The sequence below is a fragment of the Salmo salar genome, chromosome ssa09 (genome assembly GCF_905237065.1).
Source record: "Salmo salar chromosome ssa09, Ssal_v3.1, whole genome shotgun sequence".
NCBI classification, from domain to species: Eukaryota; Metazoa; Chordata; class Actinopteri; order Salmoniformes; family Salmonidae; genus Salmo; species Salmo salar.
The window spans coordinates 17,170,427-17,238,420 of NC_059450.1; the positions used below are offsets into that span (position 1 = coordinate 17,170,427).

The 67,994-nt window shown below is 44.7% G+C and overlaps 3 protein-coding genes across 3 annotated transcripts; 1 reads left to right on the plus strand and 2 right to left on the minus strand.

Annotated features, from left to right (window-relative positions):
* Positions 1–2,010: 2,010 nt before the first annotated feature.
* On the plus strand, positions 2,011–33,484 carry LOC106610816 (chloride intracellular channel protein 4). The gene is made up of 6 exons (XM_014210424.2): positions 2,011–2,460; positions 26,108–26,217; positions 28,828–28,953; positions 29,099–29,205; positions 30,268–30,449; positions 31,347–33,484. The coding sequence occupies exons 1-6, from the start codon at positions 2,392–2,394 to the stop codon at positions 31,509–31,511; spliced, it is 759 nt and encodes a 252-aa protein (XP_014065899.1). The 5' UTR covers positions 2,011–2,391; the 3' UTR covers positions 31,512–33,484.
* A 19,870-nt stretch (positions 33,485–53,354) lies between these two features.
* LOC106610745 (uncharacterized) lies at positions 53,355–54,615 on the minus strand (the record flags this gene model as incomplete). Its single annotated transcript, XM_014210271.2, has 1 exon — positions 53,355–54,615. A coding segment is annotated over one exon (708 nt), but the record flags the coding sequence as incomplete, so codon positions are not given.
* Positions 54,600–55,725, minus strand: LOC106610822 (uncharacterized). The gene has a single exon (XM_014210435.2). The coding sequence runs from the start codon at positions 55,493–55,495 to the stop codon at positions 54,623–54,625; it is 873 nt and encodes a 290-aa protein (XP_014065910.1). The 5' UTR covers positions 55,496–55,725; the 3' UTR covers positions 54,600–54,622.
* Positions 55,726–67,994: the final 12,269 nt, after the last annotated feature.

Consider the following 67,994-nt stretch of genomic DNA (forward strand, 5'->3'; position numbering starts at 1 on the left):
AGTGTGAGGACATTGAGCAAGCTGCTGCTACACCAGCATTGCTGCCAGGGGGACTTGAGCCAGCTACCCAGTCTCTTATAGGTTATCAATAAAATGTCACGTCACTGGCCATTTCTGAGAGGATTCTAACTGGAGATATATCTCAGGTCCTTCTATACTGCCACCTACTGGCTGGATGAGTTTAGACGTCTCAGGCCCATCATCTCTCAGGCAGGCTCCTCCAATGCCAGGGCCGTCACTTCCAGGCTAACCTAATGTACCAGGCCTAAACAAAACGCCAGAGCGGCGTGTCCTTATTTCTGGTCATGAAAAGAGAACCTCAGGCCAATTTATCTTCTGCACTGTTCAACCAATCCATTACATGTGGAGGAGTTAAGATCGACTGTCGCCTGGTTAATGTACAAAAGCAGAAGACTCTCCTTCCCCTGAAAAACGGTTTCGTTCAACCCCGCAGAGGGCGCGACGGGCCTAACACAAGGAGAAGAGTATTTTTTCTTCTGTTTACCACAGAGAGGATAGCGTCCAAACGGACAACTCACGATATGACCCGTACATAGTGTGTCGCTTGGCGAGCACTGTTTTCCCACGGTCCTGTTAAAGTTACGGCGAAGGAAGTGGCTAGCTAGGACCCTAGCTCTGCGGTTCTGTTCGTGTTACATCTGCTATCCAACACAACAGATTACATATACATGTCAAGCTAAAACGTTGCACATGAATTATACTACAATGATAGTTTAAATGAAAAATAAATACTTTGATTTCCCTTTTGACCCACATTTTCATCGCATAGACAATCAGGGGAAATCCAGAATATCAAAGTGTCAGTTAAACACAAGCATTACGATCCCTGCAAAAGTGTAATACCACAGATAGAACGAGATTAAAAAAAATATTAAAAAAATATTTGGTAATACTATGCTACACATTCATTCTGCCATTTTCATTCAACACTGAAAACTCGTCCCACCAGTAGGTGGTAGTATAATCAAATCATTGAGGGGTCCTGGTATTGGAGATGGGCCTGCCTGAGAGATGATCGGCATGAGAGATTGGCTGCAGTTAGACTGTATTGACTTTAAATATAAATATTGTGAATAATGGACAGCACTATGTCCATTGCACTGATATTTTATGCATATTCAATTCAAGAGCCTAATCTCAAGACCTGGAGGTCATTAGGTAATGTGTTCTGTTTGAAGGGAAAGTGTGCATATATCCAACCAAATCTCAGACCATGCCTACACAGTACGCACAACTTCTAGTTGATCAACTGTATTGCAAAAAAAAGTGGGGACATGAGGTGTTTGATGAACTGGAATTATAATAATAGTAGGCTAATAAAACACCGTAGGCCTAATGATTAAACAGATGCCTTTGCCATTGGTAAGGAGATCACATAGCAGCATATCGCCTATATATATTTTTTATTTTACTATACAATGTGTACAAAATATTAGTAACAACTTTCTAATATTGAGTTGCACCTCCCCTTTTTGCACTCAAAACAGCCACAATTTGTCGGGGCATGGACTCTACAAGGTGTTGAAAGCGTTCCACTGGAATGCTGGCCCATGTTGACTCTAATGCTTCCTTCCCACAGTTTTAATTTGTTTTATTGATGTAGTTCTGTCCTTGAGCTGTTCTTGTCTATTAATGTTCTGTAGTATGTAATGTTTTGTGTTTACCCCAGGAAGAGTAGCTGCTGCTTTTGTAACAGCTAATGGGGATCCTAATAAAATACCAAAAAAATACCAATACCAAAAAAATACCAATACCAAAATGTGCGGCCAGTGTTTGGAACTGGCTATATGCATGCACTTTTTTTTAAGTCACTGAAAAGTTTTTATACATTCTGCCCACACCTCTACAGAAAAGTAAAACATTTTGCTATTGTGCTTTCTTTTAGAAACGATCATGGCCCAGTTCCAACATCTACAAATCCTACAGTAAATGAGGGCGTTTTTGTTACCATAAAAGGTGACTGGAGGGCGTTTTCCAGGCGGGGTTGTAACGGTCATTCACGAGGGCAGAAATATAGTGTGCCTCTGATTTATCAATGATTATGTTGCGTGCAACAGTTTGATAAACGACAATCATTTGTTGTGCACGGAAATCCCGTAGAGATACCGAAGAGTCAAAGGGAGCTGTTCTGCAACATCTAGTTTTGTGGACGGGCTGCACCAATAGCACACTGCTCTTGCCATCTTTGTGCTTGATTTTCTCCTCCCACCACTCTTGTGTGACAATTGCAGCGAGGCACCAGCCTAGGAAAATCGGTTATCCGAATACTCCGTGGAAAGGGGGTGGCAAAGAAGAGCGATTAGGCTGAAGATACCCATTTGGTGGGGAAAGACTATTTCGTTTGGAAAAGTTTATAAAGTTTAGTTCATAATGTCTTTGTCGGTACCCCAGAATGGAATCAAGGCGGATAACGAGCCCGTTATCGAGCTCTTTGTGAAGGTACGTTCCAGAATAGATTCTCCAGCAGGCTGTCTGTCGCATTGGGAAAAGTTTGTTCTTGAATGTATTTGTCTAAATAATAATTTAACGTAGATATTAGGCCTAAATTAACAAATGCATGTAGTCGGGCATGTTTTTTGAGAGGTACCGGTATAAAGTAAACATATAAGCTACTTTTCTTTCTTGGAGTGCATAGGACAGTGAATACGTGTGCTGTCGTTATTGATGTACCATTTGGTTGTATTATATTGTTGCCATTTGCTTTCATAAACTGTTTCTTGAAGTACTGCGCATACAGAAGTCAACTCGTCTTTCAAATTGCGTAGGTGATCAGTTTTCCCGAACGTTTAACGATATTAACAATTCGAGTATAGGTTAGTTTTTGAGACCCTCCCAAAGTGTGGCCATGTGGGTTTATGTCAGACGTGTAGGGCGGATACCGCGGCTCTGTGCTCTTCCCATCATCTTGAGGAGAAAGAGCATCCATCCTCCTTTTTTAAGTGTGCCTCGATTTTTATGTAAAGAAACTAAGCGTGAATTATACATGTAAAGATTAACGATAGCTTATTAACCAGCGCAACATTGTAGCATTCACTCTATCGAAACGATACAGGGTAGCACCGCCACCGGGTGATCGCACGCTGGTCGAAACAATGTAGCCGCCCGATTGAAATACAATATTTCCAGCCTGTCAAAAAGGGGATATCTGTAAGGTTTGGAAGGAGATGGAAGAAACACTTTTGATATGTCAATTGGAGAGAGTTGTAATATATTTACAATTACTGGCCTTTTTGTCCTGTTTAGGCTGATAATGGTAGGGGTGTGGTGCAAATAACTGCAATGAAACCTCAAGTTTATAAGAAATCGGTGACTCAATAGCTTGGCAATTTCACAGAAAAGACTCAGAAGTATTTGGCTTCCAGACTCAAATGTTTCCTTTTTCTCCCTCTCCAAGTCTGCCAAAGTGAGGATCCCTCCCCTTTATTTGGCATGTATTGGGGATGAAGTAATACAGCTTTGTTGTAGTGATGGTGTCTGTAAGGAAGCTATAGCTAGCTCTTTGACCTTGCATTTCAATATTGTAAAGTTACTCAATTGAAAAAGGTATATTATGCACCAGAAAGTTTGGGATATCACAGGCTGATATCTGACCTGGAATGGGACTTTAATGTTTTATAGGGTGTTTCTCAATGTGCATACTACAGTGGGGGGGAAAAAGTATTTGATCCATTTACATTTACATTGAAGTCATTTAGCAGACGCTCTTATCCAGAGCGACTTACAAATTGGTGCATTCACCTTATGATATCCAGTGGAACAACCACTTTACAATAGTGCATCTAAATCTTTTAGGGGGGGGTTAGAAGGATTACTTTATCCTATCCCAGGTATTCCTTAAAGAGGTGGGGTTTCAGGTGTCTCCGGAAGGTGGTGATTGACTCTGCTGTCCTGGCGTCGTGAGGGAGCTTGTTCCACCATAGGGGTGCCAGAGCAGCGAACAGTTTTGACTGGGCTGAGCGGGAACTGTGCTTCCTCAGAGGTAGGGGGGCCAGCAGGCCAGAGGTGGATGAGCGCAGTGCCCTCGTTTGGGTGTAGGGACTGATCAGAGCCTGAAGGTACGGAGGTGCCGTTCCCCTCACGGCTCCGTAGGCAAGCACCATGGTCTTGTAGCGGATGCGAGCTTCAACTGGAATCCAGTGGAGAGAGCGGAGGAGCGGGGTGACGTGAGAGAACTTGGGAAGGTTGAACACCAGACGGGCTGCGGCGTTCTGGATGAGTTGTAGGGGTTTAATGGCACAGGCAGGGAGCCCAGCCAACAGCGAGTTGCAGTAATCCAGACGGGAGATGACAAGTGCCTGGATTAGGACCTGCGCCGCTTCCTGTGTGAGGCAGGGTCGTACTCTGCGAATATTGTAGAGCATGAACCTACAGGATCGGGTCACCGCCTTGATGTTAGTGGAGAATGACAGGGTGTTGTCCAGGGTCACGCCAAGGTTCTTAGCACTCTGGGAGGAGGACACAATGGAGTTGTCAACCGTGATGGCGAGATCATGGAACGGGCAGTCCTTCCCCGGGAGGAAAAGCAGCTCCGTCTTGCCGAGGTGGTGCTGATTTTGTACGTTTGCCCACTACAAAGAAATGATCAGTCTATCATTTTAATAGTAGGTTTATTTGAACAGTGAGAGACAGAATAACAACAAAAAAATCCAGAAAAACGCATGCCAAGAATGTTATAAAATTATTTGCATTTTAATGAGGGAAATCAGTATTTGATCCCTCTGCAAAACATGACTTAGTACTTGGTGGCAAAACCCTTGTTGGCAATCAGAGGTCAGACGTTTCTTGTAGTTGGCCACCAGGTTTGCACACATCTCAGGAGGGATTTTGTCCCACTCCTCTTTGCAGATCTTCTCCAAGTCATTAAGGTTTCGAGGCTGACGTTTGGCAACTCGAACCTTCAGCTCCCTCCACAGATATTCTATGAGATTAAGGTCTGGAGACTGGCTAGGCCACTCCAGGACCTTAATGTGCTTCTTCTTGAGCCACTCCTTTGTTGCCTTGGCCGTGTGTTTTGGGTCATTGTCATGCTGGAATACCCATCCACGACCCATTTTCAATGCCCTGGCTGAAGGAAGGAGGTTCTCACCCAAGATTTGACGGTACATGGCCCCGTCCATCGTCCCTTTGATGCGGTGAAGTTATCCTGTCCCCGTAGCATAAAACCACCCCCAAAGCATAATGTTTCCACCTCCATGTTTGACGGTGGAGATGGTGTTCTTGGGGTCATAGGCAGCATTCCTCCTCCTCCAAACACGGCAAGTTGATGTCAAAGAGCTCCATTTTGGTCTCATCTGACCACAACACTTTCACCAGTTGTCCTCTGAGTCATTCAGATGTTCATTGGCAAACTTCAGACGGGCATGTATATGTATTCTTGAGCAGGGGGACCTTGCGGGCGCTGGAGGATTTCAGTCCTTCACGGTGTAGTGTGTTACCAATTGTTTTCTTGGTGACTATGGTCCCAGCTGCCTTGAGATCATTGACAAGATCCTCCCGTGTAGTTCTGGGCTGATTCCTCACCGTTCTCATGATCATTGCAACTCCACGAGGTGAGATCTTGCAGGGAGCCCCAGGCCGAGTTCTTTTGTTTCTTCCATTTGCGAATAATCGCACCAAATGTTGTCACCTTCTCGCCAAGCAGCTTGTCGATGGTCTTGTAGCCCATTCCAGCCTTGTGTAGGTCTACAATCTTGTCCCTGACATCCTTGGAGAGCTCTTTGGTCTTGGCCATGGTGGAGAGTTTGGAATCTGATTGATTGCTTCTGTGGACAGGTGTCTTTTTTACAGGTAACAAGCTGCGGTTAGGAGCACTCCCTTTAAGAGTGTGCTCCTAATCTCAGCTCGTTACCTGTATAAAAGACACCTGGGAGCCAGAAATCTTTCTGATTGAGAGGGGGTCAAATGCTTATTTCCCTCATTAAAATGCAAATACATTTATAACATTTCTGACATGCATTTTTCTGGATTTTGTTGTTGTTTTCTCTCACTGTTCAAATAAACCTACCATTTTAAAGTTATAGACTGATCCTTTCTTTGTCAGTGGGCAGATGTACAAAATCAGCAGGGGATCAAATACTTTTTTCCCCCACTGTACCTGCTCCTCACTCTCATGCTCCAAGTGCATTCTCCAAGGATGTTCTCTTGAGTACATTGTTTTTATTTTTTATTTAAACTTTATTTAACTAGGCAAGTCAGTTAAGAGCATATTCTTATTTTACAATGACGGCCTACCCCGGCCAAACCCTCCCTCCCCTAACCAGGAAGACGCTGGGCCAATTGTGCGCCGCCCTATGGTACACTCGATCGCTGCTTGTTGTGATACAGCCCGGGATCGAACCAAGGTCTATAATGACGTCTCTAGCACTGAGATGTAGTGCCTTAGACTGCTGCACCACTCGGGAGCCAGCTTGTTAGCTTGCTTGTTAGGACAAGGGTGTGGAGAACGCATAAAACATTACATTTGAGAAGCCCTCACACTCCCCCTACTGTATTACCTCACGCTGCATCTCCCCATTCACTGAACCGTATTCCAGCCACGACAATGGCACCAATAGAGACTAAACAAGATATACACAAAGCAAAAGTTTTACTTCATAACTATCAGCTAGCTACTGTATATGTGAATAGTAATAATGAAGCTAACCAGCTAGTAACAGGCAAAAATGACCTAAAACCAATGTTATCCAAGGTAGATGTCAATTCTTCGTGGGTGGGTAGCTAGCTAACAAATTCTTTGTGCCCATCTGGCTAGTTAACAGTAGTAGCTAGCCAGTTAGCTCTATTATCTTACTATGGGGCTTACGACCTACAATGAGTATTGTAGGCAGGGAACCATGACAAAATTAACACGGCATGTATTTATTAATGTAGGATAAAATATTGTACTCATGCAACATATGAGATGTGAATAGGCAACATTTCATTCTCAAGTCTGAGTATATTTTCTCTCGCTTCAGCTCAAGCAATGGCCACCGTTGATTTCAAGAGAATTTGCATCATTTTGGAAAGTGTGGAAAGTATGCATCGATGCATGCTTCAAAATATGTACAAATGGAGTTACACATTTGATACGTGCCCTCTGTGCTCCATTTCGCATACTTTGATTTGGACTCTCACGTGCTCCAATTTGGGTGCTTGGAGCACAGTAGTATGCATTTTGAGCCACCTATTGACTCCCATCAATCCTGTTTGTGATCAGGGAATCTTTTTTTATTTTCTTCTGCCTGTTGCTTGGCAGAGTAGGAGAGGGGAAAACAGGGTGAGGTGGTGGAACCCCAGTGGGGTGAGGGGGGTTGGGGGCCTGTATTAAATTAGGAAACAAACTTACACGAGGCCTTGATCCTGAAACCAAGCTTTATTGGTGACGTAAACTCACTGCCCCCCTCTGAGCAGTATTTCACTGGTGATTATGATCATCACTGGTTATGATGCTGACAGTGTGATCTAGACACATGTGGCTCTGTTCTGCCATAGGCCCATTTGAAGTCCCTGTCTCGTGACTGTCGAATTTGTTTAATCTGTTCTGTATTTAACTTATTTTGCAGCTTTTCTCTTATTGAATTAAACTTTGACATTGTCCTTTTTGCCAGTGGATATTTTTGTGTCAGTGGATAGACATGAACTTTATCTGCCCATTCCCAAAAGCATTTGGCGATTGACCCTAAGCCAGCCCGCTTCGAGGACATAACCATGAGTACTGCGTGTTATGAGTCAACCTGCGCATCACTAACAGGGAGGTGTTAGTGCTAGCTAGCTACCTCAGTCAGCCATCCCTCGCTGCATACAGGAGCAGTTACATCATCCCAGGTGACTTTATGTTGCTACAACCGCTTCCCAGCCCAACCCTCTCTTGTGGTATGTGTGCTAGTGTACACAAGATCGTCCCCCATTGTCCATGTTTGTTTCTGTCAGCGTGTGCACACAGCAAGGGAGACTTTGATAGGTGGCACATTCTCTCCCTACATCCTATCCATTGCTCTGTGTAGAGGCAGACATGCAACTCACCCATTATTGATGCTCCAGGATGTCCATCATTGTTCCCGCTCTGCTGCTTTAAACACGGGCAGACGTCTTAGGCAATGAGGCAGGCTTGCACGTTGCCATAGGCACCACACAAACGGTGGCCACTGGGAACAGCTGATAAGGCTCACTGTGTGCTCTCTGCATGGACTGGCCTAGTGGCTCCTGATCCCCGTTCATCGTCCTGCTAGCGTCTGAGGGGAGAGACTTTAGTGCCTTTTGAAACTAGCTGACCCACCTAGATTGTGGTGATATGAGGTTATTGCCTGCTTTAAATCTACCTGCTGCAGTGTGTACTGTTGTCTTACAAGGTTTCTATGGAAACAGTTTTGATTGTAGAGGTGAGTTGTTCCGGTGAGTTCAGGCCTTGAGGTTTTATTAAAGTGGAATTGCAGAATTAACCTGATGTAAAATCAACCCTTGAGCCCCTGCAATTGTAGCCTGGCTGGCTGGTGCCTGGCTGGTGCCTGGCTGGTGGGCTGTCCTCGGGTACCGTGTATGGCTGTCCATGTGGGTGTTTGGTTCGCCTCGGTCTCTCAATCAGTAAAGAGGAGAATTTTTGTCTGCTCACAGGAGCAATACAGTTTTATTATTTTTATTTATCAGGGGGTGCTGCAATTCTATCCATTTTGCCGTGGGGTGGAGATACTTATTTGCAGTTTTAAAACTAGTTTCCCGCAATTTTATACCATTTGCCATGCCATATGCATTGTTAATATATCTGAGTGAGAGTGACTAACAAAATCAAAACCCTGCGTGCCCGGCCGGTATTCGGCCATGGTAACTGGCTAGATTAACTTAACAATCAAAATTGTTAGCTGACATGGCTAATTGATTGACTGTTAGTAGCTAGGTTTCCTTCCAATTGGCGACAGTTTTCAACTCTACCAATACTAGAGTCGGATTTTCAACTCGACCAATAGTTTTGTCACAAACTGTTGCGTTGTATCGCGAATGTGCCTATTCTGGTAGGCACATTTGCGATATGCGCGCTAGCCAACAGCTTGCAGATATTGTGTGGGTAGGCTAGTCTACATGAGATTTTTTTTAATTTGTCAAACGGCAGTCAAACATCGCTCATCATGTCACCAGAATAAGACCGTCGATATTTATTGGAAAGGAGCATCAAGCTCATCACCTTGCACTTTCACCATCCTGTGAAGTTCAGCATTTATTCAATCTGTAGCCCAATAAATTGCGTGGTTTTCGGAGTCGCAGTGGGAGGACCACACAACATACAGTAATATCGTGTGACTCTTAAGTTTACTTCAATATGATGGTTATATCAATATTTGCGCTTAATTGTGTTTCCGCCGCCATTTTTCGCATACTTATTTTCACCGACACAAAAAAATCCTATGTCAAACAAACAAATGATCTGTCGGCATTTTATAAAATTGTACCAAAACTTCCTGTTTCCATTTTTTTTTTCCCGTTATGACTTTACTCACATAACTGGATGGAAATGTGGTTAGTGACTGACATAACAAGAGAAACTGCTGATACACAACTTCATTTTGAAATTGCACTTTTGTCTATTCTATTCTAACTCTCAACAGTAAGTTGAAACCCAGATGGCAGGCCTACAAAATGGGGGCATGGGCCACAAGTTGCCCATCCCTGCTCTGTGGGTGTATATCAACATTCCAATGTGGCATCTCTGCTAGTTTTCAAGTTATGAACCATTGTGTACAGAGAAATTGGCATAGTAGGCAATTTAACCATTCACAGCCTTTTTACTTGCATTATTGCGCGTATTGCGAATTATCAGCAGTGATCATTTTGAATCCATTTTCACATTCACTCTGTTGGAAATGCTTACAAATTGGATCATAACTCAAACTAGCAGAGATCCCACTCTAGAACTTATGATATGCCAAAAACATGGTCTTGTTTTGTGAAGAATCACCCACTAGCTAATTTAATTAAACTGACTAAACGTTCCGGGTGGAGGCATTGTAGGCTGTAAAGGTTTTCTTTGAACGCTGTGACAGATGGTGCTAGAGTAATGACTAAGTGATTATTATGAAGTTCCTTTTAGGAGAGCACTGTTCATCATATGCACTAATCACTTTGGTTTGACCCTCCAGCACTGGACAGGAAGTGTGGTAATCTTTCCTTGATGACCCATATTACCATAAGACTTAGGGCATCGCTCATCGATATGCACAATGACCCAGCACCCCAAGATCATGCTAAATTACTGTATGGAACAGGAAGCAATACAGATAACTCCGAAAGGACATGCTTTCATCTTTAGTTTGTATGCTGTCTCTCTGCCAGCAAGTGTGCCAAGGCTGGGATAAAGGCACACCTCCAGCTCCTACCAATGAGGAAGGCATAGAATCCATGGATTCTATTTCCATGGATGAAATCTGTGCCAATAAACATCGAAAGTAATCCATTCTTATGTCCCGTGGCTGGGAGGGGGTCCGTCTGTATTTTTGTGTTACTCGGAGAGAATCACATGGAAACTATGGCGACAGAGCCCAATTATGTACCAGTCACTGGTTTTTAAAGAACCCCTCGCAGGGATGTCCACCCAGGACAAAATCCTAAAGGTCAACACACTTCTCCCTCAGTCTCAGGCCAGAGAGACATCACGAAAAGAGCTGCTCACGTCCTACACTTCCCTCCCTGTACTGTCTGGCTGTGTGACTCCATGTCATGTGAGATATGCCATCATAGGATAATAATAGTTTGGTATGAGAATTATTAGGAACAGCTTGAACATGGGCAAAAACAGGATATGTTTACTTTTCTTGATGTCTTGGCAACTCGGTCCTCTTTTGCCTCTGCTTAGTCATGCCTTTCTGTTGTAATTGTCTAAAAATGCAAGATCCACAGTTTACACGCTCTGGGTTAACCATCAATGCGTTGTTTGTGTCCCTGCAGTAACTTTAACTTGTGTCACAAGTGTATATATATATATATATATACCCGTATCAACTTGACTTCAGCTGATGGCATTTTACATGTCAATCTCAATTTGCCACTTGTTTGCATAATTACTTTAAGTATAACACATTCCTTCTCCCCTGAGTGGCACAAAGGCAATTGAGTAGCCCATTTTTATTTTTTTATAGTAAAATCAATATAGCAGTTTATTCTCTCCAAGCACTATTATGCTTCAGTCAGCATCATGAGTTGGGGGACAAAGATTAATGGTCTGTAACTGGTCTGTTGTGCAGTACTGTAGCTGTGAGAATGCTTCATCATTAAAAACTGTTAGGACTGGGCCTCGGCCAAATGGACACAGCAATGTAACACAAGATGAGGGGGGTATTATAATCTGGCTCTCCCCAACAACAAAAAACTATCTTTGTCAACCGAAAGTAGTCTGTTCTTTTGAAAAATGTGAACATGTATTTTTTTTGGTATAGACACTCCCCATGTTTTTAAAATAAAATCAACTATATGCATTGAGCTTATGGTTTGATGAAATAAGAAAAATGCCTTGAGGGCGCTAGAAATCTACATAACCTGAAGAGGAAAAACCTTAACCTTAGCCAACTATACTCCTCCTGCTGGCTTTGGCAGATTCTGCCATCACCCTCCTGAAGTTGCAGGTAATAGTCTACACAAGGAGTCGGCACCCTTTCATGTGGAATGACCATTTATCTTACCATTTCTACCGATCTGCGTGTCAGTTAAGGTTTTCATATGCACATTTCTAAGAATGTCTTCATATCTCAATCATTGTCATGTAGTTACTTTTTAGGTATCTATTTTTATTAACTTCTATTGCCAACTATGTAAAAATAGCCTACATAAAGCAAACAAATTAAAAACATTGCAGCCTGCAAGTAGAAAATATCCTGATTTTAAATAAATGTTTTATATCCTATAAGTCACATTGGCTGCACATGGCCTGTCTGCAAGGAATTTGAAACATTGTATCCACTTTTAACTTCTTGGTCCAGCCCAACCTTGCCTAGCGAACTTGCAACATTGGATAACAAATTCTGGGCTTACAGTTTCCCATGCCAGTGAGCTTGGGACAAGACACAGCTGTAAGCTATTTGCGCAAGGGATACGAAGCAGCGCTTGACTTGGGCAGGAGCTCACCGGAGCAGAGTACCAGCACCTCATTTTCTAGTGCTTGTGCTCCTGTTCCTCTTGTAGAATATTACCTCAAAATTATTGTCCTGCACCTAAAATATGTAACAGCACCCAAAATGAGTACCGGAACCTATTTCGGTCCAAGTCAAGCATGACATTTTCCACTTTCACGCTGAGTGGTTATCGAAAGGGAGAGCGCTTGAACATTTTTCAAATGCATTGAGATTATTTTAATTCTCAATGGATGTAAAAACTGTCTTTGCTTGCTGTTTGAAGTGAAGATAACGTTTACTTTGAGAAGCTCCACAGGTGGTGGTGCGATAAGCCAATCAGAAATACTATCAGATCCCCAAATGGGCACATAGCTACACTACTAGTCAAAAGTTTTAGAACACCTTCCAGGGTTTTTCTTTATTTTTACTATTGTCGACATTGTAGAATAATAGTGAAGACATCAACTATGAAATAACACATGGAATCATGTAGTAACCAAAAAGTGTTAAACAAAAATATATTTTATATTCAAATAGCCACCCTTTGCCTTGATGACAGCTTTGCACACTCTTGGTATTCTCTCAACCAGCTTCATGAGGTAGTCACCTGGAATGCATTTCAATTAACAGGTGTGCATTAAGTTAATTTGTGGAATTTCTTTCCTTTTTAATGTGTTTGAGCCAATCAGTTGTGTTGTGACAAGGTGGGGGTGGTATACAGAAGATAGACCAAGTTCATATTATGGCATGAACAGCTCAAATAAGCAAAGAGAAATGACAGTCCGTTACTTTAACCTCTCTGGGGTATGTGGGATGCTACCGTCCCACTCGCCAACAGCCAGTGAAATAGCAGAGCACCAAATTCAAAACAACAAATCTCATAATTCAAATTTCTCACACATACAAGTATTATACACCATTTTAAATAAACTTCTCGTTAATCCAACCACAGTGTCCGATTTCAAAAAGGCTTTACGGCGAAAGCATAGCATTAGATTATGTTAGGACAGCACCTAGACAAAAACCACACAGCCATTTTCCAAGCAAGGAGAGGCGTCACAAAAACCAGAAATACAGCAAAAATTCACCACTAACCTTTGATCTTCATCAGATGGCACTCATAGGACTTCATGTTACACAATACATGCATGTTTTGCTCGATAAAGTTAATATTTATATCCAAAAACCCCATTTTACATTGGCGTGAAATGTTTTGCCTCCAAAACTACCGGTGAATGAGCACATCAATTTACAGAAATACTCATCATAAACGTTGATAAAATATACAACTGTTATGCATAGAATTAAAGATACACTTCTCCTTAATGCAACCGCTGTGTCAGATTTCAAAAAAGTTTTACGGCGAAAGCACACTTTGCAAATCTGAATACAGCGTTCAGCAACAACAACCCATATAGAAACCCGCCATCTTGCGGAGCCAACAAAAGACAGAAATGGCATTATAAATATTCACTTACCTTTTGATCTTCATCGTAATGCACTCCCAGGAATCCCAGTTCCACAAATGTTTGTCTTGTTTCGATAAAGTCCATATTTATGTCCAAATACCTCCTTTTTGTTCGCGCGTTCAGTCGAGTAATCCAAATGCAGTAAGTTCAGTCAAAGTTCTATTACAGTTTGTAGAAACATGTCAAACGATGTACAGAATCAATCTTTAGGATGTTTTTATCATAAATCTTAAATAATATTCCAACCGGACAATTCCATTGTCTTCAGAAATGAAAAGGAACACACCTAACTCTCACGGGCGCGCGCCTGATTGAGCTCATGTCATTTTCTCAGACACCTGATACAATCAGCTCTTATTCTCTCCCCATTCACAGTAGAAGCATGAAACAACGTTCTAAAGACTGTTGACATCTAGTGGAAGACATAGGAAGTGCAAAATTACCCCATTTACACTATATTAGATAGGCAATCACTTGAAAAACTACAAACCTCAGATTTCCCACTTCCTGGTTGGATTTTTTTTCTCAGGGTTTTGCCTGCCATTCTGTTATACTCATAGTCATCATTGAAACAGTTTTAGAAACTTCTGTGTTTTCTATCCAAATCTACTAATAATATGCACATCCTACCTTCTGGGCCTGAGTACCAGGCAGTTTACTACGGGCACACATTTCATCCGGACGTCAAAATACTGCCCCCTACCCCAAAGAAGTTAAGACATGGTCAGTCAATGTGGAAAATGTGAAGAACTTCAAAAGTTTCTTCAAGTGCAGTCGCAAAAACCATCAAGCGCTATGATGACACTGGCTCTCATGAGGACCGCCACGGGAAAGGAAGACAGAGTTACCGCTGCGGCAGAGGATAAGTTCATTAGTTACCAGCCTCAGAAATTGCAGCCCAAATAAATGCTTCACGGAGATCAAGTAACAGACATTTCATCAACTGTTCAGAGGAGACTGTGAAATCAAGCTTTCCTGGTCGAATTGCTGCAAAGAAAACACTACTAAAGGACACCAATAATAAGAAGAAACTTGTTTGGGCCAAGAAACATGAGCAATGGACATTAGACTGGTGGAAATCTGTCCTTTGGTCTGATGAGTCCGACTGTGCGTTTTTGTTGGTTTCAACCGCTGTGTCTTTGAGAAGCAGAGTAGGTTAACGGATGATCTCTGCATGTGTGGAGATATATATATTTTTTTGTAACTTGTCAATAGTAACTTTTCTTTGTCATTATTGTGTGTAGATCCATGAGGAGGAAAAAAACATTCAATCCATTTTAGAATAAGGCTGTAATGTAACTGTGGAAAAAGCCAAGGGGTCTGAATACTTCCCGAATGCATTGTGTGTGTGTGCATATATTTATTTCATTTGTTATTGCTCGACTAAAAAATATTGGTTGACCCAACCCACTAATTGGGGTCAGCCCTCTGATTCAGAGAGGTTGGGTTAAATAGTGCGCAAGACACATTTCAGTTGAAGGCATTCAGTTGTACAACTGACTAGGTATCCCCATTTCCCCTAGTTCTAATAAGTGGCAATTTTTTATAAACATGTAAATCTTGTTGAGGTAAAAAAAAGTGGGATGTATGCCAGCAAAGCCACAACTCCCAACACCTTACCACTGCTACAGTTCATTCAGCCTCATTTACTGCCTTTAAAAAAAAAAAACAGAGTTGATATGGCTGACTTGCTTAAACAAATGTGGTTTCTACTGACAATTGAGATGTACAAACTATGGCATAAGGGAATGACGAGCGGCTAAGAGGCAATCCGTAATTTCTATTAAGACATTAATGAGCGAGCTAGGATGGACGTAGTCTATATAAATATTTGTTCGGCACTTTTGAAATGTACATCGGCAGAATTCAGAACATGGGTTGTTCTTAGTGTTGTCCAGGAAGGTTCTTCGTGGGCAAATTCGTGGGCAAATTTTGTCATCTCTCTCATTCTCTGGATTTATGGTGCTTTCAAGACAACTGGAAACTCTGAAAAAAACAAGGTCCAATCATGACGTCATTGATCTTCAGGTCGTAGCTCTAGAAAGAGGCCCGAGTTCCCGACTTACAATTCTGAGTTGAATGACCATTCAAAACATATTTTCCAGTCGGAGCTCGTTTTTTCCGGAATTCACAGTTGTCTTAAACTCACTGAAGTCTGATTTCCCAATGCCAAGTTTCCAGTTGTTTTGAGCACGGCACAAATCATGCTTAATTGACAGCATGAATGTTTAGCATTTTTAAACTAGGAAAAGAGACACTTAATCCCAGATTTGGGACCACACAGCAACTCCACTGAATAGCAGGCTAGTGATTGCTTTGCAATGCTTGCAGTTAGCCACTGTCACTGATTCCACCCAAACCACTCATTGTTGAATTTCCAATTTCCAACTTGTCGTGTAATGTTTAACCGATGAGCACCGATACGTTTTATCTATAATTTCTCTTTCATTATTTCTCTTGATATGACAAGGATTTAAAAGGATTTGCCAGTAGATTGTCGACTTGATTCATGATGACTGCTAGCTAAGATTTTGAAAGTATGATATTGACAGTCCAATCAAAGCTAATGTGGATATAAACGTCATTTTATCTGTGGCCAATGACCTTGAGCCTTCTTGGATAGGCACTTCTAATGTAACTCTATGGCAGCACACAAGGGGCTTGGATTTTCAAGGTTTACCCTTTAGACTTGGCGGTGACGTACTGTCCACACAAGGGACAGACACAGAGATAATCATGGTGCAACCAGAGAACATTACCAACACCTACACTACGTGTTTTCCGCAGGCTGCCCCACCACCACAGAAAGCATTGATCTAGGCTGAAACACCTGAATGACAGGTTGCCACATGTTATAATGCACTATATTAGTGATTGTTTCAAGAGACCTGACCATATACACTAAGTGTACAAAACATTAGCAACACCTTCCTAATATTGAGTTGCACCCCCTTTTCCCCTTCGAACAGACTCAATTTGTCGGTGCATGGACTCTACAAGGTGTCAAGCCTTCCACAGGGATGCTTCCCCATGTTGACTCCAATGCTTCCCACAGTTGTCAAGTTCGTTGGATGTCCTCTGGGTGGTGGTGGACCATTCTTGAAACTGTTGCATGTGAAAAACCCAGCAGCGTTGCAGTTCTTGACTCAAACAGGTGCGCCTGGCACCTACTACCATTCCCGGTTCAAAGGCACTTTTGTCTTGCCCCTTCACCCTCTGAATGATACACAATTCATGTCTCAAGGCTTAAAAATCCTTCTATAAACTGTCTCCTCCCCTTCATCTACACTGATTTTTAGTTGATTTTAATAAGGGATAATGGCTTTCACCTTGATTCACCTGGTCAGTCCAATACATGGAAAGAACAAGTGTTCTTAATATTTTATACACTCAGTGTCTTACCGGATAAATATTTTATTTATATTGTTGAGTTTCAACAGTCACATTTGTTTAAATGTTCTGGACACTTAACTCTATTGGTGAATGGTAAGCATGCTGTGTGCTCATGCCATTCTGTTCAGAGGAAAGGCTTGGTGCCTGTTAAGAAGTTGATGTATTAATCCTTCTGCTCCCAAGGAAGCCCTCTGTTAATGAGGCATTTCTCCTGTAGATCAATGACAGGAAGTGAGACTGACTTGAACGACAAGGAATGAGATGGATGGATGGATGGGCAGCGAGAATATGGAGGAGAAAGGAGGAACATGGAGAGGTTCAGGATGTGTTGGGATAGGGCAGGCAACAATTGGGACAGAAATACAACTTTTATAGATCAGTTTTAATCAAGTTTACAGATGGGCATTGCTTCTGATATATTTAGCTCTCTGGTATATCAACTTGGCTAACAGGGTGCTCGAGTGCTGGACCTCAGAAATGTAGGGAATCTACCCTGAGGGCAGGCAGTGTAACCCAATTCGATCCCATCTGCTTACGTTTCACATCCTGCTTTACACTGGTAAAATGGGGGATAGCGAGCCATGCCTAGTGTAGTTCAAATGTCAAATGAGGCTGGTGTTGGTATATGGCGATGGTGCAGGCTTTGCTGCCATGTGAACTGACTTACACCTATAGCATAATACTGGAGCCAAGGGGTTGTTCAGAATGGTCTGGACTTCAGTAGTCTTTTGGGGAATCACTGCATTTAGTGTTAAAGTTGCCTCTATCAGATTGTAGAAGGCTAAATGGGGTATTTTACAGGTGTGTAGGGGAAGGTGAGGAATGCAGTGTGTGTCTGAGGCACCTGTTTGGGGTCTGTTTGCGTCGAGGTGGAGCGTCACAGTACACCCAGACCTCGGTGTGAGCCGGCCAGGGCCGAGTTTGTGTTGGAACACACTCTTTAAACAACCGTCACACAGATCAGCAGGAATTGTTTCGTCTTTACTTCTCCTGCACATCTGCCTGTCTTTCTCCCTTCCCTGGTTTCTGTCTTATTTGCTTCCAACTTTACCTGAATCATGTTTCACTCATTCATACCTGACTTAATATTTGTATTATTATTCTTAACCTGGAGAGAGTAATGGGTCACATTGTTGATGACTCAGTGAGCTAAATCTTATCCCTCTCCACCCCTTGGTCAGTGTCCCAAAGAAACGTTCATGTTGCAAGTTTAAAGTCCTCTACCTCTGTAGGCCTGTCTGTCTGGGAGACGTTAGGTTTCCACTCCATGTCGTTCACATGAGTCAGAGCCACAGCAGGGTGTGAGGCATTTCCTTTCCTGTTGGGCCGGACTCCTCCACACTCATCCTTCTGACCACAAACCTAGCCCTAGCCAAGTCGGCATCAGTCCCTTCCCTTCAAAGTAACAGCCTTACATCAGCCAGCCCAACTCCAGCCATCCCAGCCCAGTCAGTCCCAGCGGCCCCAGCCATCCCTGCCCAGTCAGTCCCAGCGGCCCCAGTCATCCCAGCCCAGCCACACCCAGTTTGCATGCTTGTCCAGCCTAGGAGAGGCGTGACATAACGTGACCCTTCCCAGAGGACATTCCGCCTGTGTCACGGGGCGAGAGGAGAGCAGCGGAACGCTTGTTGGCCGACCCCCACCAAGCTCCTTATTCGGTAAAAGTGTGGCCTGAACTCGAGCCCACCCAATTTAGAATGTTAACTGTGAGGGGAGGACATGACCATCATGTTACTAAAATTAGGCCTGGATCAGACAGGGCAGAACTCTCCAAAGGGAACACAATAGACGTGTTACCAGTCCTGGTCTGAAGTGTTGATCAGCCACCACTCTGGTGGAGAGTTTTGGCCTCAATGATGAGGACTTTTAAAAAGGTTAGATAGATGATCTTTATTACAACTGGTAATTTATACATTCCCTAAAGTGTGTTCGTGAGGGAGGCAGTGGGACAGCTCATGATTCTATTGCTGGGATGTTCCTAGCCATAAAATGTTATGGGACATGAGGAAGAATAGCCATTTTGTTATGCCAGTTTAAATGCTGACTAGCCAGTCTATTACAACATCCTGATGCTTAAAACCTACAGTGTCATCAGACTTGACATGCCTCAAGATGGTCATTATAGAAGTAGCTCCATAAGCGTGAAAGTGACATCATGAGCTGAGGTCACCGCAACACGGGTAACGTGGCGGTGCGTGTCTCCTGTAGATGGGTGAGGGAGGGGGATGACTGAGGTCCCATTGTGCTCCGATGGGCCTCCCTGGACCTTCAGTGACTTCGGCATGAGTCATCCTCTCCACTGGACGGACAACTCTGTCTCTTTGTTGAATCAGGTAGCCTAGTGGTTAGAGCATTGGGCCAGTAATCGAAAGGTTGCTGGATCGAATCCCCAAGGTAAAAATCTGTCATTCTGCCCCTGAACAAGGCAGTTAACCCACTGTTCCCCAGTAGGCCGTCATTGTAAATAAGAATTTGTTCTTAACTGACTTGCCTAGTTAAATAAAGGTTCAATAAAAAATACAAATTATGTTTTTCAGAAGCCTAATGTTCTAGTAGCATGTATTGCTTGCTGTAAGTAAAATAGGAACATTGCATCATATTCCAAATTGTCAATCAACATCTCCTGACTCATTTTAACCAGGAAATGAATAAGATAAATGGATAGTGCTAGGCTAAATCATATAGTGAATGATGGCCGACTTGTTAAGTAATATTTTTCAGTAAGTACTGTAGGATTGCAGTTTTCTTACCACATATAAAATGTGAAATTATGATCACTGCTGAATCACTGAAAATTAAAATAAACGTACATCAGTGTGATCTCATGACCATATTAGGTGCTGGCCCAAAATAATTTCTTACCTCATGAAATTTGATTGGTCTTTTTTAATTTTTTATCCAGTAACATGCACAGAACCGTCCACAAACAGTTTCTGCTGGGTATTCCCCAAAAGGAGCTCTGTATTCACAATGCTGAATGCAACGGTTTCGGGACACTGCTCAAAGCAATGGATACTGAGAGAGAACTGTGTTGGAGGGCCTGTTACACCACTCAGAGGGACGGAACTAAGCCATGATTTAGTTATGACAGTTAACAGACACGGCTAGTGTCACAGCTACTGTGTCTGTCAAATACCCTAAAATCGGATGGCTAGGAACTTTTAAACAGTTTGTAGCTCATAAATATATATTTTTAAATAATAAGTAATCTTATTGATTTGAATGTCTTCAACCTTTTTTTCTGTGGCTTTGTGAATATCTACACGACGTCACTGTAAACCGTATGTGTCTTAAGATGGTTTCTTTGTGTGTTGAAGATACAGCTGTGTCAGAGGGGACGTACAGCAGAAATGCACCGCTACAAGCATCCTCATTTCTGGACTAGTTTCTACCCCCTGCCTCTAGTGAGGGGCCCGGGATGGGGGGGTGATATGAGGAGAGCACCAAGCAGCCCACTAATAATGTTTAGTTGGCTTGTGCTCTGCTTGTTTTTCCCCTGGACCCTTTTCACCCACTCAATCTATTATTTTTGTCTCCCTTTCTCCTTAACTAGATTTATGCTAATTCCACCAGTCTATTTCTGTCTTCCCTCATTCTCTACCATTTCTCTCTCCCTCCCACCCTCCATCTCAGAGAAGGCAGGGCTGCAGGAAGTCTGTGGCAGTAGCAGACTAGTTCTTGGCTCTCTGCAGCTCTGACGTGTACCTGGAAGATCAGACCGAGGCCTTGTTTTGATGTCTGCTTTAGCAGTCTGCAGCCTCCAGTGGACAAGATCCCTGCCATGTTCTGACTGACAGTTTATCATCTGTTTTACTGTGGCTGGCCATCTCTGTGCACTGGCTTTGCTTGAGCTCACCCCTAACGCTGCTGCTCACTCCATTTGGAAAGTATTCTGACCCCTTGACTTTTTCCACATTTTGTTGCGTCACAGCCTTATTCTAAAATAGATTAAATAAAAACATTTCCTCAGCAATCAACACACAATACCCCATAATTACAAAGCGAAAACAGGTTTTTAGACATGTATTAAAATGTTTAAACAGATACTTTATTTACATAAGTATTCAGGCCCTTTGCTATTAGACTGGAAATTGAGCTCAGGTGCATCGTGTTTCCGTTGATCATCCTTGATGTTTCTACAACTTGATTGGAGTCCACCTGTGGTAAATATAATTGATTGGACAGGATTTGGAAAGGCACACCTGTCTATATTAGGTCCCACAGTTGACAGTGCATGTCAGAGGAAAAACCAAGCCATGAGGTCGAAGAAATTGTAAAGCCCCTGAGACAGGATTGTGTTGAGGCACAGATCTGGGGAAGGGTACCAAAAAATGTCTGCAGCATTGAAGGTTTCCAAGAACACCGTGGCCTCCATCATTCTTAAATGGAAGAAGTTTAGAACCACCAAGACTCTTCCTAGAGCTGGCTGCCCGGCCAAACTGAGCAATCGGGGAGGAAGGGCCTTGGTCAGGGAGGTGACCAAGAACCCGATGGTCACTCTGACAGCGCTCTAGAGTTCCTCTGTGGAGATGGGAGAACCTTCCAGAAGGACAACCAGATCTACAGCACTCCACTAATCAGCCTTTATGGTAGAGTGGCCAGACGGAAGCCACTCCTCAGTGAAAGGCACATGACAGCCCGCTTGGAGTTTGCCAAAAGGCAACTAAAGACTCTAAAACCATAAGAAACAAGATTCTCTGGTCTGATGAAACCAAGATTGAGCTCTTTGACCTGAATGCCAAGTGTCACGTCTGGAGGAAACCTGGCGCCATCCCTACGGTGAAGCATGGTGGTGGCAGCATCATGCTGTGGGGATGTTTTTCAGTGGCAGGGACTGGGAGACTAGTCCGGATCGAGGGAAAGATGAACGGAACAAAGTAGAGATTCTTGATGAAAACCTGCTTCAGAGGGCTCAGGACCACAGACTGGGATGAAGGTTCACCTTCCAACAAGACAACGACCCCAAAGTACATAGACAACGCAGGAGTGGAGTTTGGGACATGTCTCTGAATGTCCTTGAGTGGCCCAGCCAGAGCCCGAACTTGAACCCGATCGTACATCTCTGTAGAGACATGAAAATAGCTGTGCAGCAACGCTCCCCATCCAACCTGACAGAGCTTGAGAGGATCTGCAGAGAAGAATGGGAGAAACTCCCCAAATACAGGTGGGCTGAGCTTGTAGTGTCCTACCCAATCAAACTTGATGCTGTAATCGCTGCCAAAGGTGCTTCAACGAAGTACTGAGTAAAGGGTCTGAATACTTATGTGAATGTAATATTTCGGTTTTATTTTTAATAAATTAGCAAAAATTTCTAAACCCGTTTTTCTTTGTCATTATGTGGTATTGTGTGTAGATTGAGAGGAGGGGAGGCACTGTATACTAAACATGGCTGAAATCCATGTCTTATGTCTACTTAGCATTTTATTCTCTGAAGCCGTTCACATGGAAACTTCTGAAATGATAATCATCTCTTTTTATTATGGGCGGCTTGTCATGGGAACAGTCACCATGTCATACGGTCATTCCTACCCCTGACACATTAACCAACAAGAACTAATCTCTCTGGACTCTTGGTAGCTAACAATTATCTGAGGTTTCAAACAGAGCAATACGACAATTTGATAGCAAACCTTTTATACACAGGATAGTAATGGAATCAAAAGGAGGGGACATTGAACAAAGGCTGTGATCGAATACAACCTTTTTGAGATATTGAACAGCAGCTCCAGCCTCTAGCAGCAGGCAGATCAAACTGAGAGAACACACCGGACCTTCACACCACCGAGAGAGCAAATCAGCAGGCTGCTGCTAGCTGGACACACTGCCTGGAACAGTCTGGAAAGTCCCCTATTCATTCATAGGATGACTTTAGTCCAAAAAACCTTGAAAATAAAAAATAGATTTTTGGCAACGTGTTTTTATTTTTAATTTTTTGGGGGGTGGGACATATTTCTAGTGGTAGAGGGGAACGTTAGATCCATGTGAAGTAATACGATTTTATTCACGTTCCAGAAAGCCCCATCTTGGCACAGGTCCGTCAGTCCATAACTCAAGTCTGTGGTATGCTATTTTAATTAGTGTATGCACGTCTTTGATGTTGGAACTGAATCTGAGAGGAGTTTTCCTCAAGATACCCTCTGCACTGGTCAGAGGGAGAGCGGGCACAAGAGAGAGAAATATGACGAGGATGGATAGGCGAGAGGATATCAACAGATACAAAGTGACTGATGAGAAGTACACAGATCCAAGAGGGAATGTGCAACCATTCAGTTTAGTGAAGACTTGTTACAGTGGGAGAGGGAAGAAATTCCTTTTCGTCAAGGCTCTGATGACCTTCAGTCCCTGCCCTTCTGAATGGATGAATACTGGGCATTCTTCAGAATGAACTGGCTCTGAGAATGGCCTTCCTCTATGAGCTCACGGTCTCTATGGAGCACTCCATAACCAGTTGTGTAAATCTGGGAAGGGGGAAGATTTCGACCATGTGGATGGGGCTGCGACTGCTTGAGTTGATCCGCTTAAGAGGGAAAAACATATTGAAGTTGGACTGATGTCAGAAAATACAGTTGTAGAGCGATCAATAGTGAGAGTAGCAAGATGATGTGAGTAGTATGGTATCGCTGTCAATGCCAGAAATCAAAGCACAAACTCAGAATGAGTTGGCTTTAACTGAAAGTACTCTATTTACTGGAGTGAAATCAAAGGCTACTATGTTTGCTTACACAAGATCTTTACTCATATTTTAATTTCACTTTCCGGTTACTTGGATAGACAATCTGATGATAAGCAACTGCTTGCTAAGGTTACGGTTTAGAATAAGGGTTAGGCTAAAGTGTTACGTTTGGGGTTAGGATTAAGCTTAGTTAAAATGTTACTGATAGTCCATCTGTAGATGTTCTACAAACTATCCAAATAAAGTCTTACCCACTTTCCTAATTTAGTAATTACTGTACACGTGTAACATATTAATATTACTGTACACGTGTAACATATTAATATTACATGAGAAGTTAGTTGCATTCAACTCCTTCTTTGGGATCCCGTCTCTTCCTCACTCCCACATCTATTACCCCACTCACTCACTAAACTGGATACTGGCACTTGCCTGTACTGAAGAGCCCTATTGATATGGACCCACTTGAGGAGGGGGGAGTGGGTGAGGGGGAGTGTTTGCTAGCAGTGGTAGTTGGAGATATCTCTGTTTTCTAGGACACTGTCTGCCAGTGGAGTGTTTGGTATATTCTGCTCACTGCCTCCTTTTTACTGCTTGGACTGGAGGTCTGTGTGTACATTATTCCAATGCACAGTAGTAGTTTCATACAGCAGAGGTAAAAGTAACAGATCTATTTGAGGAAGGGGAAAATCCCCTGGGTGGTGGTGGGATCTCTACTACTGGGTACTTCCTTGTTCCCCCCCCATGTCCAGAGATGGTCTGATAACAGTTCTTCTAAGAACTAAATGTTTTACAACTCAACATATGTGAAGGACAAGCAGGCTGATTAAAGCACTGTCAGACATATCCTCCTTCCCCTCTCACTCTAATACACGGCCTAATGAAACGCAAGACCGCCGTCCTGCTCCGTCTTAGTCACATCTGGGGTTTGTGTTCCACTTGGCTGACTGCCAGGCTGACTGCCAGGGTGGAAGAATGGAGGCTGCTGTGGAAGTGTGCTAAAGTGTTTGAGACAAAGGTCAGCCTGCTCTCTGGGTGTCAAGGAGCTAGTCTCTCAACTGTGTGGAAGAATAATTTTCTGCTCAAAATAGGCCTGTGCTGGGTCAGTGTAGTGAAACGCCACTGGTCATTGGAAAGTGTACAGTCGAGGTCTGATAATATCAGTGTTCCAAGACCCTTCTGCATTTAAGGCTCAACCTTGACTTTATTGGGATCCGCTTACAAGACTCATTTAGATCTGTCAGCCATGTTTGATTGTCTGCCTCTATTCCAGTGGTTATCAAACTGGGGGTCCTGAGTGTGAAACAGTATTTTAATAGGCTATATACACTGAGTGTACGAAACATTAGGAACATTTTATTATTATTATTATTGAGTTGCACCCTGTATTTGCCCTCAGAACAGACTCAATTGGGGCATGAACTCTGGAAACGGTTAGTGAAAAATCAAGCAGCGTGGCAATTTTGACGCACTCAAACCGGTGCGCCTGGCACCTACTACCATACCCCGTACAAAGGTACTTCAATCTTTTGTCTTGCCCATTCACCCTCTGAATGACACACATACACAATACATGTCTCAAGGCTTAAAAATCCTTATTAAACCTGTCTCCTCCACTTCATCTACACTGATTTTGAAGTGGATTTAACAGGTGATCAATAAGGGATCACAGCTTTCACCTGGATTCACCTGGTCAGTCTGTCATAGATAGAGGTGTTCATAATGTTTTGTACACTAGGTTTATATTTGTATTTTATATTCATACCTTTGCCTATTCGATCTGGCTAATAACATTGAACTACGGTACTGCACCAAATTCATGTAAAAACCATCCTGTCGTTCAGAACCGCATCTTGACTGTTGACCAGTCATCAGCATTGGTGGGCGCATATCCAGATTAGTGACCAGAAAACGCTCGTTTGTCTGCTACCGATGCATCTTTACCAGAACAATGGGGTACCTACTGCTTTTTCATTGATAATTTTCAGAATTCACATATGTCTAACACCACACTGCCTTCAATAATTATGGGATGAAGATGTAACATTCTGGTGACGGTATTATTTGTGAGGAAGAAAAAGGCGACAGACAGACCATGCTTTCTGTCTGATCCTGCTCTGGACTCCAGAGAAATGACATGATATCCCCAGTTGATATTGGCTGCAAACATGAATTCCATTCAGCTCAAAATGCAGGTGTAAAACGGTCTTTAATCTTGCTTTTTGAAAATGCATCACTGTTAGCTATGATGACAGGCTACGTTTGCGCAGAGATTGTTTGCGTGTGCAGTGATTGAGGTTTGAACCACTTTTGGGGGGGGGTTGTGGGTCAAGTTTGAGAACCACTTCTCTAATCCATGCAGGCTGGTGCATTTTATTTGGTTTTACAGGAGCTATCATACAAACACAATCATGCGAGTGTCATCCATTATCTGTAAATAATGCTGACGTAATCTGACCTTCTTCCCTATCTCTCAGGCGGGAAGTGATGGCGAGAGCATTGGGAACTGTCCGTTCTCACAGAGACTCTTCATGATCCTGTGGCTAAAGGGAGTGGTCTTCAACGTCACCACAGTGGACCTGAAAAGGTGAGGGAGAATACACACCACCACGTCCCGCTAGCCTTCTCGCTCACTCCACCACCACGTCCCGCTAGCCTTCTCGCTCACTCCACCACCACGTCCCGCTAGCCTTCTCGCTCACTCCACCACCACCACGTCCCGCTAGCTAGCTCATTCCCCCAGAAGGGGTCTGCCTTCTACACTTCCTCTGCTCCTGGAGAGCCAGGGGAATGTTCTCTCTCGCTGTCTCTGTCTCTCAGAGCTTTTCTGGGCTCTCCACTAACATTCTGATCCAACCCCACCTCAAGCATTTTCACCACCCTTACTGCTTATTTGTTTTTCCCATGACCTTTCCCAACCCGGAGAAATCTGGAAAATAAACAAGCTGCATTCTGGAGAGGCTATTTGAGGTTGCCCTCACTCCCTCCCTAGATTTTGGGGGTAAATTGTATTTTTCTTACTCTAAAATCAAAGCAGAATCTAAAAGGATCAGCTTCCCCTCCCAAAGTCATTTGAAGTCTATTTAGTCTTGGCTGGAACTGCAGTAAACGTTCTTGTCCATGTTCTGTAGAAGGCTGCCTGGCAGCTCCTTGCCCAACCATTATTCCTCAATGCATCATCTAATCACTTCCTGATTGTTTTTCCTCTTCCCAGGCCAGGGCTGTTACCATACAGTATGTGTGATTTATTTTCAGATATAGTAATGGACTTGATTTCCATGGGCCTTAAATCATTGCTGTCTGACTGACAGTATAGTATACAGGAGGCTCTGACGAAGTGTTGTAGAGGGTATAGCTCAGCCATGCGGATACTTATGCATCGCTTAGCATCTCTTCTCCTGAGAAAGCTCAAACACTGCTACCTCTGCCAGGGTTGGTCCTGTGGGTAATCTAGAGTTGGAAACAAGACGGGGTAGTACACAGAGCAACCTTCTCTTTTACGTTTGGAAGCACAGGGAAGTTGTCTTTGGCTATCTGAATGTATTTGCATATGTATCTATAACTGTGTGTGAGGGTGTGTAAGACGAAACGAGCTTCCAGAGGTCTTGTAAAAGGCAGTGGAGGATGTCCGCCCGCTTAAGTGTCTGTTTCCCCCTCTTTTGTCAAACATGTCTTTGTTCAGTTCTGACCACATACTGCTTTGGCCTTTTTTTTAAATTTTTTAAATGACTGATAAAGTCTTCACTTTTTCCACACCGTAGTGTGGTCACTCTCCAGTCAACAGAACGAGACAAAGTATTGCACAAATGTGTCCTATTTAATCTTGTTTTATTGCTGTATGGAACTCAAGGACAGTACATTTTCTAACCTTAATGTTATGACCTTGCTTTGGAAAACTATTCAAAAAGCCTTTTTGGCTCAATTTGAATAACATATAAATGCATTTTTATTTATCTTTTTGAGAGTACACTTACCCCCTCCACTGTTCCTTAATGTTGCCATGGGGCGAGGGTGCTTCCTGTGCTCATACCAAAGGATTGAGATCACTTCCTGTTTTGGTGCCCCCGTGACTAGTTGGTCTTACGAGTCTGTTTCACAGCTGCCCTTGTAGGGAGACCGTAACCGCTGTACTTTGCACATACCATTGCATGGTGACATGGCCTGCATGTGAAGCAGTCTCTATGGCTCCATCAGTGGTAGGCTGTTCTCTGCATCAAAGTTAATTTGCGCCTCACTTCTTTTTTTTCAATTTTGCTCAGACATGACAACCCTGATAATTAGCAGACACAATGACTTTTATCTGCTTTTACTTTGGAAATGTGTTTTTGTGGGTGATTATAGAACATGACTCAGGACTATGTGCTGTTGATTGGTCATTCACCACTCACTCATTATGTTCTGTGTGTTCATCATATCTCGCCTCCCAGAGACATCTGGAACAAAACAAAACAAAACGAGCACTGTGGACAGAAGAATGCACATGGACACGCGCATACATGACCCTGTTGAAAATAAAGTCCAGCCCAGGGTGTGTGAGTGGGGAGGACTGTAGAGGGCCAGAGTGGTCTGGAACAGTCTAGCATGAGACAGACAGGACACGCATCCCTGTCCCTATTGGCCACAGCCCCTTCCACTGATCTGCAATAGAACTGGGCCCTGGGAGACACAGAATAACGCTTTGATGATTTTAAAGAGTAGATAGACCAGATGGATTATAGGGATATAAAATGATAGATTAGTGAGTAATCCGTGATGGCTGAGTTTTGGAGTAGAGAACTTTATTATCCATAGGGGAAACTTGGTTTTGTAGTGAAGTCATCCACACAAACAAGACAGACCTTTTCAACAACATCAAGGAGAGGGAAAGGGGGATACCTTGTCAGTTGTACAACTGTATGCATTCAACTGAAATGTGTCTTCCACATTTAACCTCTGAATCAGAGAGGTGTGGGGGGCTACCTTAATCGACTTCCACATCATTGGCCCCTGGGGAACAGTGAGTTAACTGCCTTGCTCAGGGGCAGAATGACAGATTTTTACCTCGTCACCTCTGGGATTCGATCCAGGACCCTTTCAGTTACTGGCCCAATGCGCCTACCTGCCAGGCTCTCCCTTAACACAGTATAAGATAATCGTTTGGCTGTTACCAGTGCGTTGTGACATGGCCACTAAATCCCCTCTCTTCTCTGCTCCCTAGGAAGCCTGCAGACCTCCAGAACCTGGCCCCAGGCACACACCCTCCTTTCATCACCTTCAATGGGGAGGTCAAGACCGACGTCAACAGGATCGAGGAGTTCCTAGAGGATGTCCTCAGCCCACCCAAGTGAGTCGTCTGGTTGGCGACAGTGTTTCACACCCAGTAGGCACTTCACATCAGACTGCCTCCACGAGTAGATGCCTACGATACAGTATACACTCTGCTTGTCAGATCTAACCAGGTGTATCTTCGGTGTTGTGTGTGTGTGTAGGTTCACCAAGCTTGGCACCAGACACCCTGAGTCCAACACAGTTGGGATGGACATCTTTGCCAAGTTCTCAGCCTTCATCAAGAACTCCAAACCAGATGCCAACGAGGGTGAGCTTTCCATCCCTACACGAGAATATATATATATATACACACACACACACATTTTAGTTCCAGGTTACTACTCAGAAGTCAGTGGACAAGCAATACTTAGAAATGGAGTTACACTGGTGGTGCAGGAAGAGTTCTGTGGTTGCTAAGCGACAGTGCTAGCCTGAGGTGATTGGTGGCTGGGTGAGAGTGGGGGTCTGACACAGGAACACAGGGCTTTTGTTCTCTGGGGTGGCCTCACTCTGTCCCCAGGCCCATTCCTGTCCCCCATGTCACCTGGCTGAGCTCTCCAAACAGCCTGGAAAAAACAACCGAGAGAGATGGCCTGGACATGAGCTCAAAGCACCTCTCTTCCCTATCATATTGTGTTATGACCATGGGAAGACATGATTTGTACAAGACAATAGGTGATGGTATACTGTAGCTTTGCCTCGGTCAAAATGGCTAATGTTTCTCTGTCTGTATGCTATGTTAATCTGGGGTCAGCTGTTTTATGACATACCAAAGGACATGAACTGATACTGTATCTTGGATGGTATGGTTTCTATTCTCCACCCTGCTGTAATATTGACCCATAGTGATGTTTGGCTTTGAATTCCTTCTGGGCTATGTCAACACTACTGCTGACAGTCCTATCTGAATGATAAGCAGGCCCTGTTTATAAGACTTTAAAATGTAAAACGCATGCCTCGTCACACCCTCTCCAACTGGCTACATACTCTACAATCAAATGAAATCCGTAGGATTTGCTCAATAAACCACAATGAGTCCAACCCCTGCTATCTATTTTGGCTGCATGGACCATGCCTTATTTGGGGTCTCAAGAAAATGCTAAAAACTGTCAGTGAGGGATGTCTGTGAAAGTACTTACGCAGGCAGCTCTAGTTCTGCCATCTTGCTATGAAATGCTGCCCTCTGCTGTGTGTTTCCTGTAGTGTCTGTTTGGGAAGGAGTCCAGAATATTCAACACAATGCAGGCAGGCTGGTTTGTGAATGCTATAATGCAGTTGTCAGTTGTTGTGATGGTGTAATGAGAGATGAACGTTCCTTTTTGTGCTGTAGGTCTGGAGCGTGGGCTGTTGAAGACCCTGCAGAAGCTGGACGAGTACCTGCGCTCCCCGCTGCCTGACGAGATCGACCACAACAGCATCGAGGACATCAAAATCTCCACTCGCAAGTTCCTGGACGGTGACGAGATGACACTGGCTGACTGCAACCTCCTGCCCAAGCTGCACATCGTCAAGGTGAGATTGAGGGTATTAAACAGGATATTCCACACACATTAGCAGACTCCATATAGTTCATGAGCCAGACCCCCAAATTTATGCCTTTGGGCTCACTTGGGGTTACAATGTCTCAGTGAGTTCTTTCGTCTATGGTCCTAGAGTTGGAAAATATATGGTAGTCGTGCAGGAAGTGGTTCTTTCTCTGGTTATCACTTTCTTCCCTCCTTCCCATTCATTTTTCCCTATTAGGGTCAATATCAGTATACAAGAAGTTGTTGCTCACGTCTACCCTTTTTAACCATGTGTAATTGGAAAGTTTTGATTCACAGCTATCCATCAGACCAATTTTTCAACAGAACTTTGACCTTTGACCTCTAGGGTACATATCAGAATTACCAGTATACATTGCTTTAAAAAGGAACCCCTGATACAGTGATTCTGAAAATATAACCAATGTCTGTTATAAAGCCCTTTTGTGGGTGCATTTCACAAACTCGGTCCTGCACTGCTATCCTACATTTTCCAACTCTAAAAAAAATGACTGCCACATCGTCACCCCAAATCTATTTTTATTTGTCACATGTGCCGAATACAACCGGTGTAGACCTTACCGTGAAATGCTTACTTACAGAATATTTTAGGAGCCCGTAAAACAGCAGCCATCTCCTCCAGCGCCATTATTCCCCAAGTGAGCCTGACCGACTATTATAGTGGTCACTTATCAAAGCTAATTTTGCTGATAAGGTAGCACAATGCTGGCATGCTGGTGTTTGCAAAACATCTTTTATGTATGGGTATCTTGCATATGCAATTCTGCTACCAAGTCATGTTGTACCACTCTTGGCCTGTAGAGGGACGCGTTCTCTAGAAGTTTGTTCTGAGACTGACTTCATCAATGTCCACCTCCATCCACAGGTGGTGACCAAGAAGTACAGAGGCTTTGACATTCCCAAGGACATGACGGGCATCTGGCAGTACCTGCAGAACGTCTATACGCGCGAGGAGTTCACCAACACCTGCCCCAGCGACAAAGAGATTGAGATCGCCTACCAAGACGTGGCCAAGAGGCTGGTCAAATAGGGCTATTCCACATCCACGCCCCCCCCAGCACTGGGACTGGTCTGTTCAGACATGAGAAAGAACTATGGACTACCTTTCCTCCACTCATTTAAAGCAAACCTAATGCATAAATCTCTGTTCCTACCTTTCCCTTTTTATTTTTGGAAGATTTATTGAGTACATGAAGTTCAAAGGTCCATTGGTTATTGCTTTTTAGTTTTCTTTTTGTTATGACTGTTTCGAGGCATCTGACTGGCGAGGCGGTCGCGCTACCTGCCAGATTGGACGCAGGCTAGTGTGTATCCGAGCTTATCAGTTTTGGAGGGCCATCGACACACACTATAAAGTGGCCTTCCGGCTGACCCTCTGTTTCCACACGGAAATATGGTCGCAAGTGTTTTTTCTGTTGTCTGTTCAATATTGATTTGCATTTCATGCTTGCTATTGACTTTGTGTTGGTTTAAACAGTGTTGAAAGCTTCAGTGTTTTTGGCTCTAGAGAGTAAATGAGGGCAGGTTTCACTGCATGTACTGCATTAGACGCTAGGCCAAACCACAGTTGACATATCAGCGCGATATGCTTCATTTTACTGTTGCGTTGCTTGATTCAATTGGTATAACTATAATACAGGTAAGGCTACCTGTTTTGTCCATGCTCTGATACCATTTACTCCACAACCTTGTATGTGGACACATGGTGCAAACATCCATGACAATTATGCTACCTGAGCTCAGTCTACAGTAGGCTTAGATGTAGCTGTGCCAGGTCCTTAGATTAGATGTTTTCAGAACAAGGGAACCTAAGATGCATGAAATATTAGGTACTATGTAACAAACAAAATCAACCATTTAGACTTGTATGGGAATACAAACTGCCCTTCATCACTGCTCCATATAGACACTGACACTCCTGGCAGTAATGCTCAATTTGCCCAAAATTAACATCTTTTTTTTCTCTCTCTCCTGTACAGTACGAAGGGAAATCTTTAGCTTGAGTTGTGATGGCAGCAGTGGTAGTTTTATATTATACTTCAGCCACCGAAAAGGGGACATTTTATTCAGGTCTCACTGTGGATTGAATGACTCCTGTTTAGATAAACTAGTGAAGTAACAAACGAAAAAACACCCACTCACCATCTTTCTCCTATAGCATACAGACGAACCCCACTCACCATCTTTCTCCTATAGCATACAGACGAACCCCACTCACCATCTTTCTCCTATAGCATACAGACGAACCCCACTCACCATCTTTCTCCTATAGCATACAGACGAACCCCACTCACCATCTTTCTCCTATAGCATACAGACGAACCCCACTCACCATCTTTCTCCTATAGCATACAGACGAACCCCACTCACCATCTTTCTCCTATAGCATACAGACGAACCCCACTCACCATCTTTCTCCTATAGCATACAGACGAACCCCACTCACCATCTTTCTCCTATAGCATACAGACGAACCCCAATCAGCCATCAGAAAAGGTGACACTAAAGATATTTATGAGGCTAGGCATTGGGGAGAGGAGACTGGTTATGTTATGACTATCATTTAGGATTTTATTTTCTCATTATTTAGAATGCTTTCAAAGGATATTCTGTCATAGTTTGAAAATGCTTTAGTGTGAATAAAGCAAAAATATGTATCGTTTTGTTTTGCCATCCTTTCAGACGTTTGTTGTAATACAAATTTGATAAAAGGATTTGTAAATATTTGTTTTGATTATTCAGAGTTCAATGTGTAAATTGTATACATTCATTGGTTGGTTTGAATTGGGGTGGGGGGGGGGGGAGCCTTTTTTACCTGCTTGGGTTTTAGTACTAGAAGACATCTCCTCTGGCCTTATTTGTTTTCTCTAGCTCAAACGTTTTTCAAAAATCACTGCAATTACGACATGTGTATGTCCATTTCAGAAGAAAAGATCCAGGCTATGTCATGGGTTTAAAAAAAAAAACAATATTGACATTATTGAAATAAACCTATTATTGGCACTCTGGTTTGTGGGTGTGATTTGCCTGGGGGTTGTTCCAGAAAAGAGGATCCATGAGTTAGCCAGCTAACTGTCCTAAAAATGCAAAAATAACCATATTTTTGAGGAATATAGATTTGGAATTTGCATGCTATAATTTACTCATTAATCAACAACCCATATTCAAGACAAGTTAAGCTTCCTAAATGAATCAGACAATCAAGATGTATTTAACTGCTTGTCATAGTTAGCTGGCTAACCTAATGATCCTGCTTTCTGGAACACCCCACTGGACTAATGACCTAGCGGCCTACAGTTAGTGTATGTCCTTGTGCTATATTCAGTGGTGTAAAGTACTTAAGTAAAAATACTTTAAAGTATTAAGTTGTTTTTGGGGGTATCTGTACTTTACTATTTATATTTTTTTGACTACTTACTTCCTTACATTCCTAAAGAAAATATTGTGCTTTTTACTATAATGACTATTTAGTAGTCATTACATATCGAATGTTCAGCAGGACAGGAAAATGGTCCAGTTCACACACTTATCAAGAGAACACATGGTCACCCCTACTGCCTCTGATCTGGTGGACTCACTAAACACATGCATCTTTTGCAAATACTGAGTGTTGGAGTGTGCTCCTGGCTATCCGTAAAAAAATAATATATATATATAAACAAGAAAATGGTGCCGTCTGCTTTGCTTAATATAAGGAATTTTAAATGATTTATACTTTTACTGTTTGATACTTAAGTATATTTTTGCAATTACGTTTACATTTTATACTTAAAGTATTTTGGTTCCAACTACTTATTTTACTGGGTCACTTTTTTACTTGAGTAACTTACATTTTAAATAGAATGTCTACTTTTTCCACCACTGGTTACAGTATGTGTTATTGATGGTAGACAGAGGAGCTGGACTAAGACCAGTTTTTTAACTAATAGACCTCTTCATAGTTTTCACTATAGTGGAATGAATGTCTAACCCCTCCTTCCCCCCTGAAGACGCCTTCAAAATCAGCCTCCAGCTTCATGTTTTGGAGCCTGTCTGCTTCTCATTCTCTTCTGTTCCACTGCACAAACAAGTCAATTCTACTCGCAGATAATTCCCAAAGTTGTGCAAGCAGGAAGACGTGTGGGGGCGTACAGTTGGGTGCCCTCCAGATCATTAAAGTATTGTGTTTCACTCCCAGACATTCTCTTTTTTTTAACCGAATAGCATTGCCACACAGTCTCTCCTCATAACTCACACAGAGGAAATCCACCCAGACGTAAACAGATGGACTGGAGCTGTGTGTGTCTGTCTGTGTCTCTGTCTGACTAAAACAAGGCTGGCTATCATTTAGAGTCAGACCACACATTCATTAGGGGGGAGGTTGGTATAGTGTATTAGGGTAATTGTGTAATTTGTGTGTGGGGAGGGGTTGTGTGTCCGAAATGTTAAGCCCGTACTGTGTTCCAGTGTCTGCTCTGCTCCGGGTGAGAACATGGAAGCAGGAACCAGAAGACCAACAGGGGGAGCCAGTCACCATGATCTGCAATGGCCTTGTCTCCTGAGAGAAGATGACATGTGTCTGGTTACTATATGGCCATATGAATAGTGTTAAATTATGTTTTTTAGCAAGTGGTTGAAAGGATTTTTATTTTTTTTACCAAACAATATCAAATGCACTTAAGACAATTGTTCAGCCAATACCCTTGTTCTTTAGAACTGAATGTCTTGTTTATCTGTTGTCACAAGAATCCAATAGAAAAAATATATTTTCCCAAATTTCCCAATTCATGTCTGTTCGCATAGTGACTGACTGGTATCTCAGAGCACAGTAAGGTATTATTATGCCTGTACCTGGCATTAGACCCTGTCCAGGGCAGCGCCAGCACAGTTTACACATTCCACACAACACCCATTTATACAGCTGGATAAATATTTACCCGAGCAAAGTATCTCACTCAAAAGGACATAGTGATGTCCCAACTGTGCTTTAAACCTGCAACCCTCTGGTTACCTTAGGTCTAGAATGGGACATCAGGTTGTTGATGGGAAGGCAACATTAGGGGATAGCAGGCCATCTTAACCTACACACTTCTCTATACTGAATACAGTTGAATTATGCTGAGTCCAATTTAGTTTGATAGAGCCAGACAGTCTAAAGTGGATTTATACTGTCGTCTTGATGAAACAAAATGCCATTCATAGTCATTATCTGGCCTTTCGCATCCCCATGGCTCCTGATGAAGAACATGTTTATATTAGAGGCACAGAGACTGGTGTTAAATTAACTTTTATGGACAAATATTATTTTCATGATCGTTTTTGCGCTGCCACTTTGACTGCCAAGAGCTGTTCACTGTTGATTTGTGCCACGGGCCGCAATACAAAGCACAGTGTTTAGCTTTCACTGTATAGGCCCAGGCTGTCCTGTTGAAAAACGTTAACGTACCCCTCACACGCACCAACCCACCCGAGACGCGAAAAGCGCCCGCTTCTGGCAAGGCGGGCACGCGGTGTGTTGTTGCTCTTGGAAGGCGACGGGGCAGAAACATTCCTCCCTGACTCCAGTTCTGTAAATCTCACAGTCCCATAATGCTTTCCATGCACTTTATCTGCGCCTTACATCTTCGGCAGTGTTGGCTTTATGGAGAAAATATGTTGGCATCCGACACGTCCCTATAGAAAAACATGGTGTCTGCGACTTGTTAGCGAAAGAAAAGCGCCGTGAGTTGGACATGTTGATCCTCCAACAAGGTGTGTTTCTCTATCCGGCTTTAGGAAAGTCATAAGCACCATGTATCGTGCTCCTAGGACTTACGTATTTGTTTTTGACTGTGTTAGAGGCCTTGTCTGTTATTATCTGCGTAGGCCTACTGCTCTACAACAAATACAGCCTCAATCACCTTAAATAGCAGAGGTATAGGCCTTTCCCCTGGGGGGTTGTGGGTAGGCTAGTTACTGTATGTCTCTCTGCTGTGCTGCTAAGAATTTCATATGAAGTGTTTTAAGTTTTGGTTTATATCAGAAGTCAATGTTTTATTATTGGGCTATCAGATGTTAACTGCAGTTGACTGACTGGTTACATGTTTCTTCTGATGGTTGACCGTTTCATTTACAGGCCAGTGGCTCAGTAACACACAGTAGATGTGACTGGGGTACAGCAGGGTGACATCAGCATTAAAGGGCATGTACATACAAGTTCTGTGCCAGTTACCACACAGCTTATGGCATTGTGGCGCCGTGTCACCCCTCCATCCTCTTAACAGGGCGGTCTACGAATGGAAAGACTTCTATTCAGAGGAGCCGCTCCCTGTATTGCCTGCAGTTAGCCATGGCAGGTTTGTGTGCACACTGTTTGTTTGAGGGTTCATTAAGATGTGGGAGAGAGGGTAGGTTTCTCAGCAGGGCATGGGGGACTCTTGTGGGAGATAGGGCGTTGTGGTGGTCCCTTTGGGCTGCCCAGTGAGCTGGTCTGGTGTCACCCCTCTGGCCCCTTCACTCACACGTTGTGGTGAGTGTGGCTCTGTGCTGGCCTGGCAGTGAGGGGCCTACTACAGTCTGTGGAGGGTGGTCTGTGAGACAGCCCCTCAGGCCCCACTAGAGGACACTGTACCACAGCAAGCCTGGAGGGAACAGTTTTCCTGAACTGGCAGAAACTGGAGTCATGGCCTGAATCCCAACTCACCCACTTCCCGTTGCCCCTCGCCCCCCATTTGCGCATTCATGTACGCCTCCGCCATTTGCACAAGTGTCCCAAAGCTGAGGGAGTGAAAATGATTGAGGGTGTAGGGGCTAATTAGACCCTCATCAACTTCGACCGAGGCTGCAGAGCGAAGTGCTATCCCGACATGCACTGCGATATGTTTGGAGTTTGTGCAATTTCATACAAAATAATGGATAGGCCTAATTATGCCACGTGCATTTGTTTATCTCTGATTGTGAGACTTGACACACATTACATAGGTTTATATATTGTAAAAACAACAGTGGTGATTTGTTTATTAGAATTTCATGCTTGTTTTATTATTTAAAAGTGGAACTTGAATTGCATCGTTCAAGCCAGGAGTGTGTCCTGAAGTTGATGGGTTTAGTGATCCCATCGCCACTTCCTGGAAGTCACCCTCTGAGTTTCGTCAGCAACATGTGACAACAGAAGGCTCTCCGAGCGAGTTGGTAGGAGTGGGGGGATTCACCGATGGATAACTGCATACATGGAGTGTGTGCGAAAGTGGGCGTGGTAAATAAGTGGGTGGATCAACAGAAGTGGGTGTATGGAAAGCGAATAAGCTAATTGGGCAGATCTGTTGCTGCTCAAGGCGGTTTTTCGTGGCTGATTGGGCTGCACGATGAGTCTCCTAACCTGCTACGTTAGTTTTCCTAAACTGCTATGTAAACATTGAAGCTGACCCGCGGTGCTCCGGGCTATGGCTGGTCTAACCAATAATGAAGAGCTGATGTTACACCCATCTCTGTTGATCCACCCGCTGATGTTACACCCATCTCTGTTGATCCACCCGCTGATGTTACACCCATCGCTGTTAATCCACCCACTGATGTTACACCCATCTCTGTTAATCCACCCACTGATGTTACACCCATCTCTGTTGATCCACCCGCTGATGTTACACCCATCTCTGTTAGTCCACCCGCTGATGTTACACCCATCTCTGTTAATCCACCCACTGATGTTACACCCATCTCTGTTGATCCACCCGCTGATGTTACACCCATCTCTGTTAATCCACCCGCTGATGTTACAACCATCGCTGTTGATCCACCCACTGATGTTACACCCATCTCTGTTGATCCACCCACTGATGTTACAACCATCGCTGTTGATCCACCCTCTGATGTTACAACCATCGCTGTTGATCCACCCACTGATGTTACAACCATCTCTGTTGATCCACCCTCTGGTGTTACAACCATCGCTGTTGATCCACCCACTGATGTTACAACCATCGCTGTTGATCCACCCACTGATGTTACAACCATCGCTGTTGATCCACCCACTGATGTTACAACCATCTCTGTTGATCCACCCATCGCTGTTAATCCACCCACTGATGTTACACCTATCACTGTTAATCCACCCACTGATGTTACACCCATCGCTGTTGATCCACCCGCTGATGTTACACCCATCTCTGTTGATCCACCCACTGATGTTACACCCATCGCTGTTAATCCACCCACTGATGTTACACCCATCTCTGTTAATCCACCCACTGATGTTACACCCATCTCTGTTAATCCACCCACTGATGTTACAACCATCTCTGTTGATCCACCCACTGATGTTACACCTATCACTGTTAATCCACCCACTGATGTTACACCCATCTCTGTTAATCCACCCACTGATGTTACAACCATCTCTGTTGATCCACCCACTGATGTTACACCCATCTCTGTTAATCCACCCACTGATGTTACACCTATCACTGTTAATCCACCCGCTTTCCGACACACACTCCGAGTATGCGGTTACCAGCCGACTAAACTCAACTCCATGATTTACTATGAAGTTGAGTGGTGACTAATGTGTGCGGCCTGGAGTGCTGACGGTCTATGTTTTTGTGGGCTATTCTTTGGGTGCTGAAATCAGTAGTGTTTGATTAAAACGTAATTTTATGTGAAGTCGGACTCGAGTCCGGCTACACTAGTCGCCGCTCAACTCCATCGTAAATTGTGGAGTTGAGTTTAGTCGACTAGCAGTTACCCATACTTAAGAAACTACCACTGGGAAACCTGCCATTGTTCTCATCTCCTCTACGGTCAGCACTTTTGTAGGAAGTTTGTGTATAAGTTACATGCCTTCTACATGAGTTAAGTATCTTCTTCTTGACTGGTATGTCTGGTCATTTGTGAAGGGTGGCTTTATGAGATTACAATAGCTGTCTGTTTTGTTTTGTCTGTGACAAACTATTAGACATAAAAGACTTGCTCCGTCAGCACCCCTCTTTCCGCCCCCACGAGAAGATTTACCTTGCAATTTATATGCTATGCTAGTGTGTCAGAGTTGCCCGCAGGGCATATCTGTCTGGTATGTGGCAAATTATTGCTGTGTGAGTGTGCGTGTGTGCGTGCATGCTAGTGTGTTTGTTTAAGCCTGTATACGTATGTTTAGCATATAGAACCTAAAAGTATCAATGTTATTCCCTGGAAAAGAACCAGGAAACACCAGTATGTTTAGCAAACAGATAATCCGAGGCGTGTGTGTGTCTGGGAGTGCGTGTTTGTGTGTGTCTTTGTACTAAACTGAATGAGCAGGTTCCCTTTTTAGACCTGTGGCATACGGTATACAGGGGGAAGAGGCCTTTGAAGTGCTGGGTCTGCCATCCATCTCCAAATTGCTGGCTTTCATTTCACGCCAGCTACTGCAGAGGCCAGGGCTATTAAAGAGAAACGCTCACTCGACTCCTACCCCTCCCTACCGAGTCTCCATGGTGAAACTACAGCTAGAGTACTTACTCAGAGCACAACTTAAAGATATGGCGAGGAGATGATTATACTGTCAGAATGCTTTAGTGTAGGGCAGAACACAATATAGAGAACTATAGTGGAGTAGAGTGTTGGAGCACAGTATTGTGTTCGATAGAAAAGAGTAGAGTAGAGAATACTCATTGTTCAGTAGAATAGAGTAGGGTCAAACATAGCACAGTTAGTAGAGTATAGCAGGGTTTCCCAAACTCAGTCTGGCTGTCCCTCTAAGTGCCCGTTTGTTTTTTACCCTAGCACTACACAGCTGATTTCAAACAATCCAAGCTTGATGATGAGTTGGTTATTTGAATCAGCTGTGTAGTGCTAGGGCAGAAACCAACACGTGCACCCAGGACCAAGTTTGGGAAACCCTGGAGTAGATCACAGCAGGCGCATGAGATCCGTGTGACACTCTCCAAAGTGAACCTCTGATCTCTTACCGCGGGTGCTCCTCCGCCCCCAGCTTCTCAGTCCTCTGATCTCCAAAGCAAGGTGTCTACTTTACTCGCCAGGAGCCATAATGGATGCCATCGCATTTAAAATGAACACTGGAGGGGGAGAAGGAAGGAAAACCCGGCCTATATCCATTGCCCTGCCGCTTTACCACAGTAGACAATACACAGGGCCTCCGTGAGTGTCTGAGGCAGGTTGTCTCTCCTAATGGCTTTTAGTCCTCAATTAGGCCCAGTGCAGGCTTTACGTAAGTAACAGACGGCTAGACAAAATGCTTTAACCATTAATAAGGTGGAAAGTGTTACTCCTGAAGGATGTCAGTTCACCAGGAGGCCTGCTCTGAACATAAGACCTCCACAAAGCCCATATTAGCCTGCTCCTTTGTTGCAGGGAGCTGTGATCTCTGTGGCCAGACTCAACCCCGTCTGCTGATAATCTCACAGGACATGTTGCAGTAAAGGCTCTGGCTCGGCACAGGACCTCCTGAAGAAAGAATAGGAGATTGAACAAGGGTGTGGTTCAGTACCTTTAACGATGGAGGGGAGGTTGGGCTAATGTGGAACAGGGTCTGAAGTGGATCAGTGTTATATGGTACCAGAACCCTGAGCTGGGTCGCAGGGCTGGCGCGGCTTGAAAGGCAGCGTAGGTTGGAGGAGCCCGGTCGGTTTTGTTGTTCACTGGTGTCTGGTTCTGTTTCCCGGGACGTAGAGGCGGTCATCTTGTTTTTATAAAAGCTATGTATTAGGAGTGAGGTCCCCCTCGGTTACAGTGAAAAGCTCTGTAGCCTCACTGTTTCATATCATGGCAGTTTTGGGGTAAGTCTGGCTTTGATGGTACAACAGCCATGGGTTAAGCCTCAGACACAGACTCACAGAGAAACACACATTTGACGCATGCATGCATGCCCCCCCCCCACATACACACACCAATCCACCTGTATTTCATGATACTTCCTTGTTGTAGTGCCTATAAATTGAACTGAAAGACTGCCTCAGAAAATCAGTATATTGGTTTGATCTTCTCTCACTATCCCAGTAAATCCTCTATAGAGAGTTCAGAGACCTGGGATGGGATATCCTGCCCAAGCTTGCCCCTCTAGGTTCTGTCCCTGGTGGGTGTGGTGCCTTCTCCCCAGGCCAGTCCATAAGAGAGCCACCGTGTCCTTGCTCCTTCTCTTGCTCTGTCCTGCTCTCCCTCAGGCTCCTGGGCCTTCACTTTGTGACCACATTTTTCCACTGAGATGTCTGCCGGGAAAGGGACGTTTGTCTGTGTGTGTGTGCTTGTGTCTGTGCCATTTTTGGAATAGTCCCTGTTTTCTGTCTGCCCCAATGCTCAGTAGACTCATTGAGCTACGGAAGCCCAGCGGGTCCATTTCTCCTGTGGCTCAACCGCATAACCTGGGACGGAGCATCGGTTGGAAATGTGTCTTTTTTTCCACAGATCATAAAACAGAGAGCCTCCCCCGTTCTCTCCAGCCCATATTAAACAGCTCCATTGGCCTGGTTGCCGCTGGTTACAGTAAAAATCAACACCTCGTCTGCACCAGACTGAGGCATTTCAGTGTGTGTGTGTCCATCTCTGCTCAGTCATCAGCAGGTCTGTGTGTGTGTGCCACTCCAGTGCCTTGGCCAAAACTCTCCTCTACCTCTGAAGCTCTGTAACTGCAGCCTCTGAGGGTGTTTGAGAAAGGGGCCTGTATTCTTTTCCCTGTAAACGTGCTGATGAGCATGTCTGACTTGGAACCCTCTCATCAGTAGTAGACCACAGTGTCAGCCATTGCATCATACTCATTTACAATTATCTGCATTTTATGGATGATGACCCAATGAAAGTCACTGTCTGCTGTCAAATCAAATTACATTTTATTCGTCACATGCTTCGTAAAGAACAGGTGTGGACTAACAATGAAATGCTTACTTACAGGTCCTTCCCAACAATGCAGAGAGAAAGAAAATAGAGAAATAATAGAAAAGTAAAACAGTAATAATAGATACACAATGAGTAACAATAACTTGGCTATATACAAGTGGTACCAGTACCGAGTCGATGTGCAGGGGTACGAGATAATTGAGGTAGATATGTACATATAACTAGGAATAAAGTGACAGATGGTTAACAGTAGCAGCAGTGTATGTGATGAGTCAAAGTTACTGCAAAAAGAGTCAATGCAGAACAGATATCTATTTGGTTAACTATACTGAACAAAAATATAAATGCAACATTTAAAGTGTTGGTCCCATGTTTAATGAGCTGAAATAAAATATCCCAGAAATTTTCCATACGCACAAAAAGCTTATTTTTCAAAAATTTTGAGCAGAAATGTGTTTACATCCCTGTTAGTGAGCATTTCTCCATTGCCAAGATAATCCATTCACCGGACAGGTGGGGCATATCAAGAAGCTGATTAAACAGCATGATCCTTACACAGGTGCACCTTGTGCTGGGGATAATGAAAGGCCATTATAAAATGTGCAGAATTTGTCACACAACACAATGCCACAGATGTCTCAAGATTTGAGGGAGCGTCCAATTGGCATGCTGACTGCAGGAATGTCCACCAGAGCTGTTGCCAGATAATTTAATGTTCATTTAACTACCATAGGCCGCCTCCAATGTCATTTTAGATAATTTGGCACTACGTCCAACCGGCCTCACAACCGCAGACCACGTGTAACCATGCCAGCCCCAGGACATCCACATCCGGCTTCTTCACCTGCGGGATCGTCTGAGACCAGCCACCCGGACAGCTGATGAAACTGAGGAGTATTTCTGTCTGTAATAAATCTGTTCAGGGTCCCGTTGGTTCAAGACTTGGTGCATCGGTATCACTTGCCGTGCGGTAGCAGAGAGAACAGTCTATGATGGGTGGCTGGACAATTTTTAGGGCATTCTGACACCACCTGGTATAGAGGTCCTTGATGGCAGGGAGCTCAGCTGGGCCGTACGCAGTAGCGCCTTTTTTACATTTTTTTATAATTTTTTTATTTCACCTTTATTTAACCAGGTAGGCTAGTTGAGAACAAGTTCTCATTTGCAACTGCGACCTGGCCAAGATAAAGCATAGCAATTCGACACATACAACACAGAGTTACACACGGAATTAACAAAACATACAGTCAATAACACAGTAGAAAAATAGAAAACAAAAAAGTCTATATACAGTGAGTGCAAATGAGGTAAAATAAGGGAGTTAAGGCAATAAATAGGCCATGGTGGTGAAGTAATTACAATATAGCAATTAAACACTGGAATGGTAGATGTGCAGAAGATGAATGTGCAAGTAGAGATACTGGGGTGCAAAGGAGCAAGATAAATAAATACAGTATGGGGATGAGGTAGGTAGATAGATGGGCTGTTTACAGATGGGCTATGTACAGGTGCAGTGATCTGTGAGCTGCTCTGACAGCTGGTGCTTAAAGCTGGTGAGGGGGATATGAGACTCCAGTTTCAGTGATTTTTGCAGTTCGTTCCAGTCATTGGCAGCAGAGAACTGGAAGGGAAGGCGACCAAAGGAGGAATTGGCTTTGGGGGTGACCAGTGAGATATACCTGCTGGAGCGCGTGCTACGAGTGGGTGCTGCTATGGTGACCAGTGAGCTGAGATAAGGCGAGGCTTTACCTAGCAGAGACTTGTAGCCAGTGGGTTTGGCGACGAGTATGAAGCGAGGGCCAACCAACGAGAGCGTACAGGTCGCAGTGGTGGGTAGTGTATGGGGCTTTGGTGACAAAACGGATATCACTGTCATAGACTGCATCCAATTTGTTGAGTAGAGTGTTGGAGGCTATTTTATAGATGACATCGCCGAAGTCCAGGATTGGTAGAATGGTCAGGTTTACGAGGGTATGCTTGGCAGCATGAGTGAAGGATACTTTTACATTTTACATTTTAGTCATTTAGCAGACGCTCTTATCCAGAGCGACTTACAGTAGTGAATACATACATTTCATACATTTTTTTTTCTGTGCTGGCCCCCCTTTGTTGCGATATAGGAAGCCAATTCTAGATTTAATTTTGGATTGGAGATGCTTAATGTGAGTCTGGAAGGAGAGTTTACAGTCTAACCAGACACCTAGGTATTTGTAGTTGTCCACGTATTCAGTCAGAGCCGTCCAGAGTAGTGATGCTGGACGGGTGGGCAGGTGCGGGCAGTGATCGAATGAATAGCATGCATTTAGTTTTACTTGCATTTAAGAGCAGTTGGAGGCCATGGAAGGAGAGTTGTATGGCATTGAAGCTCGTCTGGAGGTTAGTTAACACAGTGTCCAAAGAGGGGCCAGAAGTATACAGAATGGTGTCGTCTGCGTAGAGGTGGATCAGAGAATCACCAGCAGCAAGAGCGACATCATTGATGTATACAGAAAAGAGAGTCGGCCCAAGAATTGAACCCTGTGGCACCCCCATAGAGACTGCCAGAGGTCCGGACAACAGGCCCTCCGATTTGACACACTGAACTCTATCAGAGAAGTAGTTGGTAAACCAGGCGAGGCAATTATTTGAGAAACCAAGGCTGTCGTGTCTGCCAATAAGAATGTGGTGATTGACAGTTTAAAGCCTTGGCCAGGTCGATGAATACGGCTGCACAGTAATGTCTCTTATAGGTGCACCCATGACCACCCACGATGGTGGTTAGGATATCGTTTAGGACCTTGAGCGTGGCTGAGGTGCACCCATGACCAGCTCTGAAGCCAGATTGCATAGCGGAGAAGGTACGGTGGGATTCGAAATGGTCGGTAATCTGTTTAACTTGGCTTTCGAAGACCTTAGAAAGTCAGGGTAGGATAGATATAGGTCTGTAGCAGTTTGGGTCTAGAGTGTCACCCCCTTTGAAGAGGGGGATGACCGCGGCAGCTTTCCAATGTTTAGGGATCTCAGGTGATATGAAAGAGAGGTTGAACAGGCTAGTAATAGGGGTTGCAACAATTTCGGCAGATCATTTTAGAAAGGGAGGGTCCAGATTGTCTAGCCCGGCTGATTTGTAGGGGTCCAGATTTTGCAGCTCTTTCAGAACATCAGCTATATGGATTTGGGTGAAGGAGAAATGGTGGGGGCTTTGGCGGGTTGCAGTGGAGGGTGCCGGGCAGTTGACCGGGGTAGGGATAGCCAGGTGGAAAGCATGGCCAGCCGTAGAGAAATGCTTATTGAAATTCTCAATTATAGTGGATTTATCGGTGGTAACAGTGTTTCCTAGCCTCAGAGCAGTGGGCAGCTGGGAGGAGGTGCTCTTATTCTCCATGGAATTTACAGTGTCCCAGAACCTTTTTGAGTTTGTACTACAGGATGCAAATTTCTGTTTGAAAAAGCTAGGCTTAGCTTTCCTAACTGCCTGTGTATATTTGTTCCTAACTTCCCTGAAAAGTTGCATATCACGGGGGCTATTCGATGCTAATGCAGAATGCCACAGGATGTTTTTGTGCTGGTCAAGGGCAGACAGGTCTGGAGTGAACCAAGGACTATATCTATTCCTAGTAATACATTTTTTGAATGGGGCATGCTTATTTAAGATGGTGAGGAAGGCACTTTTTAAAGAATAACCAGGCATCCTCTGCTGACGGGATGAGGTCAATGTCATTCCAGGATACCCCGGCCAGGTTGATTAGAAAGGCCTGCTTGCAGAAGTGTTTTAGGGAGCGTTTGACAGTGATAAGGGGTGGTCGTTTGGTTGCAGATCCATTACGGATGCAGGCATTGAGGCAGTGATCGCTGAAAACAGCAGAGGTGTATTTGGAGGGCGAGTTAGTTAGGATGATATCTATGAGGGTGCCTGTGTTTACGGATTTGGGGTTGTACCTGGTAGGTTCATTGATAATTTGTGTGAGATTGAGGGCATCAAGCTTAGATTGTAGGATGGCCGGGGTGTTAAGCATGTCCCAGTTTAGGTCACCTAGTAGCACGAGCTCAGAAGATAGATGGGGGGCAATCAATTCACATATAGTGTCGAGGGCACAGCTGGGGGCAGAGGGAGGTCTATAGCAAGCGGCAACAGTGAGAGACTTGTTTTTGGAAAGGTTCATTTTTAGAAGTAGAAGCTTGAATTGTTTGGGTACAGACCTGGATAGTAAGACAGAACTCTGCAGGCTATCTTTGCAGTAGATTGCAACACCGCCCCCTTTGGCAGTTCTATCTTGGCGGAAAATGTTATAGTTAGGGATGGAGATTTCAGGGTTTTTGGTGGTTTTCCTAAGCCAGGATTCACACACGGCTAAGACATCCGGGTTGGCAGAGTGTGCTAAAGCTGTGAGTAAAACAAACTTAGAGAGTAGGCTTCTAATGTTAACATGCATGAAACCAAGGCTTTTACGGTTACAGAAGTCAACAAATGAGAGCAAGCAGTTAGCAGACCGGGGCAAGCAAGCTAGCAGTTAGCAGACCGGGGCTAGCAAGTTAGCAGAAGGGCCTTTGGGGGACGTCGCGATGGAGGTATGTCTGTTTTTGCCTCTTCGTGCGGTGATGTCGATAGACCAGTCGTGGATTAGTAGGGTTCCAAGTAGCTCTAGGTAGCTAGCAGGCCGCGGTTAACAGAATGGGCCTTCAGCGGACGTCGCGCCTGAGGGGCCTGTTGGAATCCTCGGGCAGATTGTCGGTATTCCAGTCATAGAGGATTGGCGGGGTTCCGTGCCCTGTACCGGCAGTAGAAGGGGTCCGGATATTGTAGCCCAGGAGTGGGCTTCGGTGGTAGCCCAGGAGCCCTAGCCGGGATAGCTTCAGGCTAATTGGTGCTTGCTCCGGGATGGAAACGCTAGCCAGGAGTAGTCACCCGGGATTGCGGTTAGCTAGTTGCGAAGATCCAGATGAAAATGTTCAGAGTTTGCGGTAGGAATCCAGGGATATGGAGAGAAAAAAATAGGTCCGTTATGCTCTGGTTTGAGTCACGTTGTACGAACTGGCGAGAGCTTTCCGAGCTAAAGGTTAACTGATGAGCGCTAGCAGTGGTTTGCTGACTGATAGCTGGTAGGTAGTTAGCTGGCTAGCTTCAGTTGAGGGATTCCAGATCCGGAGTAAATAGAAATATTTTAGAAAACAAAACAGATCCAAGCCACATTGGGTGAGGCGGGTTGCAGGAGAGTATTTAGAAGTTGAGGTTTAGGAAAATATTTTAAAAAGATATGCGAAGAAAAATATATAAAAAGATATATACAAGGGACACGACAGGACAAAGACAAAGACGTCTGACTTCTACGCCATCTTGGATCTTGAATGTGGTTTGTGGTTGGATGCCATGCAGTTGCCATATCAAGCGGTGATGCAGCCATTCAAGATGCTCTCAATGGTGTCGCTATAGAACTTTTTGATCTGATGGCCCATGCCAAATCTTTTCAGCCTCCTGAGGGGGAAGAGGTGTTGTCATGCCCTCTTCACGACTGTGTTGGTGTGTTTGGACCATGATAGATCCTGAGTGATGTGGACACTGAGGAACTTGAAGCTCTTGACCCGCTCCACTTCAGCCCCGGCGATGTGAATGGGGTCGTGCTCGGCTCTCCATTTCCTGTAGTTCATAATCAGCTTCTTTGTCTTGCTGACGTTGAGGAAGAGCTTGTTGTCCTGGCACCACACTGCCAGGTCACTGACCTCCTCCCTATAGGCTGTCTCATTGTTGTCAGTGATCAGGCCTACCACCAACGTGTCATCTGCAAACTTAATGATGGTGTTGGAGTTGTGCGCGACCACACAGTCGTGGGTGAACAGGGAATACAGGAGGGGACTAAGCACGCACCACTGAGGGACCACTGTGTTGAAGGTCAACGTGGCGGATGTGTTGTTGCCTACCCTTACCACCTGGGGGAAGTCCAGGATCCAGTTGCAGAGGGAGGTGTTCAGTCCCAGGGTCCTTAGCTTAGTGATGAACTTGTAGGGCACTATGGTGTTGAACGCTAAGCTGTAGTCAATGAACAGCATTCTCACGTAGGTGTTCCTTTTGTTCAAGTGGCAAAAGGCAGTGTGGAGTGCAATAAAGATTGCATCAACTGTGGATCTGTTGGGGCGATGTGCAAATCGAAGTGGGTAAAGGGTGTCTGGGATGATGGTGTTGTGAGCCATGACCAGCCTTTCAAAGCATTTCATGGCTACAGATGTGAGTTCTACGGGTGATAGTTCTTGGGCACAGGGACTATGGTGGTCTGCATGAAACCTGTAGGTATTACAGACTGTGCTGTGCACCCCTCATAAAGTGGCATTCATGATATACTGTACTGATGTTGTTTAATGTTGCGATTCCTCATGTAACCACTTTATTTTCATTTTCAATATTTTTATTTCCTGTTTTTCCTTTTTATAGTATTTCTTGTCTTTCTGCTATCATTTTGATGTGCCAGTAACCTCCCTCTTCTCCCCGCTACTCTACCTGTGACACACCTGACGTGACATAATGTCCTCCTCTCCCAAGTCACTCACCCAGCCAGGTAGCGTCTGCCCACTCTAGCCTGTCTGAGACCTGTACAGTACAGTGTTGTATAATATTTGGTGGGCAGGTATCCACTCTGAAGGCAGTGGAGGAAACAATAGCAGGCCAGAACAATGGGCTGGCTCCAGATCTGTAGAGCTGTGCTTGGCCTCGCTCAGACGCTACGTCTTATTTCCTCTTTGATTACTCATGCCTGCCTCACGAGCGGTAGGCGCACTCATAGGCTTGTCTGTTTGTCCGTGAGAGAAATGACAAAGAAAAGGCTTTTTGTCAGTGACTGGTTTAGATATTTGAGGCTGGAATACTTTTGTGATAATGTTGCATACCCCTTGACTTATTCTACATTTACAACCTGATTTCATAATTGATTACTTTTATACTTTTTCTCCTATCTACACACAATACCCCATAATGTCAAAGTGAAAACATGTTTTTCGAATTGTTTTCAAATTTATTTAAAATGAAATACAGAAACATCTCATTTACAAAAATATACACATCCCTGAGTTAACGTTAGAATCACCTTTGGTAGCGATTACAGATGTGAGTCTTTCTGGGTATGTCTCTAACAGCTTTGCACACCTGGTTTGTACAATATTTACACATTCTTTAAAAACTTCTACAAGCTCTTGCCATAGATTTTCAAGCAGAGTTAAGTCACAACTATAACTAAGCCACTCAGGAACATTCAATGTCTTCTTGGTAAGCAACACCGGTGAATATTTGGCTTTGTGTTTTGGTTTATTGAAGGCCAGTCAGCAGGGTCTGTAGACAGTGTCTGTAGACAGTGGTTCATCCTCAGCAGCAGGATTTGGTGGGGATGCTGCTACAGGCATTTCTAATGGAGAGCATATGGGCATTAGTTTACACATGTTATTCACAGTATTTATACTGGTGGAACATCCCACATACATACCCAGTAATAATAAAATCATCATTGTTACCTACAATATGGAAACTTAAAACTTTGCAGAAGGGAAATTCTTTATTTTATGTTATGCAGGGATGCACACACAAACACATGTGCGTGTACCCACACATACACAGACGTGCGCACAAACACACCTGAAGAATCCTGCTGGGGAGAAGTGGAAGCAAATGGGTCTTCATCCTCAGGCTCAGACAACATTTGTGAAGACACCTGTGTGGCTGAGGAGGTGGATGGCTCCTCATCCTGAGGCTCCGAGATCATTTCTGAAGAGACCTGTGTGGCTGAGGAGGTGGATGGCTCCTCATTCTGAGGCTCTGAGATCATTTCTGAAGAGGCCTGTGTGGCTGAGGAGGTGGATGGCTCCTCATCCCAAGGCTCCGAGATCATTCTGAAGAGGCCTGTGTGGCTGAGGAGGTGGATGGCTCCTCATCCCAAGGCTCCGAGATCATTCTGAAGAGACCTGTGTGGCTGAGGAGGTGGATGGCTCCTCATCCTGGCCAGTGCCAGAGTGTGCTTCAAAATATTTCAGGAGTGCCCCTGAATTTGCATTGAAATACAATATATGAGTCTGACACCCTAAATACATTTGTTGTACAATTAAATATACCTGTCATTATGCACAATTTATCAAACTTTCAGAATAGGAACTAAATGAACCATTTAACCTCCTTGGCAAGTTCTAGGCATAAGACACTCCAAAAGACTCAATATATCACAAAATATGCATAATATAGATGTCTTTTAAGTTAGCCTACAGCATTGGAAATTCCCCTTACTGTGCTCAGGACCTAGTCAATACAATCACAGAAAACCTTTATGATGTCACCTCAATGAAAGTTAACCAAATCAATAATGTGCTAGTTAGGTTGTAATCGTTTTGCTGCAGGCTACACACATTATCGTGATGGAACTGTGTGAAATTATATCCTAAGTTATGTAAGCTAGTTGGACAGAAAACGGAATATTGTTGCCCGATGTGTAATAGCATAGCAAGCAACATAGGCTAACAAACGTATTATACTAGCCTATTTCATTACATGCATAATATTATACTCATAAAGAGATGACATAGCTGCATACCTTTTATCTTTTGCGCATTTCTCCTCTTCTTCTTTCCTCTTTTTCCTAAACTGGTCACCTGATGGCTTAGACCTTTTGTTATCCATTTGTGTTGATTTGGCACTCGAGCATCAATACATTACCCATCCTCCAACACTGTCAACCAAGGGTCAAGACTAAACCAATTCACCTTGGTGGATTGCAGACTGATTTTATATTAGAGGTCGACCGATTAGGATTTTTCAACGCCGATACCGATGCCGATTATTGGGGGGCCCAAAAAGCCGATACCGATTAATCGGCCGTTTTTTTCTATTTTTTTATTTATTTTATTTTTATTTTTATTTGTAATAATGACAATTACAACAATACTGAATGAACACTTATTTTAACTTAATATAATACATCAATAAAATCAATTTAGCCTCAAATAAATAATGAAACATGTTCAATTTGGTTTAAATAATGCAAAAACAAAGTGTTGGAGAAGAAAGTAAAAGTGCAATATGTGCCATGTAAGAAAGCTAACGTTTAAGTTCCTTGCTCAGAACATGAGAACATATGAAAGCTGGTGGTTCCTTTTAACATGCGTCTTCAATATTCCCAGGTAAGAAGTTTTAGGTTGTAGTTATTATAGAAATTATAGGACTATTTCTCTCTATACGATTTGTATTTCATATACCTTTGACTATTGGATGTTCTTATAGGCACTTTAGTATTGCCAGTGTAACAGTATAGCTTCCGTCCCTCTCCTCACTCCTACCTGGCCTCGAACCAGGAACACATCGACAACAGCCACCCTCGAAGCAGCGTTACCCATGTAGAGCAAGGGGAAAAACTACTCCAAGTCTCAGAGCGAGTGACGTTTGAAACGCTATTAGCGCGCACCCGGCTAACTAGCTAGCCATTTCACATTGGATACACCAGCCTAATCTTGGGAGTTGACATGCTTGAAGTCATAAACAGCGCAATGCATTGCGAAGGACTGATGGTAAACACACGATAGTGCTGTTTGAATGAACGCTTACGAGCCTGCTGCTGCCTACCATCGCTCAGTCAGACTGCTCTATCAAATCATAGACTTAATTATAACATAATAACACACAGAAATACGAGCCTTAGGTCATTAATATGGTCGAATCCGGAAACTATCATCTCGAAAACAAAACATTTTTCCTGTCAGTGAAATACGGAACCGTTCCGTATTTTATCTAACGGGTGGCATCCCTAAGTCTAAATATTCCTGTTACATTGCACAACCTTCAATGTTATGTCATAATTACGTAAAATTCTGGCAAATTAGTTCGCAACGAGCCAGGCGGCCCAAACTGTTGCATATACCCTGACTCTGCGTGCAATGAACGCAAAATGACACAATTTCACCTGGTTAATATTGCCTGCTAACCTGGATTTCTTTTATCTAAATATGCAGGTTTAAAAATATATACTTCTGTGTATTGATTTTAAGAAAGGCATTGATGTTTATGGTTAGGTACAGTCGTGCAACGATTGTGCTTTTTTCGCAAATGCGCTTTTGTTAAATCATCCCCTGTTTGGCGAAGTCGGCTGTCTTTGATAGGAAGAAATAGTCTTCACAGTTCGCAACGAGCCAGGCGGCCCCTACTGCTTCATATACCCTGACTCTGTTTGCAAGAGAAGTGACACATTTTCCCTAGTTAAAAGAAATTCATGTTAGCAGGAAATATGAACTAAATATGCAGGTTTAAAAATATATACTTGTGTATTGATTTTAAGAAAGGCATTGATGTTTATGGTTGGAGCAACGTGTACCTAAGCGATTATATGCAACGCAGGACAGGTTAGATAAACTAGTAATATCATCAACCATGTGTAGTTAACTAGTGATTATGATTGATTGTTTTTTATAAGATAAGTTTAATGCTAGCTAGCAACTTACCTTGGCTTCTTACTGCATTCGCGTAACAGGCAGGCTCCTCGTGGAGTGCAATGTAAAGGAGGTGGTTAGAGTGTTGGACTAGTTAACCGTAAGGTTGCAAGATTGAATCCCCGAGCTGACAAGGTAAAAATCTGTCGTTCTGCCCCTGAACAAGGTAGTTAACCCACCGTTCCTAGGCCGTCATTGAAAATAAGAATGTGTTCTTAACTGACTTGCCTAGTTAAATTGGCCAAATCGGCGTCCAAAAATACCGATTTCCGATTGTTATGAAAGCTTGAAATCGGCCCTAATTAATCGCCCATTCCGATTAATCGGCCGACCTCTATTTTATATTATTCTTAACGATTTCGCACAAACCAGAAAAAATGCAACAATATGTCTGTGAAACTATATATTCACAGTATTATGAATGAATTGTGGTTTATTTGGTTGGATTTCGTAGTGTGACTGATTTTAATAATTGCATTAGTACTGTACAAAGTTAGAGGTGTGCTATTTGATAGATTCCCCCACTCCCCCTACCTCGGGCTTCCAGTGGGGAGACCTGAGGTCAACCTACCCCCGCCCCCCACCCCATCTCATACTTCTGAGTGGGAGACCTTCCCAGGCAGTAGCCTGCCTAGCTCACAAACTAGAATCAGGACCCCCACTCCGACAAGGTTAATTGACCCACAGTCCCACACGGTGATATGACAGCATCTGCCACTGAGTTTGCCTTTGCTTTCTTTTGATCCTAAAAAACTCCCTAGTCCTTGTCGATGACAAGCATACACATAAGACGATGCAGCCACAACCATGCTTAAAAATATGAAAAGTGGTACTCAATGATGTTGTCGGATTTGCCCCAAACATAATACTTTGTGTTCAGGACATAATGCTTTGTGTTCAGTACATAATGCTTTGTGTTTAGTACATAATGCTTTGTGTTCAGTACATAATGCTTTGTATTCAGGACATAATGCTTTGTATTCAGGACATTCAGGGAGCTTAAGGGTAGGCCTTGTCAAAGAGGTGGGGCTCTAGGAGGGACTGAAAGATAGTGATGGACTCTGAGTCATGGATGGCTGGAGGGATGGAGTTCCAGAGCCTATGACCAACCCTGGAGAAGGCCGAAGCGCTGGAGCTACGACTTGGGGATGACAAGGTGGCCTGCTGTGGTGGAATGGAGTATGTGTGTGGGTTGGTGGGGGGAGAAGAAAGTCTGAGAGCTAAGGGGGGGCAAGGTGGTGAAGGGCTTTGTAGGTCAGAAGGAAGATCTTGTAATCAATGCATTGTGAGACAGGGAGCCTGTGGAGTTCACAGAGGACAGGGGTGATGTGCTGCCAGGACTTAGTGTGGGTGAGGAGTTGGGCTGCAGAGTTTTGAACCATTTGGAGTTTATGGAGGGAGCTCGAGTTGATGCCGGAGAGTAGTGAGTTGCAGTTGTCAAGACTGGAGGACATGAATGCATGTATGAGGATTTCAGCGGCAGGACGGGAGAGGGAGGACCTGACTTTGGCAATGTTGCGGAGGTGGAAGAATGAGGATTTGACAGTGTGTCTTATGTGGTGGTCAAATGAGAGGTAGGTGTCCAGGATGACACCAAGGTTGCGTGCATGGAGGGAGGGAGAGACCGTGGTGTCGTCAATGGTGAGGTTGCCACCTTTGGTGAGGGTGGATTTCCTGCCTATGAGGAGGAGTTCCATTTTGTCACAGTTGAGCTTAAGGAAGTTTTGTTGCATCCATGTTTTTATTGCAGAGAGGCAGGATTCAATGTGGGCCAGAGGTGGGTTGAGGAGGGATTTGGTGCTGAGGTAGATCTGGGTGTCATCGGTATAGCAGTGGAAGTCAAAGTTGACGTGACGGAGGATCTGACCAAGAAGGAGGATGTAGATAATGAGGAGTAAAGGACCCAGCACAGAGCCCTGGGGGTCACCCTATCCCTCATTGGCCACACCTCAGAGTCAGTTGAGTCTGAGGTGTGGCCATTGAGGGAGATGTAGTGGTCTGGTTTGTGAGGTATGATTGTCGCCAGGACAGTGCAAATCCCTCAACACCTTGACCCTCAAGCCTGATAAGGAGGATCTGATGTCTCACTGCGTCAAAAGCGGCACTCAGGTCCAGGAGAATCAGGATGTTGAGGGCACCAGCGTCAGCAGAGGTGAGGAGTTCATTGACAACTTTGAGGAGTGCAGGTTCAGTAATGTGGAGGGGGCTGAGACCAGACTGGAGGGGCTCGAACAGGTTGTTGATTAGCAGGTGAGTTTGTAATTGGGAGGCAACAGTATGTTCCAGAGTCTTAGCAAGAAAGGGGAGGTTGGAAATGGGGCGGAAGTTATTGAGGATGGTGGTGTCCAGTCCTGGCTTTTTTAAGATGGAGGTGACTGCAGCTGTTTTGTAGTTGGAGGGGACGGTTACATGGGTGAGGGAGAGGTTGACGATGTGTGTGATATATAAACAGAGAGCAGGCTTTGATGAGAACAGCGGGGAGAAGGTCCAGGAAGCAAGTTGTACTCTTGGATGACATGATGAGTTTTGAGATTTAGGGAGAGTCAATGGGAGCAAATTCGGACAGCCGGGTTTTAGGTGTGACGACTGGGAGGCTGACGGGGTGGGGCAGCTGAGGGAGATGATGATCAGTGATGAGTTTATTTTGGTGATCTTGGAGGTAGTAGAGAAGCTGTTGTCACAGGGCTGAAGTAGTCTGGGAGTTCTTATTGGAGCTGTTGATGATGTTGGAGAAGTAGGTGGACCTTGCAGCACTGAAGGCATTTCTGTAGGTGGAGAGGTGGAGTTTATAGGCCTCAGTGTGGACATTTTGAGCCCAGACTACCTGCTAAGGTGCTCCAGGCAGCGGCTAGCTTGCTTCAGGGCGCGGAGTTCAGGGGTAAACCCGGGGGAGGAAAAGGAGACTTGTTTAGTTTGGACGGGGGCCAGAGAGTTGAGGGAGAGCAGTATTGAATTGGGCAGCTAGTTCATCAAATGAAATTTGATTGGTCAGGTACACATGGTTAGCAGATGTTAATGCGAGTGTAGCGAAATGCTTGTGCTTCTATTTCTGACAGTGCAGTAATATCTAACAAGTAATCTAACAATTTCCCAACAACTACCTAATACACACATCTAAAGGGGTGAATGAGAATATGTACATATAAATATATGGATGAGCAGTGGCTGAGTGGCATAGGCAAGGTGTAATAGATGGTATAAAATACAGTATATACATATGATATAGGTAATGTAAGATATGTAAACATTATTTAAAGTGGCATTGTTTAAAGTGACTAGTGATCCATTTATTAAAGTGGCCAGTGATTGGTTCTCAATGTAGGCAGCAGCCTCTGTGAGTTCGTGATTGCTGTTTAGCAGTCTGATGGCCTTGAGATAGAAGCTGTTTTCCGGTCTCTCGGTCCCAGCTTTGATGCACCTGTACTGACCTCACCTTCTGGATGGTAACGGTGTGAACAGGCAGTGGCTCGGGTGGTTGTTGTCCTTGATGATCTTTTTTGCCTTCCTGTGACATCGGGTGGTGTAGGTGTCCTGGAGGGCAGGTAGTTTGCCTCCGGTGATGCATTGTGCAGACCGCACTACCCTCTGGAGAGCCTTGCGGTTGAGGGAGGTGCAGTTGCCGTGTAATACAGCCCGACAGGATGCTCTCGATTGTGCATCTGTAAAAGTTTGTCAGGGTTTTGGGTGACAAGCCGAATTTCTTCAGCCTCCTGAGGTTGAAGAGGCGCTGTTGCGCATTCTTCACCACACTGTCTGTGTGAGTGGACCATTTCATTTTGTCTGTGATGTGTACGCCGAGGAACTTAAAATTTTCCACCTTCTCCACTACTGTCCCTTCAATGTGGATAGGGGGGTGCTCCCTCTGCTGTTTCCTGAAGTCCACGATCATCTCCTTTGTTTTGTTGACATTGAGAGGTTGTTTTCCTGACACCACACTCCCAGAGCCCTCACCTCCTCCCTGTAGGCTGTCTCGTCGTTGTTGGTAATCAAGCCCACTACTGTTGTGTCGTCTGCAAACTTGATGATTGAGTTGGAGGCGTGCATGGCCACGCAGTCATGGGTGAACAGGGAGTCACAGGAGGGGGCTGAGCACGTACCCTTGTAGGGCCCCAGTGTTGCGGGTCAGTGAAGTGGAGATGTTGTTTCCTACCTTCAGCACCTGGGGGCGGCCGTCAAAGTCCAGGACCCAATTGCGCAGGGCGGGGTTGAGACCCAGGTCCTCAAGCTTGATGATGAGCTTGGAGGGTACTATGGTGTTGAATGCATTCTTACATAGGTATTCCTCTTGTCCAGATGGGAAAGGGCAGTGTGATGGCGATTGCATCGTCTGTGGACCTTTTGGGGCGGTAAGCAAACTGAAGTGGGTCTAGGGTGGCCGGTAAGGTGGAGGTGATATGATCCTTGACTAGTCTCTCAAATCACTTCATGATGACAGAAGTGAGTGCTACGGGGCGATAGTCATTTAGTTCAGTTATTTTTGCCTTCTTGGGTACAGGAACAATTGTGGCCATCTTGAAGCATGTGGGGACAGCAGACTGGGATAGGGAGCGATTGAATGAGTTGGGGGCGTGGTCAAGGGGCAGGGCAGAGCAGATGGCATCAGAGAGTTTGAGGGGGTCAACAGCTTTGACGTTGCGGAAGGAGATGAGGCGTTTGTCAGTGTTGTGGGGTGAATATGAGGTAGAGAGAAATGAAGGATATTGTAGTCAGACAGTGGGAACAGGGAGGGGGAAATATGACTTAGGTTGAGGAAAAAAGAGCAGACAAGGTCAAGTATGTGTCCGTTGATGTGAGTGGGAAAATTGACATGTTGGATAATATTGAAACAGTCCAGAACAGAATTGAAATCAGGGTCAGTTATTTTGATTTTGGAGTTGTACAGCGAGGCCTCCACCACGGCCGGTGGAGCGGGGGTGAAACATGTAGCCATAACCAGCAGGAGGGAGTAACTTGGTCAAGAGAAAATCAATTACCAGTTTTTTGCCAAGTTTCAGTTTGGAGAAGGAATTCTAGCTTGTCAGATATTAGTTCATGAAGCAATTGGGCTTCATGTCAATTGTTGTTCATTGATAGTGGTGAGTTTATGGACAGTGGTAAGCTGAAGGGGGCGTAGGCAGTCATGGTTTACAGTACGAGATGATGGATTGGGAGTAGGGTGGAGTGAGACCAGAGAGTGTTAATGTTGCTACCAGTAGTGTAGTTGACAGACCAGTTGTGAGGTGAGCCACGACGCAGCGTCTACACAGGATACATGATGAGCGGGCAGGGATAAGTACATCAGAGAAGAGCCGATAGTTCTTATTCAGTCGGCGAAGATCAAGGGGGGAATAATATTTGGTCTGGATAAAACAAGGAGGGGGAAACTATAGTAATCCAGGGCACAAATTGGGAGCCAGTGGGCAGGTGCATGACAGCGATTTAGATCCAATAAAATGTCAGATAAATCCACACAGAACCCACCACGGTCGGAAAAGCAGCAAGCCAGAGCCCAACTAACCTACTTATAACCAGCTAGCACTAGAACCCACAGTCAAAACACATCTGAAACACAACCTTTGCCAGCAGAGCAAAAGCAAAGAGAGAGCGGAAACTTAATGACATTGACGGCTGGGGCCCACGCGATAGCAAAGTGGTGGCTGGGTTACCAGAGCGAGAGCCAGGGAGTGACGTGCTAGCCGGCGAATAAGCAGGGGGAGGCAGGAGCTGCACCGAGCCGTGGGAGAGTCAAAGAGGGTAATCCAATAGGTATTCCAGAGGGAGGTATATGGCGAGGGATATCCAAAATAGATAAATTCCCAAGGCAATAAACCAGAGGTGGGCCAGGGAACCAAGACCCCAGCGATCAGAGGAAGAGTCCAGGCAGTTGGAGGTGATCACAGCAGCGCAGTCCAGACTCAGAGGTAGGCTAACATCCAACTAGCAAGCTAGCTAGCACTAATATCCAAGGTTCCACGGTTTCTAAGAGTCACAACACTCCAGTAAGCCTTAAAGTGGACAAAAACAGCAGGCTGAAAAGTAGACAAAACCAACACATAACAAAAAGCAGACGAGTAAACACTGTTACTAAACAGGTACAAAGGAGAAGCGGCAGTCAAGCACGACGCCAGCAGATACTCTTGCACGGAAATGACATCACAGTGACTCACTGCTAATGTTTTGCCAGTGTAATTGAGACTGCAGTGCATGCACTTTCTCATCCTACAGTTACAAATAACAACTCCATTCAGAATATTAAGCAGCAGCCCAGTTGACTCTTGGTCAGTATAGCCTATCCTTCTCTTTTAACTTTTAATTCAGTCATATTCATTTAATCTCCCATTGATTAGATATCTCCTAACTTTTGCCCCACACGGAGGCTCTGTGACTGTAGCCTATTGCCGCTTTGATTACTTATGATTGGCCAACAACAAGCTACACGCGCCATTCTTCATTCTCGTGAAAAGCAAGAGCAACAGCATAAGTTATCACATTTCTCTCTCTCTCGTCTGCAGCTGTCGCATTCGGATCTGCATGGGCCCTTCCGGACAAGTCGGTTAAAATTACACATACCCGAGACCCGTGACAATCAAATCAGATCCAGACCTGTGACATTATTTAGAATTCGGGTCCCGGATCAGGTTTAGAGTATTCTGGTGCAGGTGGATCCGTGAAGACCTCTTAGTTCCAAGTTCTGCCCAAAACAGCCTTTAAACACAGGACTGGTAGCGCTGCCATGGAGGCCCAGACTGTAAAGCCACCCAAGTGTGCAGATCGCCTGCAGTGGGCTGGTTCTCCTTCACCCACCCCACCCTTGGCTGCCACCAGAACCCCCAGCACCCCCCCTCGAAATCAAACCAATTAAGGTGGTATTTAAAGAAAATTGGAGCAAGGCCGGAGAAGTTGGGGCTTTTCCAAAAACCACAAAAGGAAAAGTCCAGGGCCACACATAGGCAAAATATGGAATGGCTGCAGGACAAAAATGGAATTGGCACTTTTGGGGGTTGATGGTGTTGAAAATATTTTTAGGTATTCCCTTTTGATACTGTGATACTTTGTCTCTTACTCTTTACCAATACAGTGTTCCCTGTGCCTAAAGTCTGTCTAGAAATGTATCCTCTGTATAATTCTAGCTGTGGCAAATTGGAGTTTAAATATAACCCATTAATCATGTGAATCTGGTCTTGGCAATGGTGTTTCTTATTCGAACAGAGGCTCAGGGAGAGATGGATGTTCAATGATGACTCTGACCACGATGCATGGCTGCTTTTCCTCTCCTCTTGTCCATGCCTGCTGTGAGATCTGGCCCAGTGTAGAGTAGAGACAGAAAGCAGCACTTCATAATGTGTGTATGGAGCCTAGCCAGGGCACTCCAGGGGCCAAATCCACTCTGGCTCTTCTGTCTTTAGCCCCTGGTTGTAAGAGAGGGGCCTCTGTGAAAGCACAGAGCCCCCTGGAGCTGAACAGTGAGGAGGAGTGTGGAGTGTGGAGTGTGTCTATGGAGTGTGTCTATGGAGTGTGATAGTGGTGCCTGATCCAGTGGGCTGTCAGTATGAGTGTGTCTGAAGGAGTGTAATATGTGTGAGTTGATCTTAGGGGGATCTTTAGAGCCAGAAAGCTTGTCTGGGATCAGCAGTAATTGCCCATCTTGGTCGGGGACATTAGCACTTTTCTAGCGCTCTCTCTCTCTGATCTTCCTCCTCACTGTCATCTCTCAGGAAAATCCCCTCATGACTGAGCCCAGAATGTAAATGCGCAATTTTACCCCCCCCCCCACAAGCAGGCTTTGTTGCCTCTCCCATTTTGATTTTTTTTTTATCTCAGCACTTAAAAGCAATTATACCCTAAATATGAATACTTTCGAACAGACGTTGCTATTCAAAAGTATTTTTTTCCTCCCTTCATCTGTCTCCATTTTGCCTTATGGGCAAAATCAAAGGGAGGAAAGTCAAGGTGTCTGGTGTCTGAAGACCTCACTCCCCAGCTGCAAAAAGAGAGTTGTTGTAATGTGATCTCACGTTAAGGATGAGATCAAAACAATGAGGATGCGCCACGTCACTGCAGAGGAACCATGGGAACTGTTTCTGAGCCCAGTGATAAAGACTCCAGTCACCCTAGTCATAGACTGTTCTCTCTGCTAACCGCACGGCAAGCGGTACCAGAGCGCCAAGTCTAGGACCAAAAGGCTCCTTAACAGCTTCCAAGCCGTTAAGACTGCTGAACAACTAATCTTAATCAAATGGCCACCCGGACTATTTACATTGACCCCCCCCATTTGTTTTTGCACTGCTGCTACTCGCTGTTTATTATCTAAGCATAGTCACTTTACAAATTACCTTGACTAACCTGTACCCCCGCACATTGACTCGATACTGGTACCCCCTGTTTATAGCCTCATTATTGTTATGTCATTTTTTTATTTTTCACTTTAGTTTATTTAGTAAATATTTTCTTAACTCTATTTCTTCAACTGCATTGTTGGTTAGGGGCTTGTAAGTAAGCATTTATGATAAGCCTGTTGTATTCGGCCATGTGACAAATAACATTTGATTTGATTTGACTTAACTGCCAGACGAGGGGGAGTGGAACACAGTCACGTGCAGGCCACATGATGAGATAGGACTCTATAATGCAGAAACACTGCTGTGGATAGGAGGGCCACACAGCAGTGTCTGATATTCACACCTGCAGATTCAGGATCAAAGTTACCAGTCTTGTCTGGATGCTTGTGTGATACTGCTGCTCATGAGGATGATGACGATTATGTTAATTGTGCTGGTGCTAGATGATGATGATCACAGTGGTGACGACGAAGAAGAGCAGAGTGAGGATGATTTATCAGAGGCTGTGGACTGGCTTGGAATGATCCCTCTGTGTCAGTCCTCAGTTATTAGAAGACACGGGGCGTTAGATCTGCAGACCACCCTTGTGTGGCTTCTATCTACATCTACAAAGGAGCAGATAAGATCCCACTTGATTTGGATAGACCAGATAGCCCATCTGTAGATGCTCCACAGATACTATCAACAAAATATCTGTTGATTAGCAACTGCTTGCTAAAGTTAAGGTTAGGGTTGGGTTTAGAATGAGGTTAGGTCTAGGGTATTGTTTAAGGTTAGGGTTAGTAGATAATTAGTTGAAATGTTACTGATAGTCTGTAGAGCATCTACAGATGGACCATCCAAATAAAGTGTGACCGCAGATTATCTACAGAGAAAAACATGAGGTTGCGCACACTAAACAGTAAACATGAGTACAGTATGATATTTTATATTGAAAACGGCACTGTCGTTATTGCCTTTCCATAGCAGCTTCCACTGGGAAGCATAAAGTGAAAGAGGAACACGCATATCCAGTTTTAACAAGCCTTTGTTTTCCCATGTGACTGAAAACAGACTAAAACAATCATCATTTTACTCACTGCCTGTGCACACAGATGTAAAAAGCGATAGAGATAAAGAAAGAGAGCGGGAGATTGTGTATGTGAACTAGAGAGTGAGCATGTTCACTTCTCATGCAGGAAGTGAACAGAGACCTGGTCCACAGGGATCCCCGTTTCCCCTTTTCGCCTCACTCCCCCCACTCAACTCTAGATTCCACGGTAATGGAGGGAGGCCCGAGAAGAGCCTGGCAAAGGCTAGAAGTGTGTGTGTGTGTGTGTGTGTGTGTGTGTGTGTGTGTGTGTGTGTGTGTGTGTGTGTGTGTGTGTGTGTGTGTGTGTGTGTGTGTGTGTGTGTGTGTGTGTGTGTGTGTGTGTGTGTAATTTCATGAACATGCGATTGTTATTCAGAGTTCACTGTGTGAGAAAGAGGACAATGTGTATCGATTACCAAGGAACTGTATTGGAAACAGTTCCACTGTGTGGATGTTTTTTTAAGACATTTCTGGGAAACCTTTTTTTTTTCTTCCTCTAATTAGTTGTCCTACTGTAGGTCACTGATGATGCACAGATATATAAAGTTGAATCCAAAATAAGGAATCTAACTCATGCAAGAACCTAATACAGTGCATCAGTGTTGTTCTGAAATGGTCTGAAAGAGATTTGCTTTGCACTCTGTTTCAAATGTTCTGTTTTCTGTCATTTGTACTCAATGAATGTGGCCTAATCAAATTAAGTGTAATTTGGTACGAAAATATGAAGCTATGTGGACATTATGTAATGAAGGAACCCACAAAGAACAACTCAACCCCATTAAGTGGTCATAATTAAGAATGTATATGTTGTGGTCTTGGTCAGTAAACCCCATGACCACCCACTGGACACAGACGTCAATTCAACATCTATTCCACGTTGGCTCAACGTAATTTCATTGAAATGATGTGGAAACAACGTTGATTCAACAATGTGTGCCCAGTAGGCATGGTCTTATTTAAGGAACTTGCGGTCTGATTGTCTGTCCTGCTGTAGTGGTCTTGCTGGGGAGTAAGGGAAAAGCTCTTTTTGTCCATAAAATAGCGCTGCTTCTCATTTAGTTATTATAAATAAATTCCTGGTCTACTCAGTAGAATTTTTTTTAAAACCAAATTCATGTAGGCCTATATGATCCTGACTCAGTTGTGCAGTTGATGATGTATGTAGTGTGACCTACAGTATTTTAATCTAAAAGTAGCAAATTGTGAAGTGCATGCGATTGTAAAACATAATTATTCAACAGCACTTCACCTGCACCATATACAATGAGAACTGGACTGTCTGTTCAAAGATGACAGCAGGGTTTCTAAGCTTTTCCAACCATTTTGTTTCAAACTAAGCTCTGATACTGTGTTTCTCCACACAGGGGCATTGCGTTTATCTAGATCTGATAGTGTGAGTTCGTCAGATTATTTTCTGAGCTGGTCCTTCGTCAATGATCCTCATGGGTCTCCGTGGTAACAGAGGTTTGGCTCCATGGAGAGTTCTTCCGCTGTGGGAACTGCATGGTGTTTGGAGAAACAGACAACTGTCTCTGTAGAGTTACATTGTATGAGAAACTACTTTAAATGGGAGATTCTCACCCACACTTCTTCGGCCTCTCCATCTTCTTTCCCTTCTCTCTCTCTCTCTCTCTCTCTCTCTCTCTCTCTCTCTCTCTCTCTCTCTCTCTCTCTCTCTCTCCCGCTCTCCCTCTCCCTTCTCCCAGATCTCTGTCATTGAGTTCATCATGTTCCTCAGTGTGAGAAGGGTTGTATCACTACTCTGATAGACCAAGAGCCCTTGGCTCTTCCCGTTCTCGGTCAATCTGTGGGAACCGTGATTTTGGACGGCAGCCGCTTTTCCCACCACCAGTCCAGTTAGAAAATAGTCCCAGTCATACTAAGCACCCAAATCAAACCGGTTTTAGCCCACTTGCCTCTTCTCACGAGTTCTGGGAGGAGAGATCAGCAGCTCCAGAATAAGCTCTAATGGATTTCGTATGCAGGTACCGCTGGGCCGCTGTGTTCATGAGAAATTACGGCTTTACGATCATGCACTCTTTAAAAAAAAACAACGTATTTCTTCTCCTTACTTCTTCCCAGTTTGTATTTATAAATAGCGTTTCTCATCTTTTCTTCTTCTCTAACTGAACATTTTTATTTTCTCTTTCAATTGACTCGGTTTGACATCTCAATATCGGACACACCTTCTTTTGCGGGTCATTGGTTGAAGCCTTATTCAATCACGCCTAACAGTCCAATCAGAGCTTTGTGGATGTACGCCCCATATGTTTATATAACACCTTGCACTGCTCTGGTTTCCAAATTTTTTGGTTCTTCACGTGTCTTTGGTTACTAGCCCGTTAAGCAGCTTTCTTCAGAAAACTAGCTCTCAACTTAACTGTTCCTTTCGGTGTAGGTTACTACCCCACCACGGAGTGTTGAGTGGCAAATTTTTATATTTTCAGGAATTCAGCTTCACTTTACAGAGTGAAGTTACCTGGGTTAGCTTGTTAGCAGCGCTTTTTGTCGTTAGCCAGCTACAGTTCACCTTTTGCCTGGCCTACTCACAATTGGCATTGTTAGCTAGCTAGCTCCACTGCTTTATCATCCTGCTAATAACAGGTTCCCACACATTTTAGCTACTTCTACCCGGGGTCTCTAGCTCTCCGTCGGTTCCCATCGTTCAGAGTTAGCTACCTGAACTTTTGAGTGTCTTGAGCACCACTGGTGTTTCAGCTAGCAATCTCTGGGCAAAACCCCCATTCGGTGTGTTTGGCTAGCACGAGCGGTGTTGTTTCTTCAGTGTGTTACCACACCATTGAAGCACCATCCCTTTTACATTCTCCTGTGAAAGATAACCCAGCCGTTCGTTCTACCTCGAGATACTTGGTTTACACACAGAGTCGGCACTTGGTATCTCAAGCGGCGGCTCGGCTAGCTGGCTATCATCACTCAGGTGAAGATAGCCAGCTAATTAGCTAGCGTTGCTGTTGGCTCTACTTTCACTACACTGAAAGTATAAATACGGCATTTTGTTTCCCACCACCCTGTTAAATAAAGTTTTTGGTTTCTACTTACCTGACTCAAGCTCACGTTAACCTGTGTTTCTTCCGACTTCGCGTTGTAGTTGTAGTAGCAGTGCATGGTGTAGCTAGATAGCCCCCCGGTAACTCGATTTGCTTTAGTCTGTCCGGGTGAAACGAGATGTCGACAGGCTTACCGGCCAAGTTGTCAGGGAAGGGGGAGAAAAAGCAGCACAAGCCTAGCAAAGCTTGCTCTGGCAATTGTGGGCATCACATGTCCGGTACGGATTCCCATCTACTCTGTACTACTTGCCTCGGCGTTGAACACGCTATGGAGGCCCTCGTCGACCACACAAGTTGTTTGCATTGTGCTCGTATGGGCTCCGGTGTCCTTAGAGTGAAGTACACGGAAAGTATTGCCCAGGCCTCATCCTTGCTCGAGGGCGACTCTGTTGACAACGAAGTCCCAGAGGAGGGAGAAGCTACTCAGGCATCCCCTCTGTCTGTGCTTCAGGCTGTTTTGGAGAACCCTCACCTTTCCCAGGGGGCGGACCTTAATTCCAACGAATCCAAAAGTGAGGACCACGGCATGTCTCTTGCCGCATCAGGCAGTGCCCTCTCTGACCAGGAGATGGAATACGCCCTTGAAGAATTGATCCTGTCTGCTCAGTTTGTGCTACACCAGCCAGACTGAAGAGGTAGGGCAGGAGTCAAAACTGACCTCCCCTTATTCAAGGCAATCAGACGCTGCCACCCAACTTGATATTGAGAATCCCACGCCTCCCCAACTTCTAAGAAGACTAGGATGGATACCATCTCCTCTCAGAGTAATTCTACATCCGTCCGACAGTGTGTACCAGCCTTCCCAGACTGTCTGGGATTGTTGGAGTCTTCCTGGGCGGAGCCACTCAAGGCACCTTTTCCTGTGACTGGCTACCCCCACTTGGATATGAACGGCATGGAGTTGTCGGGATGGCTCAGCCCGCCTTCTGTGGAGCCTTCCCTGGCTGAGCACTTCGACCCGAAAGCTTTGAGCTCTACTTCCTCTGCCCCAAGCTCACTCATCCCAATGACTGCTTCACCGCGTCTATGTATGAGAGGATCTACCGATCTGCAGCTCAGGCGGGGTGTTCCGTGAACGCAGCTGCCCTCCTGTCCATCTATATGGCGGTGCAGTCTAAGGAGCTGTGCAACTCCCTGGCAAATGGTCGCACCATCACCCAGGAGAAGCTAATGGAGCAAAGTCACCTTGCCGACCATACCACCCGGACCCTCAAGTGTACCGCTGAGGCTTCTGGGGGGGTCGTTGCGCACACGACCGTCGGCCAGAGAGCCCTCTGGTTGAACAACGCAAGGGTGTCTGAGAAGGGGAAGATGCTGAATGGACAGATCGATCCCACCAGGTTCGAGTCTAAGAAAAAGGAGACTGAGGCTCGGGGCTTCCTGATACCACAGAAACAAAGCCCCAGAAGCCCACGTTCTCCCAGGTCGTCACCATGAGGCCTCCCTCACAGAACTGGAGGATCCCTAAGAAGCCTCAGCAGCCTTCTCTGGCAGGTCCGACCCAGGGACAGACTCAGTCCGCTCACCAGCAACCCGGTGCCTCAGGGCACAGGCGTCCCTCCAAGCAACGAGCAGCGAGATCCCCTCCATCCGGAGGGAAGGGGAAGAAGCAGCACACCTAGCACAAGGCGTGGCGGCTCGAGGAGCCGGCAGAGCTCCTCTGACTTCGACGACCAGTCTCCTCGGGAGTCATGCGACAGGTCACACACGGCAGAGGTGTAGCACGGAAGCCCCCCACCTCAAGACCCATAAACCCTCGTTGGGGCGGGTCAGCACCACTGTTCCCCAAGTTCAGTTCTCAAATAAAGCGTTTCCATTACATCCAGGCCCACGGGCCGAGGGTGATTGTTTTGCATAGGAACATTCTGAACAATCAACCTCTCGAGGGCGTCCTTGTTTGGCCACCAGGCCTGGCAAGGCCCCCTGTGGGACAACTGCCACAAGGCTTCCCTGTCCCCCCAGTGGACAGGCGGGTTCCCTCCTCACAGATAGCAGTGGCACGAGTGTGCAGTCCTACGCACCGTAGACCAGGAGTACAGACTACAATTCGCAGGGGCCCCCCACGTTTCATGGGAATAGTGCAGTCCACAGGGTAAGCCGGTTGAGTCCTCAGAGAGCCGTTTGAATGGTTCTGAGGGAGGAAGCTCCCAGGGCTTCGATGCTAACACATCGCATGCTGTTAGAGTCAATTCTGCCAAATGAGTGGTTCACCACATTAGACCTCAAGGATGCTTATTTCCGCATCAGAGTTTATCCTGCACACAGGAGATATCTAAGGTATGCCTTCAACGTGGCGAGAGCGATGGCTTTTCGTCACCGCCTCTGAATTTGCCTGGCAACATCAGTCATGTACTGGATGTGTCTGAGTCTTCTTGGGCTCATGGCCTCCGTGATTGTAGTAGTTCTGCTTGGTCTTCTCCTCATGAGGAGCTTTGGGGGACCTCACTCTGCTTGGACCTGTCTCTCCACCGGCACAGGCGCGTGCTTCTCTCTGCAAAGTGTCTATTGGCACTTCAATGCTGGAGAGACCCATACCTTTTGAGGCAGGTTTGCCCTACTGGGAGAGCCTTCATGCGCAAAGTAGTGACAAGGGATGGGGGCAGTCCACAAACGGCATACGGTGGGCTTGCCTCCGAGCGTGGTTGCCACAATTCAGAGTGCCAGAGCCCCTTCTACATTACGTCTTTACGACCTGAAGTGGAGGGTATTCGAGAGGCAGTGTGAGAGGCGCGAGTTGGTCTCCTTTCAGTGTTCCATCCCTGCTGTTCTCTTCTTCCTACAGGAAATGCTTGACAAGGGCAAGGCCTTTGTCATTAAGGTCTACTTGGTGGCGATCTCAGCCTGCTATG

Coding starts and splice junctions, on each gene's coding strand:
- LOC106610816 (XM_014210424.2), top strand. CDS start 2,392: ATGTCTTTGTCGGTACCCCAGAATGGAATCAAGGCGGATAACGAGCCC. Junction 28,954..29,098: donor GATGTCCTCAGCCCACCCAA/GTGAGTCGTCTG, acceptor GTGTGTGTGTAG/GTTCACCAAGCTTGGCACCA. Junction 29,206..30,267: donor CAAACCAGATGCCAACGAGG/GTGAGCTTTCCA, acceptor TTTGTGCTGTAG/GTCTGGAGCGTGGGCTGTTG.
- LOC106610822 (XM_014210435.2), bottom strand. CDS start 55,495: ATGTCCACACTGAGGCCTATAAACTCCACCTCTCCACCTACAGAAATG.